A 72,089-nucleotide genomic window follows, 5' to 3' on the forward strand; every position below is an offset into this window, starting at 1 on the left:
CTGCCCACACTGCCCACACCGCCCACACTGCCCACACCACCCACACCGCCCACACCGCCCATACCGCCCACACTACCCACACCACGCACACTGCCCACACCGCCCACACCACCCACACTACCCACACTACCCACACTGCCCACACCACGCACACTGCCCACACCGCCCACACTGCCCACACTGCCCACACCGCCCACACCACGCACACTGCCCACACTGCCCACACTGCCCACACCGCCCACACCACGCACACTGCCCACACTGCCCACACTGCACACACTGCCCACACCACGCACACTGCCCACACCGCCCACACTGCCCACACCGCCCACACCGCCCACACTGCCCACACCACCCAAACCACCCACACCGCCCACACTGCCCACACTGCCCACACCACGCACACTGCCCACACCGCCCACACCGCCCACACTGCCCACACTGCCCACACCACGCACACTGCCCACACCGCCCACACTGCCCACACCGCCCACACTGCCCACACCGCCCACACCGCCCACACCGCCCACACTGCCCACACCACCCACACCGCCCACACCGCCCACACTGCCCACACTGCCCACACCATCCACACCACCCCCATGGGCTTTTACCTTCGTGACCATTCTGCCATATAGAACCTTATCAAAAGCTTTGTTAAAGTCCAGATACACTACATCGTACACACTGCCCTCATTGACCCTCCTCATTACTCCTCGAAAAACTCAATCAGGTTAGTCAAACACGATCCTTCCTTAACAAATCCGTGCTGACTGTCCCTAATTAATCCTTGCCATTCTCAATGTCCTTCAGGATTTTTTCCAATAATTTTCCCACCACTGAGATTAGGCTGAGAGGCCTGTAATTACTTGGCCTATCCCTTTCTCCCTTCTTAAACAAGGGTACTACATTATCAGTCCTCCAATCCTCCGGCACCATGCCCAGATCCAAAGAGGACTGGAAAATTAAGGTCAAGGCCTCTGCTATTTCCTCTTTTGCTTCACTCAACAGCCTGGGATGCATTTCATCTGGGCCTGGGGACTTTCAAAGCTGCTAAACCCCTTAATACTTCCTCTCTCACTATATTTATTTCATCCAGAATTTCACACTCCTCCTCGATAGCAGTATCTGCATTGCCCCTTTCCTTGTGAAAACAGATGCAAAGTATTCGTTAAGAACCTTACCAACATCTTCCACCTCCACACACAGATAACCCTCATGGTCTCGTATTGGCCCTACCCTTCCTTTAGTTACCCTCTTACTCTTAATATATTTATAGAACATCTTTGGTTTTTCCTTGATTTTACTTGCCAAGAATTTTTCATGCTCTCTCTTATCATTCCTAATATCCTTTTTAATTTCACCTCTGAACTCTCTATATTCCTCCAGCAATTCTACAGTATTTAGCCGTCGGTATATGACATTAGCTTCCCTTTTTTTCTTTATCCTCCCCTGTAAGTCCCTAGACATCCAAAGGGCTCTAGAATTGTTATTCCCACCCTTTTTCTTTAGGGCATATGTTTGACCTGAGCCCTCCGGATCTCCTCCTTGAATGCCTCCCACTGTTGCGACACTGATTTACCTTCAAGTAGCTGTTTCCAGTTCACTGTGGCCAAATCACTCCTCAACTTAGCAAAGTTAGCTTTTCCCCAATTTAGGACTTTTATTCCTGATCTATCCTTGTCCTTATCCATAACCAACTTGAATCTGACTGAATTATGGTCACTGGCGCCCAAGTGCTCTCCCACTGATACCCCTTCAACCTGCCCAGCTTCATTCCCCAAAACTAAATCCAGAACCGCCCCCTCTCGTGTTGGGCTTGTGATATACTAACTAAAACAGTTCTCTTGAATGTATTTTAGGATTCCTTACCCTCTATACCCTTCACACTATATTTATCGCAATCAATATTTTGATGGTTGAAATCCCCTACTATTACTGCCCTATGGTATTTGGACTTCACAGCAATTTGCCGACATATTTGCTCTATCTCCCTCCCACTGTTAGGCTGTCTATAATACATGCCCAGCAGTGTGATCGCCCCTTTTTTATTTTTCAATTCGATCCATATGGCCTCATTTGATGATCCCTCTAACATATCATCCCTCCTCACCACTGTAATAGTTTCTTTAATCAATACCACGACCCCCCGTGTGATATGACACGACAAGGGATATGGAACAAAGGTGGGTAAATGGGGTTGAGATACAGAGCAGCCATGATCTAATTGAATGGCAGAGCAGGCTCGAGGGGCTGAATGGCCTCCTCCTGCTCCTATGATCCTATGATACAACTGTGCAAAATTATTCTGACTCTTTTCCAAGCCCCCATTCTCCATGGGATGAAGAGTGTGATCAAGTATAGTCTTGCTTTGTTAGTCTGGATTTTAGCAGATGCTGAGCCACACTGTGTCTGGTTAAAATGTATTCTGTGTGATCATTGAATCATAGACTCAGACAGCACAGAAGGAGGCCATTTGGCCCATCGTACCTGTGCCGGCTCTTTGAAAGAGCTAACCAATTAATGCCACCTTCAAAATTTGTGTGCATATACCCCCAGGTCTCTCTGTTCCTGCATCCTCTTTAGAATTGTACCCTTTAGTTTATTTGCCTCTCTTCTAATTCCTCCGACCATAATATATCACTTCACACTACTCTGCATTAAATTTCATCTGCCACATGTCTGTCCATTTCACCAGCCTGTCTGTGTCCTCCTAAAGTTTTTCACTATCCTCCCCTTTGTTTATTACATTTCTGTGTTTTGTGACATCTGCAAACTTTGAAATTGTGCCCTGTATACCCAGGTCCAGGTCATTAATATCTATCAAAAAGAGCAGTGGTCCCAGTACCGACCCCTGGGGAACACCACTGTATACCTTCCTCCAGTCCGAGAAACAGCCGTTCACCACTACTCTCTGTTTCCTGTCCCTTAGACAATTTCAAATACATGCTGCCACTGTCCCTTGAATTCTATGGGTTTCTGTTTTGTTAATAAGTTTGTTATCTGTCACTTTATCAAATGCCTTTTGAAAGAAACCGTGATTCAGGGACAGTTTGTTCTGACTTTGACCTCTCTGCTCCGGGAACCTCTTACCGTCTGTTTGTTTTGAACGAGGCTGTGTTGAGTGGATATATAAATAACCCCCTGCCTTGGGCACAAGCATCAGTCCATTCGCAGGTCTGTGGAGCGGCTATGCAGTTCCTGTTGGGTGTGTTGTGTCTGTCCGGGGCTCTGACCCTCAGCCCCTCTCTACCCTGGTGAGTACTGGGCTAGTGGTGAATTCTGCAGGATGTCACAGTGTAGACGGTTTGAGTGTCCAGTTAGTGAACATTAAGCAGATGCCAGGAACTGACTATATGGCTCAGTGAGTGTATGCACTGCCTGGTGTGGTACTGAGCCACACATCGGCAATTATCTGCTCGTTAGAATTAAACGATTTAAATAACATAGTGAGCGATTTCAATTCAAATTAACATCATTCGCATGAAGCAACTTTGCAATATGAGGATGAGACAGTAGACACATTAGGAACAAGAGTGAAAGAAAGACTTGCCCTTATATAGCGCCTTTATAACCTCAGGACGTCCCAAAGCACCTCACAGGAATGAAAGTACTTTTTGAAGTGTAGTCACTATTGTAATTTAGGAAATACGGCAGCCAATTTGCACACAGCAAGCTCCCACAAACAGCAACGAGATAAATGAGCAGATAATATGTTTTTAGTGATGTTGGTTGAGGGATAAATATTGGCCCCAGGACATTGGGGAGAAGTCCTACAAATAGTGGCTGTGGGATCTTTTACGTCAATCTGAGAGAGCAGACAGGACCTTGGTTTAATGTCTAATCTGAAAGACGACACCTCTGACAGTGCAGCGTTCTCTCAGTACAGCCCCTCCGACAGTGCAATGCTCCTTCAGTACTGCTCCTCCGACAGTGCAGCACTTCCTCAGTATTGCCCCTCCAACAGTGCGGCGCGCCCTCAGTACTGCCCCTCCGACAGTGCGGCGTTCCCTCAGTACTGCCCCTCCGACAGTGCGGCACTCCCTCAGTACTGCCCCTCCCACAGTGCAGCTTTCCTCAGTACTGCCCCTCCGATAGTGCGGCACTCCCTCAGTACTGCCCCGCTGACAGTGCGGCGTTCCCTCAGTACTCTACTGGATGTGTCCGCCTGGATTATAGGCAGGCCTTCAGGGCGCAGATGGTTTGGGTACAAACCAAGCTCATTACCATAAGGAGGAAAGATGGGGCATTCAAAGCTCGAGCTCCCTGGATGACAAAGGAAATAGAGGTTAAAATAAAATAAAGAAAGGTTTTTGACAAATGTCAGGTACTGAATACATTGCAAAACCAGGCAGAATACAGAGAGTGCCGGGGGGATTGAATATAGATACAAGAAGGGCAAAGAGAGAGAGTATGAGAAAAAGATTAACGGGTAACATAAAAGGAATCCAAAAATCTTTTATAATGATATAAAAAGTAAAAGGGTAGTTGAAGGAATGGTGGGGCCGATTAGGGGAAAAAGGAGATATTGTGGAGGCCGAGGGTGAGACTGAGGGACTGAGTGAGGACTTTGCACCTGCCTTCACAAAAGAGGAGGATGAAGTTAATGTGGCAGTAGAGGAGGGGGGAGTCGAGATATTTGATAGATACAGATAGATAGAAAGGAGGTGCTAAATAGATTGGTATCACTCAAAGTTAACAAGTTAGCCGGTCCAGATGTGATGTATCCTAGGTTGCTAAGGGAAGCTAGCGTGCAGATCGCAGAAGCTCTGACCACAATCTTCCAATCCTCCTTGGACATGGGGTGGTGCCAGAGGACTGGAGCATTGCAAATGTTACACCCTTATTCAAAAAAGGACGAGGGCTTAAACCTGCAATCTACCACGCCAATCAGTCTAAGGTCAGTGATGGGAAATCTACTGGAGACCATCGTCAAGGACAAAATTAATCCTGTCATGTATTCAACTATCATTGTAACCCATGCATAAGCTGATCTAAGTTGTACACCTTGAGTACATTGACCACAGGGGGCGAACTTGTGGGAGACACTCCTAACCTGGAATTTCCGGTATAAAAGGGGACGCTCCACCCACCTTCAGCCTCTTGAAGCCTTGGTAATAAAGGTAACTGGTCACAGAGTGACCTTCTCTCAAGTATGGGGCTCGTGTGCATTTATACTGTAAAGTCTTGACCCTGCAGTACAGACTTACACGAGGCACATGCTGAAGTCAAGGTAACTCTGGACCCGAACCTTTATTTCACAGCTCTCGAGTGCCGCACTTGCCTGAGACCTGCCTTTATATACATGTATGGAACTGATATGCAATGTCTCCTGCAAGTGCACCCCTGGTGGTAAAGTATGCTTGTGGTTACAGGTCATATCTAGTTACAGTCATGTATAGCATGGTAAAATACAGTTATATACAGTAATGTGAGATACATGACATCACCCTCCCCCAAGGTCTTATTGTCTTTATAGATTCAGTCTGTCAGGTGGTCTATGCTCTCGTGTGGAGCGTCTTAGTTGTGGTTCAGTTGTTTGCCTTGGTGCCTGTTTTTCTTTCGGAGTGATTGCTGGTATCTCGCCTGGGCTGTCCGTTTCGTTCAGTATGATTGCTGGTATCTCGCCTGGGCTGTCTGTTGAGACTGCCCTTTCCTCAGGTTGTTCCCTCTGTCTGTCCACCAGTTGTGGTGTGAGTTCCACATTCGATAAGGTGCCACACAAAAGGTTACTGCAGAAGATAAGGGTACGCGGAGTCAGAGGAAATGTATTAGCATGGATCGGGAATTGGCTGGCTAACAGAAAGCAGAGAGTCGGGATAAATGGGTCCTTTTCGGGTTGGAAATCGGTGGTTAGTGGTGTGCCACAGGGATCGGTGCTGGGACCACAACTGTTTACAATATACATAGATGACCTGGAAGAAGGGACAGAGTGTAGTGTAACAAAATTTGCAGATGACACAAAGATTAGTGGGAAAGCGGGTTGTGTAGAGGACACAGAGAGGCTGCAAAGAGATTTAGATAGGTTAAGCAAATGGGCTAAGGTTTGGTAGAAGGAATACAATGTCGGAAAATGTGAGGTCATCCATCTTGAAAAAAAAAACAGTAAAAGGGAATATTATTTGAATGGGCAGAAATTACAACATGCTGCGGTGCAGAGGGACCTGGGGGTCCTTGTGCATGAAACTCTTTTTGGATTTTATCTGCAAAACAAAACACATTAAACCGTGCCACCCGACCTGGGTGACACACCAGACATTTACAAGGCCCTTTTTTTCCTTTTTTTTGTTTTTTTTTTTGGTTTTTTGTTCCTTCTTTTTTGGGGTTTTTTTTTGGGCACTAAAATCACAATTTTTCCCCAGTGCCCCTATAAAAGGGAAGGGGACACTAAAAACACTGGAAATTAAAACAAATTAAACTTTAAAACGTAAAATCAAATTAAAATTTGGTTGCCGGGCGTGATGATGCACTCCAGTTCCTCCAGTGCCCACCTCTCGCGGAAGGCCGCGAGCGTACCGGTGGACACCGCATGCTCCATTTCCAAGGACACCCTAGACCGGATGTAAGAGCGGAAGAGAGGCAGGCAGTCAGGTTGAATGACCCCCTCGACCGCCCGCTGCCTGGACCGGCTGATGGCACCCTTGGCCGTGCCCAGGAGCAGTCCTACGAGGAGGCCTTCGGACCTACCTAGTTTGCAGGTGCAGCAGGTAATCAGGAAGGTGAATGGAATGTTGGCCTTCATTGCAAGAGGGATGGAGTACAAACGCAGGGAGGTCCTGCTGCAACTGTACAGGGTATTGGTGAGGCCGACCTGGAGTACTGCAGGCAGATTTGGTCACCTTACTTAAGGAAGGATATACTAGCCTTGGAGGGGGTACAGAGACGATTCACTAGGCTGATTCCGGAGATGAGGGGGTTACTTTATGATGATAGATTGAGTAGACTGGGTCTTTACTCGTTGGAGTTCAGAAGGATGAGGAGTGATCTTATTGAAACATTTAAAATAATGAAAGGGATAGACAAGATAGAGGCAGAGAGGTTGTTTCCACTGGTCGGGGAGACTAGAACTAGGGGGCACAGCCTCAAAATACGGGAGAGCCAATTTAAAACAGAGTTGAGAAGGAATTTCTTCTCCCAGAGGGTTGTGAATCTGTGGAATTCTCTGCCCAAGGAAGCAGTTGAGGCTAGCTCATTGAATGTATTCAAATCACAGATAGATAGATTTTTAACCAATAAGGGAATTAAGGGTTACGGGGAGCGGGCGGGTAAGTGGAGCTGAGTCCACGGCCAGATCAGCCATGATCTTGTTGAATGGCGGAGCAGGCTCGAGGGGCTAGATGGCCTACTCCTGTTCCTAATTCTTATGTTCTTATGTTCTTATGTAGTCTGCCTCTGGTTCTGCAGTGTTGTTTGTGAATCTACTTTTTACTTGGTCTACATGCCTCCGGCAGGTTTTGCCATTGTCCATTTGTACAACCAGTAGCCTGTTTCCTTCCTTGCCTGTTACTGTCCCTGCAAGCCATTTGGGACCCCTGCCATAGTTTAGCACAAACACTTTGTCCCCTATCTCATTCCACCTCCCCCTCATGGTACTCAGTTAGTTTCCAGCGCTTTGCCTCAACAATTTTATGTATATCTGGGAGGATTAACGAGAGCCTTGTCTTTAAGGTCCATTTCATCAACAGTTGCGCGAGGGGGATCCCAGTCAACGAATGCGGACAAGATCTGTATGCCAGCAGCAGTCGCGACAGGCGGCTCTGCAGCGTGGGACCTTGGATTTTGAGCATGCCTTGTTTAACGATTTGCACTGCTCTCTCCGCCTGGCAATTGGAGGCCGGCTTGAACGGTGCCGTCTTAACGTGATTTATGCCGTGGTCAACTATAAAATCTTGGAATTCTGCGCTGGTGAAGCACGGATCATTGTCACTGACCAATATGTCAGGAATTCCATGCGTTGCAAACATGGTTCCCAGGCTCTCCACAGTGGTGGAGGTTGTGCTCGAGTTTAAAATGGTGCATTCGATCCACTTTGAAAATGCATCAACGACTACGAGGAACATTTTTCCCATGAATGGGCCCGCATATTCTACGTGCACCCGCGACCACGATTTGGTAGGCCAGGGCCAGGGGCTCAGTGGAGCCTCCCTGGGGGCATTACTGAGTTTGGCACAAATGGTGCACCGTCGGACGCAGAGCTCCAAGTCCGCATCAATACCAGACCACCAGACGTGGGATCTGGCTATGGCCTTCATGAGAATGATCCCCGGGTGCTCGCGGTGGAGCTCCCGGACAAATGCCTCTCTGCCTTGCAGAGGCATGACTACCCGGCTGCCCCACATCAGGCAGTCTGCCTGGAGTGATAGTTCATGCATGCGCCTATGGAAAGGTTTGATCATCCTCGGGGCAGGCATCGCGAGCCTCTGCCCAGTCACCAGTTAAAACACATCTTTTGACTAAGGATAACGTGGGGTCACTGGCCGTCCAGGCTCTGATTTGGCGAGCCGTCATGGGCGAACTTGTGTATTCAAAGGCATTGATTGCCATGACCATCTCACACTCCTGTTCGTCAGACCATAGAAACATAGAAACATAGAAAATAGGTGCAGGAGCAGGCCATTCAGCCCTTCTAGCCTGCACCGCCATTCAACGAGTACATGGCTGAACATGCAACTTCAGTACCCCATTCCTGCTTTCACGCCATACCCCTTGATCCCCCGAGTAGTAAGGACTTCATCTAACTCCCTTTTGAATATATTTAGTGAATTGGCCTCAACTACTTTCTGTGATAGAGAATTCCACAGGTTCACCACTCTCTGGGTGAAGAAGTTTCTCCTTATCTTGGTCCTAAATGGCTTACCCCTTATCCTTAGACTGTGACCTCTGGTTCTGGACTTCCCCAACATTGGGAACATTCTTCCTGCATCCAACCTGTCCAAACCCGTCAGAATTTTAAACATTTCTATGAGGTCCCCTCTCACTCTTCTGAACTCCAGTGAATACAAGCCCAGTTGATCCAGTCTTTCTTGATAGGTCAGTCCCACCATCCCGGGAATCAGTCTGGTGAACCTTCGCTGCACTCCCTCAATAGCAAGAATGTCCTTCCTCAAGTTAGGAGACCAAAACTGTACACAATACTCCAGGTGTGGCCTCACCAAGGCCCTGTACAACTGTAGCAACACCTCCCTGCCCCTGTACTCAAATCCCCTCGCTATGAAGGCCAACATGCCATTTGCTTTCTTAACCGCCTGCTGTACCTGCATGCCAACCTTCAATGACTGATGTACCATGACACCCAGGTCTCATTGCACCTTCCCTTTTCCTAATCTGTCACCATTCAGATAATAGTCTGTCTCTCTGTTTTTACCACCAAAGTGGATGACCTCACATTTATCCACATTATACTTCATCTGCCACGCATTTGCCCACTCACCTAACCTATCCAAGTCACTCTGCAGCCTCATAGCATCCTCCTCGCAGCTCACACTGCCACCCAACTTAGTGTCATCCGCAAATTTGGAGATACTACATTTAATCCCCTCGTCTAAATCATTAATGTACAATGTAAACAACTGGGGCCCCAGCACAGAACCCTGCGGTACCCCACTAGTCACTGCCTGCCATTCCGAAAAGTACCCATTTACTCCTACTCTTTGCTTCCTGTCTGACAACCAGTTCTCAATCCACGTCAGCACACTACCCCCAATCCCATGTGCTTTAACTTTGCACATTAATCTCCTGTGTGGGACCTTGTCGAAAGCCTTCTGAAAGTCCAAATATACCACATCAACTGGTACTCCTTTGTCCACTTTATTGGAAACATCCTCAAAAAATTCCAGAAGATTTGTCAAGCATGATCTCCCTTTCACAAATCCATGCTGACTTGGACCTATCATGTCACCATTTTCCAAATGCGCTGCTATGACATCCTTAATAATTGATTCCATCATTTTACCCACTACTGAGGTCAGGCTGACCGGTCTATAATTCCCTGCTTTCTCTCTCCCTCCTTTTTTAAAAAGTGGGGTTACATTGGCTACCCTCCACTCGATAGGAACTGATCCAGAGTCAATGGAATGTTGGAAAATGACTCTCAATGCATCCGCTATTTCCAAGGCCACCTCCTTAAGTACTCTGGGATGCAGTCCATCAGGCCCTGGGGATTTATCGGCCTTCAATCCCATCAATTTCCCCAACACAATTTCCCGACTAATAAAGATTTCCCTCAGTTCCTCCTCCTTACTAGACCCTCTGACCACTTTTATATCCGGAAGGTTGTTTGTGTCCTCCTTAGTGAATACTGAACCAAAGTACTTGTTCAATTGGTCTGCCATTTCTTTGTTCCCCGTTATGGCTTCCCCTGATTCTGACTGCAGGGGACCTACGTTTGTCTTTACTAACCTTTTTCTCTTTACATATCGATAGAAACTTTTGCAATCCGCCTTAATGTTCCCTGCAAGCTTCTTCTCGTACTCCATTTTCCCTGCCCTAATCAAACCCTTTGTCCTCCTCTGCTGAGTTCTAAATTTCTCCCAGTCCCCAGGTTCGCTGCTATTTCTGGCCAATTTGTATGCCACTTCCTTGGCTTTAATACTATCCCTGATTTCCCTAGATAGCCACGGTTGAGCCACCTTCCCTTTTTTATTTTTACGCCAGACAGGAATGTACAATTGTTGTAATTCATCCATGCGGTCTCTAAATGTCTGCCATTGCCCATCCACAGTCAACCCTTTAAGTATCATTAGCCAATCTATCTTAGCCAATTCATGCCTCATACCTTCAAAGTTACCCTTCTTTAAGTTCTGGACCATGGTCTCTGAATTAACTGTTTCATTCTCCATCCTAATGCAGAATTCCACCATATTATGGTCACTCTTCCCCAAGGGGCCTCGCACAATGAGATTGCTAATTAATCCTCTCTCATTACACAACACCCAGTCTAAGATGGCCTCCCCCCTAGTTGGTTCCTCGACATATTGGTCTAGAAAACCATCCCTTATGCACTCCAGGAAATCCTCCTGCATCGTATTGCTTCCAGTTTGGCTGGCCCAATCTATGTGCATATTAAAGTCACCCATTATAACTGCTGCACCTTTATTGCATGCACTCCTAATTTCCTGTTTGATGCCCTCCCCAACATCACTACTACTGTTTGGAGGTCTGTACACAACTCCCACTAACGATTTTTGCCCTTTAGTGTTCTGCAGCTCTACCCATATAGATTCCACATCATCCAAGCTAATGTCTTTCCTAACTATTGCATTAATCTCCTCTTTAACCAGCAATGCTACCCCACCTCCTTTTCCTTTTATTCTATCCTTCCTGAATGTTGAATACCCCTGGATGTTGAGTTCCCAGCCCTGATCATCCTGGAGCCACGTCTCCGTTATCCCAATCACATCATATTTGTTAACATCTATTTGCACAGTTAATTCATCCACCTTATTGCGGATACTCCTTGCATTAAGACACAAAGCCTTCAGGCTTGCTTTTTTAACACCCTTTGTCCTTTTAGAATTTTGCTGTACAGTGGCCCTTTTTGTTCTTTGCCTTGGGTTTCTCTGCCCTCCACTTTTCCTCATCTCCTTTCTGTCTTTTGCTTTTGCCTCATTTTTGTCTCCCTCTGTCTCCCTGCATAGGTTCCCATCCCCCTGCAATATTAGTTTAACTCCTCCCCAACAGCACTAGCAAACACTCCCCCTAGGACATTGGTTCCGGTCCTACCCAGGTGCAGACCGTCCGGTTTGTACTGGTCCCACCTCTCCCAGAACGGGTTCCAATGCCCCAGGAATTTGAATCCCTTCCTGCTGCACCATTGTTCAAGCCACGTATTCATCTGCGCTATCCTGCGATTCCTACTCTGACTAGCACGTGGCACTGGTAGCAATCCCGAGATTACTACTTTTGAGGTCCTACTTTTTAATTTAGCTCCTAGCTCCTTAAATTCTTTTCGTAGGACCTCATCCCTTTTTTTAACCTATGTCGTTGGTACCAATGTGCACCACGACAACTGGCTGTTCTCCCTCCCATTTCAGAATGTCCTGCACCCGCTCCGAGACATCCTTGACCCTTGCACCAGGGAGGCAACATACCATCCTGGAGTCTCGGTTGTGTCCGCAGAAACGCCCTATCTATTCCCCTCACCATCAAATCCCCTATCACTATCGCGCTCCCAATCTTTTTCCTGCCCTCCTTTGCAGCAGAGCCACCTACGGTGCCATGAACTTGGCTGCTGCTGCCCTCCCCTGATGAGTCATCCTCCCCAACAGTACTCAAAGCAGTGTATCTGTTTTGCAGGGGGATGACCACAGGGGACCCCTGCACTATCTTTCTTGCACTGCTCTTCCTGCTGGTCTTCCATTCGCTATCTGGCTGTGGACCCTTCTCCTGCGGTAAGACCAACTCACTACACGTGATACTCACGTCATTCTCAGCATCGTGGACCACCCTTCCGTGGTCGCCAGGGGTAGCCTGCTAAGCGCGTCGGCACAGTTGTCTGTGCCTTATTGTGTAGTCGTAAGACGCCAGCATGAGTGCCCACCGCTGAATGCGCACCGAGGCTTTGGCGTTTATTGCCTTGCACTCTGATAACAGGGACGTGAGGAGTTTGTGGTCGGTTTCTAACGCGAACTTGGCCCCGAAAAGGTGTTGGTGCACCTTTTTGACACCATACACACACGCGAGCGCCTCCTTCTCAACCATACCGTACCCGCGCTCCACTTGCGAAAGTGACCTGGAGGCATAAGCTATGGGTTGTAATTTACCCGCACTATTGACATGCTGTAAAACGCACCCGACCCCGTACGCTGACGCATCACATGTAAGAACTACGTTTTTCCTGGGTCAAAAAAGGCTAAAACACTGTTGGAACATTAAGACAGACTGTAAAAGCTTCTATAGATATGTAAAGAGAAAAAGGTTAGCAAAGACAAACGTAGGTCCCCTGCAGTCAGAATCAGGGGAAGTCATAACGGGGAACAAAGAAATGGCAGACCAATTGAACAAGTACTTTGGTTCGGCCTTCACTAAGGAGGACACAACAACCTTCCTGATATAAAAGGGGTCAGAGGGTCGAGTAAGAAGGAGGAACTGAGGAAAATCCTTATTAGTCGGGAAATTGTGTTCGGGAAATTGATGGGATTGAAGGCCGATAAATCCCCAGGGCCTGATGGTCTGCATCAAAGAGTACTTAAAGAGGTGGCTTTGGAAATAGCGGATGCATTGACAGTCATTTTCCAACATTCCATAGACTCTGGATCAGTTCCTATGGAGTGGAGGGTAGCTAATGTAACCCCACTTTTTAAAAAAGGAGGGAGAGAGAAAACAGGGAATTATAGACCGGTCAGTCTGACATCGGTAGTGGGTAAAATGATGGAATCAATTATTAACGATGTCATAGCAGCGCATTTGGAAAGAGGTGACATGATAGGTCCAAGTCAGCATGGATTTGTGAAAGGGAAATCATGCTTGACAAATCTTCTGGAATTTTTTGAGGATGTTTCCAGTAGAGTGGACAAGGGAGAACCAGTTGATGTGGTATATTTGGACTTTCAGAAGGCTTTCGACAAGGTCCTATACAAGAGATTAATGTGAAAAGTTAAAGCACATGGGATTGGGGGTAGTGTGCTGACGTGGATTGAGAACTGGTTGTCAGACAGGAAGCAAAGAGTAGGAGTAAATGGGTACTTTTCAGAATGGCAGGCAGTGACTAGTGGGTTACCGCAAGGTTCTGTGCTGGGGCCCCAGCTGTTTACATTGTACATTAATGATTTAGACGAGGGGATTAAATGTAGTATCTCCAGATTTGCGGATGACACTAAATTGGGTAGCAGTGTGAGCTGCGATGAGGATGCTATAAGGCTGCAGAATGACTTGGATAGGTTAGGTGAGTGGGCAAATGCATGGCAGATGAAGTATAATGTGGATAAATGTGAGGTTATCCACTTTGGTGGTAAAAACAGAGAGACAGACTATTATCTGAATGGTGACAGATTAGGAAAAGGGAAGGTGCAACGAGACCTGGGTGTCATGGTACATCAGTCATTGAAGGTTAGCATGCAGGTACAGCAGGCGGTTAAGAAAGCAAATGGCATGTTGGCCTTCATAGCGAGGGGATTTGAGTACAGGGGCAGGGAGGTGTTGCTACAGCTGTACAGGGCCTTGGTGAGGCCACACCTGGAGTATTGTGTACAGTTTTGGTCTCCTAACTTGAGGAAGGACATTCTTGCTATTGAGGAAGTGCAGCGAAGATTTACCAGACTGATTCCCGGGATGGCGGGACTGACATATCAAGAAAGACTGGATCAACTGAGCTTATATTCACTGGAGTTCAGAAGAATAAGAGGGGATCTCACAGAAACGTTTAAAATTCTGACGGGTTTAGACAGGTTAGATGCAGGAAGAATGTTCCCAATGTTGGGGAAGTCCAGAACCAGGGGTCACAGTCTAAGGATAAGGGGTAAGCCATTTAGGACCGAGATGAGGAGAAATTTCTTCACCCAGAGAGTGGTGAACCTGTGGAATTCTCTACCACTGAAAGTTGTTGAGGCCAATTCACTAAATATATTCAAAAAGGAGTTAGATGTAGTCCTTACTACTCGGGGGATCAAGGGGTATGGCGAGAAAGCAGGAATGGAGTACTGATGTTGCATGTTCAGCCATGAACTCATTGAATGGCGGTGCAGGCTCGAAGGGCCGAATGGCCTACTCCTGCACCTATTTTCTATGTTTCTCTGTTTCTCAGGTTGCATGCCTTATTGAAGGCGCGTTCCTGGGCGTCCCCCCAAAACCAATCGCACCCCTTTCTGAGTAGCACGTGGAGAGGCTCCAGCAGCGTGCTCAAGTTCTGCATAAAGTTCCCAAAGTAATTGAGTAGCCCGAGAAAGGCGCACAATTCCGAGACATTCCGGGGCCTGGGTGCCAGGCGAATTGCTTCGGTTTTGGACTCTGTTGCGCGGATTCCATCAGCGGCAATCCTTCTGCCCAAAAATTCAACCTCGGGCACAAGAAACAGACACTTGGATTTCCTAACTCTTAGGCCTACCTGATCCAACCGCTTTAGTACTTCCTCAAAATTGCGGAGATGGGAGTCGGTGTACCTGCCCGTGATGAGTATGTCGTCTTGAAATACAACCGTCCCCGGGATGGACTTGAGCAGACTCTCCATGTTGCGCTGGAATATAGCAGCTGCCGACCTGATGCTGAATGGGCATCGATTGTATATAAAAAGGCCTCGATGTGTGTTGATGGTGGTGAGTAGCTTAGATTCTTCGGTCAGTTCTTGCATCATATACGCAGATGTGAGATCTAGTTTCGAGAAAAGCTTTCCTCCAGCCAATATGGCAAATAAGTCCTCCGCTCTGGGCAGCGGGTACTGGTCCTGTAGGGAGACTCTGTTTATGGTAGACTTGTAATCCCCACAGATTCGTATGGATCCATCAGGCTTCATGACTGGGACGATGGGACTTGCCCAGTCTCTAAATTCCACGGGTGATATAATGCCTTCCCGCAGCAGCCTGTCTAGTTCGTGTTCAATCTTTTCCCTCATCACATAAGGCACAGCTCTAGCCTTGTGATGGACCGGTCTAGCATCCTGTGTGATGTAGATTTTAACTTTAGCCCCTTTGAAGGTGCCCACACCTGGCTGAAAGAGATGTTCAAATCGCTTTATAACTGTTGAGCAGAAGGTCCGTTCCTCTGACGATATGGCGTGAACATCATCCCATTTCTAATTTAGTTTTGCGAGCCAGCTTCTCCCCAATAGTGCTGGGAGATCTCCGGGGACAATCCACAGGGGAAGTCGGTTCACTGTCCCTTTGTGACCGAGAGCATGGCGCTGCCAAGGACTGGGACGATTTCTTTGGTATAGGTCCTTAGTTTGGTGTCGACCCTTGTGAGTTTTGGTCTGTTGCTTTTGTGCGGCTACAGCTGTTCAAATTGTTGAGCGCCCATGAGAGATTGACTCGCTCCCGTATCCAGTTCCATGTTGACGGGTATCCCGTTGAGTAGGACCCTCATCATTATTGGAGGCATCTTGTTGTAAGAACAGTGGACATTGATCGTGTTGACCCGCTGTACCTCGGCGTCCCGAGCACTGTCCCCACCGTCTTCTGGTCTGCTTTCCGACCCTCCCGATTCGTATACCAGCCGAGCTGCTGTTTTTCTGCACATGCGAGCCAGATGCCCTGTATAGTTGCAGTTTCTGCAAACAACATACTGAACTCGACACATCTTTGTTGAGTGCCTTCCCCACATCTCCAGCACAGACCGCTTCCATTGTTTCCGAAGGATGAGCTGCGTCTGGCTGATCTCGCTTGAGCTTCTCTCAGTTTGCAGTTGATTGCTCACATTGTGGGTTGATGAGGTGTGAACGGCCGTTCCTGTGGCCCTTGATGGCTTCTGGCGCCACTGCCTGCTGTTGAGGGCCTGCTCTCCTGCCTTTGTCTGTGTGTGGGGGTAGCGGCTTGTTTCACGCTGTGAACCCCTTGTTCCGATGTTTTGTTAGTTGTCGCACCCGCAGTATAGATCAGCCTTGTTTCTTCTTCTCCTGCCAAGAATGTTTGTGCAACCAGTGCTGCTGCCTCTAGGGTCAAGTTCTTGGTCTCTATAAGATTTTGGAATATGCCTGCATGACCTATTCCTTCAATAAAAAAGTCTCTCAGCATTTCTCTCCTCAGTTCATCGGAGAACTCACGTAAACTACCCAACCTCCGAAGTTCCGCCACAAAGTCGGGTATGTTCTGGCCCACACAGCGTCTGTAGTTGTCGAACCTGTGTCTGGCCATGTGTAGGCTGCTCGCTGGCTTCAGGTTGTCTCTCACCAGCGTGCTCAACTCTTCAAATGACTTGCTTGCTGGTTTCTCGGGTGCCAGCATATCCTTCATTAAGGCGTATGTTTTCGAGTCACAGCTGGTCAAGAGATGGGCTCTTCTCTTGTCTGCCTTATCGTCGCCCAACCAGTCTTTGGTTACAAAGCTTTGCTGGAGCCTTTCTATAAAGTCCTCCCAATTGTCTCCAGCATTGTACTTTTCATCTGAGCCGTTGGTGGCCATTCTGTGGATTCTGTGATCCCATAACTCGTCGCCACTGTAAAGTCCTGACCCTGCAGTACAGACTTACACGAGGCACATGCTGAATTCAAGGTCACTCTGGACCTGCACCTTTATTTGATAGCTCTCGAGTGCCGCACTTGCCTGAGACCTGCCTTTATATACCTGTGTGGAACAGGTATGCAGTGTCTCCTGCAAGTGCACCCCTAGGGGTAAAGTATGCTTGTGGTTACAGGTCATATCTAGTTACAGTCATGTATAGCATGGTAAGATACAGTTATATACAGTCGTGTGAGATACATGACATATACTGTATAATAAGGACATATCATTAGCGACGAGAAACTGGAATTTAAACCACTCGAGCATGGCCACTAGCAGCACAGAAGAGAGGTACTGTGTTGGTGATGATTGGGACGACTTTATTGAGAGACTACAGCAAAGTTTTGTCACTAAGGAATGGTTGGGACAGGATTCGGCCGACAAACGCAGGGCTCATCTCCTGACAGTTTGTGGATCCAGAACGTTTTCCCTTATGAAGGACCTTCTAGCACCAGAGAAGCCGGCGGACAAGACGTTCGAAGAGCTCAGTAAGTTGATCGGGGAACACCTTAAACCAGCGAGCAGCATGCACATGGCGAGACACCGGTTTTACACGCACCGGCGGCGAGAAGGGCAAAGTGTTCCTGACTTCGTGGCAGATCTCCGGCGACTGGCGAGCCTATGTAAGTTCCCAGATGCATGCAGAGCGGAGATGCTGTGAGACTTTTTTACTGAGGGCATCGGGCACGCTGGGGTTTTCAGGAAACTGATAGAGACCAAAGACTTGACCTTGAAAGCGGCGGCTCTGATAGCCCAGACAATTATCTCAGCGGAGGAAGAGACCAGAATGATGTATGACAAAAATCTTGGCTCAAATGCGGCAAACGACCAGGGAGTCAACATTGTTAACGCGGCACACAGCTCTCTAGGCAGACAAGGGCAATCGGACATGCCCCAGCGTGTAGTCGAACCCAAAGGGGGAATTCAACAGAGACAATGGCTAGCTGAACGGCAATTCATGCCATCGCAATGGACAATGCAGCCAGTAATGGGGCCATCAACACGGTTAATGGTGCGTTTAAGGACAGTTACAGAGACAGTCAGAGACGATCGACTGGTAATGGGCCTATTGTTTCCAACAATGGGGCCTCCAGCTCATGCTGGAGGTGTGGAAGCAAACACACAGCCAAAGCTTGCTGGTATCAGCAATATACCTGTAGAAACTACAATGTCAGCGGACAGTTGGCGTGTATGTGCAGGATGCCTCCAGCCAGGTTGATGTACGAGGAGGACGGACCCGATGTAAGCCCTATGAGGTCAAATGAATACTAGGGGAAATCGCTGGAAGCTGAAGTTCAGCGAGTTCATGTGGAGCACACATACAGTTCATATACCAGGATGCCACCGATAATGATGAAAGTGCTCCTCAATGGCATCCCTGTATTAACACAGCTAGACACTGGGGCCAGCCAGTCCCTGATGAGTATCAAACAGTTCGAAAGGTTGTGGGTGTCCAAGGCCAGGATGCCAAAATTATTGCCGATTGACGCACTACTACGGACATATACAAAGGAGATCATTCCGGTGCTAGGCAGCACCACAAAAATTCGGAGAACAGGTTGCCCCTCTGGATTGTCCCGGGGGACAGTCCCGCACTACTGGAGAGGAGTTGGCTTGCTGTCATGAACTGGAAATGGGGCGATGTCAATGCAATTTCTTCTGTGGAGCGAGTATCATGCTCACAGGTCCTGGACAAATTTGACTCATTATTTCATGGGGGCCAAGGTAGTGATTCACATAAACCCGGACACCAGGCCAGTACACCACAAGGTCAGAGCGGTGCCGTACATGATGCGGGAAAAGATAGAATGCGAATTGGACCGCCTGCTAAGGGAAGGCATCATCTTGCAGTCGAATTCAGTGACTGGGCGAGCCCGATTGTGCCGGTGCTCAAGGCGGATGGGTTGGTCAGGATATGTGGTGATTACAAGGCCACCATCAATAGGGTGTCACTCCAAGACCAGTACATGCTACCGAGAGCGGAGGACCTCTTTGCGATGCTATCCGGTGGCAAACTTTTTTCAAAATTGGACCCGACCACAGCTTACATGACCCAGGAGCTGGCGAGTGAGTTGAAGAAGCTGACCACCATCACGGCACACAAGGAGTTGTTTGAGTACAACAGATGTCCGTTTGGGATTCGTTCGGCCGCCGCGATCTTTCAGCGAAATTTGGAAAGCCTCCTCAAGACGATTCCAAGGACGGTGGTTTTTCGAGACGACATCCTCATCACGGGTCGCGATACTGAAGAACACCTCCACAACCTGGAGGAGGTGCTACGCAGACTGGACTGGGTAGGGCTGCGACTGAAAGAGGCGAAGTGCGTCTTCTTAGCTCCAGAGGTAGAATTCCTGGGGAGGAGGGTAGCAGCAGACAGGATCAGACCTACTGCGTCCAAAACGGAAGCGATCCAGAGAGCACCCAGACCCCGTAACACGATGGAGCTGCGTTCGTTCCTGGGGCTCCTGAACTATTTTGACAACTTTCTTCACAAATTGAGCACACTGTTAGAGCCACTACACGTGCTCCTATGCAAAGGTCGCGATTGGGTCTGGGGGGACAGCCAGGAAAGGGCTTTTGATAGAGCACGCAATTTGTTATGCTCTAACAAACTGTTAACGTTATATGACCTGTGTAAGAAACTAGTTTCAACGTGCAATGCGTCGTCCTATGGGTTCGGGTGTGTGTTGCAGCATGTGAATGCCAATGGTCAGTTACAGCTGGTAGCTTATGCCTCCAGAAGTCTGTCCCAGGCAGAAAGGGGCTACGGGATGATAGAAAAGGAGGCACTCGCATGTGTATATGCAGTAAAAAAAAATGCACCAGTATCTGTTTGGCAGGAAATTTGAGCTGGAGACAGATCACAAACCCCTAACATCCCTTTTGGCCGACAACAAGGCCATAACTGCGAATGCATCGTCCTGCATACAGAGGTGGGCACTCACGTTAGCTGCCTATGACTGCACAATTCGGCACAGACCGGGCACTGAAAACTGTGCCGATGCACTCAGCAGGCTCCCACTAGCCACTACTGAGGGGGCAACTGAGCATGATGCTGAGATGGTCATGGCTGTTGAAGCTTTCGAAAGCGAAGGCTCACCTGTGACAGCCCGTCAGATTAAAGTCTGGACAAATAAAGATCCGCTACTGCCTTTAGTTAAGAAATGTGTCCTGAATGGGGACTGGGCAGCCACATACGGGGCATGCCCTGAGGAGTTTAAACCGTTTCAAAGGCGCAAGGATGAACTCTCGATTCAGGCCGACTGCCTACTGTGGGGAAACCGAGTAGTCATGCCCCAGTGGGCAGAGAGGTGTTTATCAGAGAACTTCACGATGAGCACCCGGGCATTGTCAGATGAAGGCAATTGCCAGGTCACACATTTGGTGGCCAGGGATCAATGCAGAGCTGGAACTTTGTGTTCGCAGGTGCAACACATGTGCTCAGCTGGGCAACGCACCCAGGGAAGCCCCCCCTTAGCCCCTGATCCTGGCCCGCCAAGCCATGGTCACGCATCTATGTGGACTACGCAGGTCCTTTCATGGGAAAAATGTTTTTGGTTGTAGTAGACACCTACTCCAAATGGATTGAGTGTGACATTTTAAATTCAAGCAATTCTCTGCCATGGTAGAAAGTCTATGGGCAATGTTCGCCGCCCATGGTCTACCGGACGTCTTGGTTATCGACAATGGCCCGTGCTTCACAAGCACTGAATGCCAGGACTTCATGGCAGGCAATGGAATCAACCATGTCAGAATGGCACCGTTCAAACCGGCCTCAAACGGCCAGGCAGAACGAGCAGTGCAGATAATCAAACAGGGGATGCTCAGAATCCAAGGGGTTCCCTACAAAGCTGCTTATCATGCCTCCTGTTGGCCTATAGATCCCGACCACACTCGCTCACAGGGGTTCCACCCGCAGAGCTGCTAATGAAAAGGACGCTCAAAACCCGGCTATCCCTTATACACCCTACTATGAAAGAAATTGTTGAGAGCAGACGTCAGTCACAATGTGACTACCATGACAGGAATGCGAGGGCGCAGTGTATTGTCAATGACCCTGTTTTTGTCCTTAATTACGCTGCAGGGCCCAAATGGCTCGCAGGCACTGTGATTGCCAAAGAGGGGAATAAGATTTTGGTAGTTAAACTTACCAATGGACAAATCTGACGCAAACACGTGGACCAAACTAAAAGGAGGTTCAACAACTCCATAGAAGAAGCAGAGGAAGAACACGACGTAGAGTTTACTCCACCACAGGTGACCGAACACCGGAACCAAGTGGAGGAGAGACCAGTCACTGTGGGCAGTCCGGACAGGCCTGAGGCACCGCAAACAGCAGACACTCAGGCCAGCGCCCAACAACCGGAGCCCCAACTCAGGCGCTCTACAAGGGAGCGTAAACCACCAGAGAGACTTAACCTGTGATCCCAATAAGACTTTCGGGGGGAGGTGATGTCATGAATTCAACTATCATTGTAACCCATGTTTAAGCTGACCCAAGTTGTACATAAGAACATAAGAATTAGGAACAGGAGTAGGCCATCTAGCCCCTCGAGCCTGCTCCGCCATTTAAAAAGATCATGGCTGATCTGGAATGCGAAGGCGAGGTACACCTTGAGAACATTGACCACAGGGAGCGAACTTGTGGGAGACACTCCTAACCTGGACTTTCCGGTATAAAAGGGGAAGCTCCACCCTCCTTCAGCCTCTTGAGGTCTTGGTAATAAAGGTAACTCATCACAGAGTGATCTTCTCTCAAGTATGGGCTTTGTGTGCATTTATACTGTACAGTAAGGACATATCAAATCCTCACTTGGAGAAGCACAAGGGAGAGCCAGCACGGATTTGTTAAAGGCAGATCATGTCTGACTAACCTGATTGAGTTCTTTGATGAAGTAACAGAGGGGGTTGATAAAGGTTGTGCAGCAGATATAGGTCTGGATAAAGTACCACATGACAGACTTATTCGGAAAAATGAAGCACATGGTATTAAAGAAACTTGGGAACGAAACTGGTGAAGGTATAGGAGACAGAATGGTGGTTAAAGGATGATTTTCTGACTGGAGTGAAGTATGAAGTGGGTTCCCCCAGGGGTCGGAATTAGACTGTTTGCTTTTCTTGCTATATATAAATGACTTGGATGTGGGTGTAGGGAGTACACTTTTGAAGTTTGCGGATGATACAAAGCTCGGCAACGTAGTAAATAGTGGCCAGGATGGCAGCAGACTTCAGGAGGAAGGTGAAGACTGGTGAAATGGGCAGACACATGGCAGATGCAATGTGATGGCGATAAACCTTACTGAAACTCCACAAAGACCTTGATTCGATCAGCCCTCAATGTTCTAAACCCAATGAAATACAAGAGATGTTTATGCAACTTGACCCCATGGTTTGACCTTTTGTGAACACGAGTGAGGACAGGATCAGTCCTGGCTGTGATGCCCTCTGTTGCTGAACAGCCTCTCATATGAAGAACAGTGACTCCAGCTAGGTTCTGGAGGGGGGGAGCCAGCGATGGTGGGACACTACCAGAGCCTGAGCGCAGGACAAGTCGTGCCGAGAGGTTGCAGGAAATCTGGAAGAAAATGGGAGGCAAGGGGAATTGCCAGAGAAGCTCTGGGTTAAAGTGATTTGCTGCTTTATTTCAGGAAGAGACACGCAAGCCTCATGCATGGCGAGATGAGCCAGAACCACGCACACCCCAGCATCGCAGGTCAGTATCAACGCTGCTGCTCTCCTCTACACCTCTCTCTCCGCACTGTCGGCCTGTTCATTTCCCATCCACCTCCTCGTTCCTTGAAAGGAGCACTAAAGCTCTACGTTCTGACAGTGAGTTCTCGCGGCATATTGAGTACAATCCCAACCCTGAACCAGTTACTCACTCTGGAATAAACCCGTCCCATCAGTCCAACTGCATCGAATCCTAACTACCCAAACCACCCCTTTCCCTCCCATCAGTCAAACTACATAACATCCCACTGACTCAAACCACCCCTTCCCTCCCATCAGTCCAATTACATAACATCCCACTGACTCAAACCACCCCCTTCCCTCCCATCAGTCCAATTACATAACATCCCACTGACTCAAACCGCCCCCTTCCCTCCCATCAGTCCAATTACATAACATCCCACTGACTCAAACCGCCCCCTTCCCTCCCATCAGTCCAATTACATAACATCCCACTGACTCAAACCACCCCCTTCCCTCCCATCAGTCCAATTACATAACATCCCACTGACTCAAACCGCCCCCTTCCCTCCCATCAGTCCAATTACATAACATCCCACTGACTCAAACCACCACCTTCCCTCCGATCAGTCCAATTAAATAACATCCCACTGACTCAAACCACCCCCCTCCCTCCCATCAGTCAAACTACATAACATCCAACTGACCCAAACCACCCCCTTCCCTCCCATCAGTCCAATTACATAACATCCCACTGACTCAAACCGCCCCCTTCCCTCCCATCAGTCCAATTACATAACATCCCACTGACTCAAAGCACCCCCTTCCCTCCGATCAGTCCAATTACATAACATCCCACTGACTCAAACCACCCCTTTCCCTCCCATCAGTCCAACTACATAACATCCCACTGACTCAAACCACCCTCTTCCCTCCCATCAGTCCAATTACATAACATCCCACTGACTCAAACCGCCCCCTTCCCTCCCATCAGTCCAATTACATACCATCCCACTTACTCAAACCACCCCCTTCCCTCCAATCAGTCCAATTACATAACATCCCACTGACTCAAACCAGCCCTTTCCCTCCCATCAGTCAAACTACATAACATCCCACTGACTCAAACCGCCCCCTTTCCTCCCATCAGTCCAATTACATAACATCCCACTGACTCAAACCACCCCCTTCTGTCCCATCAGTCCAACTACATAACATCCCACTGACTCAAACCAGCCCCTTCCCTCCGATCAGTCCAACTACATAACATCCCATTGACTCAAACCGCCCCCTTCCCTCCCATCAGTCCAACTACATAACATCCCACTGACTCAAACCACCCCCTTCCCTCCCATCAGTCCAATTACATAACATCCCACTGACTCAAACCACCCCCTTCCCTCCCATCAGTCCAACTACATAACATCCCACTGACTCAAACCACCCCCTTCCCTCCCATCAGTCCAACTACATAACATCCCACTGACTCAAACCGCCCCCTTCCCTCCCATCAGTCCAATTACATAACATCCCACTGACTCAAACCACCCCCTTCCCTCCCATCAGTCCAATTACATAACATCCCACTGACTCAAACCACCCTCTTCCCTCCCATCAGTCCAATTACATAACATCCCACCGACTCAAACCACCCCCTTCCCTCCCATCAGTCCAATTACATAACATCCCACTGACTCAAACCACCCCCTTCCCTCCCATCAGTCCAATTACGTAACATCCCACTGACTCAAACCACCCTCTTCCCTCCCATCAGTCCAACTACATAACATCCCACTGACTCAAACCACCCCCTTCCCTCCCATCAGTCCAACTACATAACATCCCACTGACTCAAACCAACCCCTTCCCTCCGATCAGTCCAATTACATAACATCCCACTGACTCAAACCACCCCCTTCCCTCCCATCAGTCCAATTACATAACATCCCACTGACTCAAACCACCCCCTTCCCTCCCATCAGTCCAATTACATAACATCCCACTGACTCAAACCACCCCCTTCCCTCCCATCAGTCCAATTACATAACATCCCACTGACTCAAACCACCCCCTTCCCTCCCATCAGTCCAATTACATAACATCCCACTGACTCAAACCACCCCCTTCCCTCCCATCAGTCCAATTACATAACATCCCACTGACTCAAACCACCCCCTTCCCTCCCATCAGTCCAATTACATAACATCCCACTGACTCAAACCAACCCCTTCCCTCCCATCAGTCAAACTACATAACATCCCACTGACTCAAACCACCCCCTTCCCTCCCATCAGTCCAATTAAATAACATCTCACTGACTCAAACCTCTCACTGACTCAAACCACCCCCTTCCCTCCCATCAGTCCAACTACATAACATCCCACTGACTCAAACCACCCCCTTCCCTCCCATCAGTCCAATTACATAACATCACACTGACTCAAACCGCTCCCATCCATTCCCAATCTACCCAAACCTAACCTGAAGAGAATCCCAGGTAATGCCATCCCGCCCATCCAGCCCCACTGTGTGGAAGGCCCGTGAATGAAGCCCTCTTTACTTGCTTTAGGTACGCCCGCAGTGGTCTTCAAGTTTCTACATGCTGCCTTGGCCATCGCACTGGATTAGACTCCTCAGTAAGGTGCTTGTGATTTATTTTTCCAGGTTATCCCAATCGATGTGATGATCTCGGATTTGATGCAATCACTCTGGATGAGCAGGGAGTTACCCACTTTTTCCGAGGTAAGTCTATGGCTGCAGAGTCCGTGACGGGAGAGGTGAATTTCCTCACACTTTATCCTCCAGCCCAAAATAACAAACATAAGAACATAAGAAATAGGAGCAGGAGTCGGCCATTTGGCCCCTCGAGCCTGCTCCGCCATTCAGTAAGATCATGGCTGGTCTGATCATGGACTCAGCTCCTCTTCCGCCCGCTCCCCATAATCCTTCACTTCCTTATCACTCAAAAATCTGTCTATCTCCACCTTAAATATATTCAATGACCCACCTTCCACAGCTCTCTGGGGTAGAGAATTCCATAGATTTACAACCCTCTGAGAGAAGAAATTTCTCCTCATTTCCATTTTAAATGGGCGACACCTTATTCTGAAACTATGTCCGCTAGTTCTAGATTCCCCCACGAGGGGGTGGGTGGGGTTGGGGGATATGGGGAGAGGGTGGGTGGGATTGGGGGATATGGGGAGAGGGTGGGTGGGGTTGGGGGATATGGGGAGAGGGCGGGTGGGGTTGGGGGATATGGGGAGAGAGTAGGTGGGATTGAGGGATATGGGGAGTGGGTGGGTGGGATTGGGGGATATGGGGAGTGGGTGGGTGGGGTTGGGGGATATGGGGAGAGGGCGGGTGGGGTTGGGGGATATGGGGAGAGGGTGGGTGGGATTGGGGGATATGGGGAGTGGGTGGGTGGGGTTGGGGGATATGGGGAGTGGGTGGGTGGGGTTAATATATGAAAATGGTATCGGTGTTGCTGATAACTTTTATGAGCAAAAGCTGAGACAATGTTTTGATGTGGGATTTGCAAAGATGCTAATCGCTGTCTCTGGAACTTTGCATTTGACAGATGAGTTTTTGTGGAGCGGTTTTCATAGTCCCGCCGATTTGATCAATAAAACCTGGCCCCATTTGCCGGATCACCTCGACGCAGCGCTCCGAATACATCACAAAAACTCCCCGGACCACCATGACAGAATGTTCTTCTTCAAGGTAAGTTCCTCGGTGACAGTATCCATGGTTACCAGGTCTCCACCAGACCAGCACACCCACAGCTTTCATTCAGGGCCCCGTGTGGTGGGAAAAGCCTGAGAGAGGCCTCGAACCTGCTCACTGATGCTCAGAGAACATAAGAACATAAGAAATAGGAGCAGGAGTCGGCCATTCGGCCCCTCGAGCCTGCTCCACAATTCAATAAGATCATGGCTGATCTGATCATGGACTCAGCTCCATTTCCCTGCCCGCTCCCCATAACCCTTTACTCCTTTATCGCTCAAAACTCTCTATCTTCGCCTTAAATATATACAATGACCCAGCCTCCATAGCTCTCTGGGGCAGAGAATTCCACAAATTTACAACCCACTGAGAGAAGAAATTCCTCCTCATCTCAGTTTTAAGTGGGCGGCCCCTTATTCTGAAACTACACTCCCTAGTTCTAGATATGGAGAGAAAGCAGGAAAGGGGTACTGAGGTGAATGATCAGCCATGATCTTATTGAATGGTGGTGCAGGCTCGAAAGGCCAAATGGCCTACTCCTGCACCTATTTTCTATGTTTCTATGGGCCCAAGTTTCCACATGATTTGCGCCTGATTTTTAGGAGCAACTGGTGGAGAACGGACTATCTTAGAAATCGCAATTCTCCACATTTTTTTTTCTGCAGTTCTAGTCAGGTGGAACAGTTCTACTTTGGAACAGAATTTTTTCTTCAAAAGGGGGCGTGTCCGGCCACTGAAGCCTGATTTCAAAGTTTCCACAGTGAAAACGTACTCCAAACTAACTTAGAAGGGAGCAAGTGAAGATTTTTGTAGAACTGAAAAAACCTGTTCTACACATTAAAAAATCAGGCGCAGGTTACAAATTAGGCGTCCAGAACGAGGTGGGGGGGGGGGGGGGGAAGGGAACTCATTAAATTCTATAATAAATCCTTAGTTATACTTCTACAAATATTATACAAATAAATCCAATCTGAATAAACATTTATAAGCCAAGAAAAGATTAAATAAACCATCTTCCTACCTGTGTGAAAGTGCTTCAGCCATCGTTCGTTCCCGCGGGGGGGGAGCCGTTCCGTTCATTCCCGTGGGGGGGGGAGGGGGGGAGGGGAGGGGGGAGCCGTTCCTTTCGTTCCCACAGGTGGGGGGGGGGAGCCGTTCCGTTCGTTCCCGCGGGGGGGGGAGCCGTTCCTTTCGTTCCCGCGGGAGGGGGAGCCGGTCCTTTCGTTCCCGCGGGGGGGGGAGCCGGTCCTTTCGTTCCCGCGGGGGGGGGGGGAGCCGTTCCGTTCGTTCCCGCGGGAGGGGGAGCCGGTCCTTTCGTTCCCGCGGGAGGGGGAGCCGGTCCTTTCGTTCCCGCGGGGGGGGGGGAGAGCCGTTCCTTTCGTTCCCACAGGTGGGGGGGGGAGCCGTTCCGTTCATTCCCGCGGGGGGGGGAGGGGGGGAGGGGAGGGGGGAGCCGGTCCTTTCGTTCCCGCGGGGGGGGGGGGAGCCGTTCCGTTCGTTCCCACAGGTGGGGGGGGGAGCCGTTCCGTTCGTTCCCGCGGGGGGGGGAGCCGTTCCGTTCGTTCCCGCGGGAGGGGGAGCCGGTCCTTTCGTTCCCGCGGGAGGGGGAGCCGGTCCTTTCGTTCCCGCGGGAGGGGGAGCCGGTCCTTTCGTTCCCGCGGGAGGGGGAGCCGGTCCTTTCGTTCCCGCGGGAGGGGGAGCCGGTCCTTTCGTTCCCGCGGGAGGGGGAGCCGGTCCTTTCGTTCCCGCGGGGGGGGGGAGCCGGTCCTTTCGTTCCCGCGGGAGGGGGAGCCGGTCCTTTCGTTCCCGCGGGAGGGGGAGCCGGTCCTTTCGTTCCCGCGGGGGGGGGAGCCGGTCCTTTCGTTCCCGCGGGGGGGGGGGGAGCCGTTCCGTTCGTTCCCGCGGGAGGGGGAGGGGGGGAGGGGAGGGGGGAGCCGGTCCTTTCGTTCCCGCGGGAGGGGGAGCCGGTCCTTTCGTTCCCGCGGGGGGGGGGGGGGAGCCGTTCCGTTCGTTCCCGCGGGGGGGGGGGGGGAGAGCCGTTCCTTTCGTTCCCGCGGGGGGGGGGGGGAGAGCCGTTCCTTTCGTTCCCACAGGTGGGGGGGGGGGAGCCGTTCCGTTCGTTCCCGCGGGGGGGGGAGGGGGGGAGGGGAGGGGGGAGCCGTTCCTTTCGTTCCCGTGGGGGGGGGAGCCGTTCCTTTCGTTCCCGTGGGGGGGGGAGCCGTTCCGTTCGTTCCCGTGGGGGGGGGAGCCGTTCCGTTCGTTCCCGTGGGGGGGGGAGCCGTTCCTTTCGTTCCCGTGGGGGGGGGAGCCGGTCCTTTCGTTCCCGCGGGGGGGGGAGCCGTTCCGTTCGTTCCCGTGGGGGGGGGGGGCCGTTCCGTTCGTTCCCGTGGGGGGGGGAGCCGGTCCTTTCGTTCCCGCGGGGGGGGGAGCCGTTCCTTTCGTTCCCGCGGGGGGGGGAGCCGTTCCTTTCGTTCCCGTGGGGGGGGGAGCCGTTCCGTTCGTTCCCGTGGGGGGGGGAGCCGTTCCTTTCGTTCCCGCGGGGGGGGGAGGGGGGGAGGGGAGGGGGGAGCCGTTCCTTTCGTTCCCGTGGGGGGGGGAGCCGTTCCTTTCGTTCCCGTGGGGGGGGGAGCCGTTCCGTTCGTTCCCGTGGGGGGGGGAGCCGTTCCTTTCGTTCCCGTGGGGGGGGGAGCCGGTCCTTTCGTTCCCGCGGGGGGGGGAGCCGTTCCGTTCGTTCCCGTGGGGGGGGGGGGCCGTTCCGTTCGTTCCCGCGGTGGGGGGAGGGGGGGGAGCCGTTCCTTTTGTTCCCGCGGGGGGGGGAGCCGGTCCTTTCGTTCCCGTGGGGGGGGAGGGGGGGGGGAGCCGTTCCTTTTGTTCCCACAGGTGGCGGGGGGGGGGGAACACGCGCACGCATAGCGTTGCCGGCAGGAAAAAAACTTATTTAAATGGTACCCGCCCCCTCCCACTTACAAAATCGGCGCGAGTGTAGGCTCCGCCCCCCTGGGCACCGCCCCAGGCAGACAAGGAGCTGCAGGGCGCTCGAGAATAGCGTGTTTTTTTTTAGGCTTCGTTTTAGGCACGAAAAACGGGCGCCCAGCTCATGTGGAAACTTGGGCCCATTGTTTCTATTCCCCCATGACTGGAAATATATTCTCTGCATCTAAGCTGTCAAGCCCCTTCATTATCTTATATGTTTCAATAAGATCACCTCTCATTCTTCTGAACTCCAATGAGTAAAGGCCCAACTTGGTCAACCTATATTCATAAGTCAAACCTTTCATCTCCGGAATCAACCGAGTGAATCTTCTCTGACAGCCGCCAATGCCAGTATATCCCTCCTTAAATACGGAGGCCAAAACTGTACACAGTACTCCAGGTTTGGCCTCACCAATACCCTGTACAGTTGGAGCAGGATTTCTGTGCTTTTATAGTCTATCCCCCTTGCAATAAAGGCCAACATTCTATTTGCCTTCCTGATCACTTGCTGTACCTGCTGATATGCCCTTACTGTACAGTATAAACGCACACAAGGCCCATACTTGAGAGAAGGTCACTCTGTGACCAGTTACCTTTATTACCAAGACCTCAAGTGATGAAAGTGGGTGGAGCTTGCCCTTTTATACCTGAAAGTCCAGGTTAGGAGTGCCTCCCACAAGTTCGCCCCTTGTGGTCAGTGTTCTCATGGTGTACAACTTAGGTCAGCTTATACATGGGTTACAATGACAGTTGAATACATGACATCACCTCCCCCCCAAAGTCTTATTGGGATTACAGGTTAAGTCTCTCCGGTGGTTTATGCTCCTTTGTAGAGCGCCTGAGTTGTGGCTCCGGTTGTTGGGCGCTGGCCTGAGTCTCTGCTGTTTGCGGTGCCTCAGGCCTGTCCGGACTGCCCAGTGACTGGACTCTCCTCCACTTGGTTCCGGTGTTCGGTCACCTGTGGTGGAGTGAACTCTACATCATGTTCTTCCTCTGCTTCTTCTATGGGGTTGCTGAACCTCCTTTTAGTTTGATCCACGTGTTTGCAACCGATTTATCCATTGGTAAGTTTAACTACCAACACCCTATTCCCCTCTTTGGCAATGACAGTGCTTGCAAGCCATTTGGGCCCTGCAGCGTAATTAAGGACAAAAACAGGGTCATTGACATCAATACATAGCGCCCTCGCATTCCTGTCAACAATTTCCTGCTCTTAATAATTTCTTTCATAGTAGGGTGTATAAGGGATAACCTGGTTTTGAGCGTCCTTTTCATTAGCAGCTCTGCGGGTGGAACCCCTGTGAGCGAGTGTGGTCGGGATCTATTGGCCAACAGGAGGCGTGATAAGCGGCTTTATAGGGAACCCCCTTGGATTCTGAGCATTCCTTGTTTGATTAGCTGCACTGCTCGTTCCGCCTGGCTGTTTGAGGCCGGCTTGAATGGTGCCGTTCTGACATGATTGATTCCATTGCCTGCTATGAAGTCCTGGAAGCACGGGCCATTGTCGCTGACCATGGGCGGCGAACATTGCCCGTCGACTTTCTACCGTGGCAGAGGATGTGCTTGAATTGAGAATGTCACACTCAATCCATTTGGAGTAGGCGTCTACTACAACCAAAAACATTTTTCCCATGAAAGGACCTGCGTAGTCCACATGGATGCGTGACCATGGCTTGGCGGGCCAGGACCAGGGGCTAAGGGGGGCTTCCCTGGGTGCGTTCCCCAGCTTAGCACACGTGTTGCACCTGTGAACACAAAGTTCCAGGTCTGCATCTATGCCTGGCCACCAAACGTGTGACCTGGTAATTGCCTTCATCACTACAATGACCGGGTGCTCCTGGGGAGTTCTCTGATAAACACCTCTCTGCCCATCTTGGGGCATGACTACTCGGTTTCCCCATAGTAGGCAGTCGGCCTGAATCGAGAGTTCATCCTTACGCCTTTGAAACGGATTAAATTCCTCAGGGCATGCCCCGTACGTGGCTGCCCAGTCCCCATTCAGGACACATTTCTTAACTAAAGACAGTAGCGGGTATTTATTTGTCCAGACTTTAATCTGACGGGCTGTCACAGGTGAGCCTTCGCTTTCGAAAGCTTCAACAGCCATGACCATCTCAGCATCATGCTCAGTTGTCCCCTCAGTGGTGGCTAGTGGGAGCCTGCTGAGTGCATCGGCACAGTTTTCAGTGCCCGGTCTGTGCCGAATTGTATAGTCATAGGCGGCTAACGTGAGTGCCCACCTCTGTATGCGGGCCGATGCATTTGCATTTATGGCCTTGTTATCACCAAAAGGGATGTCTAGGGGTTTGTGATCTGTCTCCAGCTCAAATTTCCTGCCAAAGAGGTACTGGTGCATTTTTTTTTACTGCATATACACATGCTAGTGCTTCCTTTTCTACCATCCTGTAGCCCCTTTCTGCCTGGGACAGATTTCTGGAGGCATAAGCAACCGGCTGTAACTGACCATTGGCATTCACATGCTGCAACACACACCCGAACCCATAGGACGACGCATCGCACGTTAAAATTAGTTTTTTACACGGGTCATATAACGTTAACAGTTTGTTGGAGCATAACAAATTGCGTGCTCTATCAAAAGCCCTTTCCTGGCTGTCCCCCCAGACCCAATCGCGACCTTTGCATAGGAGCACGTGTAGCGGCTCTAACAGCTTGCTCAATTTGTGAAGAAAGTTGTCAAAATAGTTCAGGAGCCCCAGGAACGAACGCAGCTCCATCGTGTTATGGGGTCTGGGTGCTCTCTGGATCGCTTCCGTTTTGGACGCAGTGGGTCTGATCCCGCCTGCTGCTACCCTCCTACCCTGGAATTCTACCTCTGGAGCTAAGAAGACGCACTTCACCTTTTTCAGTCACAGACCTACCCGGTCCAGTCTGCGTAGCACCTCCTCCAGGTTTTGGAGGTGTTCTTCAGTATCGTGACCCGTGATGAGGATGTCGCCTCGAAAAACCACCGTCCTTGGAATCGGCTTGAGGAGGCTTTCCATATTTCGCTGAAAGATCACGGCGGCCGAACGAATCCTGAACGGACATCTGTTATACTCAAACAACCCCTTGTGTGTCATGATGGTGGTCAGCTTCTTCAACTCACTCGCCAGCTCCTGGGTCATGTAAGCTGAGGTTAGGTCCAATTTTGAAAAAAGTTTGCCACCGGATAGCGTAGCAAAGAGGTCCTCCGCTCTCGGTAGCGGGTACTGGTCTTGGAGTGACACCCGATTGATGGTGGCCTTGTAATCGCCACATATCCTGACCGACCCATCCGCCTTGAGCACCGGCACGATCGGGCTCGCCCAGTCACTGAATTCGACTGGCGAGATGATGCCTTCCATCAGCAGGCGGTCCAATTCGCATTCTATCTTTTCCCACATCATGGCCTTGTGGTGTACTGGCCTGACGTCCAGCTTTATGTGAATCACTACCTTGGTCCCCATGAAAGTGCCGATGCCGGGTTGAAATAATGAGTCCAGGACCTGTGAGCATGATACTCGCTCCACAGAAGAATTGACATCGCCCCATTTCCAGTTCATGACAGACAGCCAACTCCTCCCCCGGGACAATCCAGAGTGGCAACCTTTTCTCCGAATCTTTGTGGGCCACGACTACCGTGGCGCTGCCTGGCACCGGAATGATCTCCTTTGTATATGTCCGTAACTGTGCGTCAATTGGCAATAATTTTGGCCTCTTGGCCTTGGACACCCACAACCTTTTGAACTGTTGATATTCATCAGGGACTGGCTGGCCCCCGTGTATAGCTCCTTTAATACTGGGATGCCATTGAGGAGCACTTTCATCATTATCAGTGACATCCTGGTATATGAACTGTATATGTGCTCCACATGAACTCGCTGAACTTCAGCTTCCAGTGATTTTCCCCCAGTGTCCATTTGGCCTCGTAGGGCTTACATCGGACCCGTCCTCCTCGTACATCAACCTGGCTGCAGGCTTCCTGCACATATGCGCCAAGTGACCGCTGATGTTGCAGTTTCTGCAGGTATATTGCTGATACCCGCAAGCTCTGGCTGGGTATTTGCCTCCACACCTCCAGCATGAGCTGGAGGCCCCATTGTTGGAAACAAAAGGTCCATTACCAGTCGATCGTCTCTGACTGTCTCTGTAACTGTCCTTAAGCGCACCATTAACCGTGTTGATGGCTCCATTACTGGCCGCATTGTCCATTGCGATGGCATGAATCGCTGTTCAGCTAGCCATTGTCTCTGTTGAATTCCCCCTTTGGGTATCGACTACATGCTGGGGCATGTCCGATTGCCCTTGTCTGCCTAGAGAACTGTGTGCCGTGTTAACAATGTTGACTCCCTGGTCGTTCGTCGCTTTTGTGCCAAGATTTTTGTCATACATCATTCTGGTTTCTTCCTCCGCTGAGATAAATGTCTGGGCTATCAGAGCTACTGCTTCCAAGGTCAAGTCTTTGGTCTCAATCAGTTTCCTGAAAATCCCAGCGTGCCTGATGCCCTCAATAAAAAAGTCTCGCAGCATCTCCGCTCTGCATGCATCTGGGAACTTACATAGGCTCACCAGTCACCGGAGATCTGCCACAAAGTCAGGAACGCTTTGCCCTTCTCGCCGCCGGTGCGTGTAAAACCGGTGTCTCGCCATGTGCATGCTGCTCGCCAGTTTAAGGTGTTCCCCGATCAACTTACTGAGCTTTTCGAACATCTTGTCCGCCGGCTTCTCTGGCGCTAGAAGGTCCTTCATCAGGGAGTACGTTCTGGATCCACAAACCGTCAGGAGATGAGCCCTGCGTTTGTCGGCCGAATCCTGTCCCAACCATTCCTTAGTGACAAAACTTTGCTGTAGTCTCTCAATAAAGTCGTCCCAATCATCACCAACACAGTACCTCTCGTCTGTGCTGCTAGTGGCCATGCTCGCGTGGTTTAAATCCCAGTTTCTCGTCGCCAATGATATGTCCTTACTATACAGTATAAATGCACACGAGGCCCATACTTGAGAGAAGGTCACTCTGTGACCAGTTACCTTTATTACCAAGACCTTAAGTGATGAAGATGGGTGGAGCTTCCCCTTTTATACCTGAACGTCCACATTGGGAGTGTCTCCCAGAAGTACGCACCTTGTGGTCAGTGTTCTCAAGGTGTACAACTTAGGTCAGCTTATACATGGGTTACAATGATAGTTGAATACATGACACCTGCATACTAACTGTTTGTGTTTCATGCACAAGGACTCCCAGGTCCCTCTGTATTGCAATTTTTCTCCATTTAAATAATAATTTGCTTTTCTATTTTTTCTGCCAAAGTAGATAACCTCACATCTTCCCACATTATACTCCAGCTGCCAGACCTTTGCCCACTCACTATATTGTCTCAGCTCACAGCGACCTTTCAAGCAGCGCGTTCCAGATCACAACGCTTTGTGTAAAAAGTTCCCCCATCTCCCCCACTGGTTCTATCGCCGATTAGCGTCAATCTGTGTCCCTCTGGTTACCGACCCTCCTGCCCCTGGGAACAGTTGCTCCTTAGTTACTCTATCAAAAGCCTTCATGATTTTGAACCCCTCTATTGAATCTTCTCTTAAACTTCTCTCCGTCTCCTGTGAAACGCCTTGGGACAATACCTTGTTGTTGTTCTCTGATCGAAGGAGAACAAGCCCAGCTTCTCCAGTCTCTCCCCGTAACTGAAGTCCCTCATCCCTGGAACCATTCTGGTCAATCTCCTCCGCACCCTCTGTAGGGCCGTGACATCCTGCCCAGAATTGGCTCCAGCTGCGGCCTAACTAGTGTTTCATAAAGGTTTAGTATAGCTTCCTTGTTTTTGTACGTTTTGCCTCTATTAATCCAGGATCCCAACTTGCTTTTCAACAAATTCTCAATGTGTCCTGCCACCTTCAAAGATGTGTGTTCATCCACCCCCAGGTCTGTCTGTTCCTGCACCCGATTTAAAATTGTATCATTTAGTTCACTCACAGAATTCCCATTGATTCTCAGGGGAATCAGGTCTGGCAATATCGTGGCAATATATCAGAAGGACAGTTCCTAATCCACGATAAATTCCCGGGAATTCCCGACAATCTGGGGGCAGCGGTTCAGTGCCCAAAAGGAGACTGTGCGGAGGATTCAGTAATCTTTTTCAAAGGTAAGGGCATTCTGTGAAGTGGTCCCGATTTTCCTCCCGATGGAGATGGAATTGGACAGACCACAAGGTGCTAGATTCCTTCCCTGCTGTGTCAGCTGACCTCAGTTTGTGAGTCTCAGTTGGGTTTAGTCACTCGTGGGCAGGGGCAGGAAATTGAGGCAGGTTTCGCCCTCCTGACTGAGTGTAATGCAGCCAAGTTTGCTGCTGATATAAAGATAAGTGGTAAAGCAAGTAGTGAGGAGGACACAAAGGCATATAGACAGGCTCAGTGAATGAGCAAAACATTGGCAGATGAAGTATAATGTGGGAAAATGTGAGGTTATCCACTTTGGTAGGAAAAATAAAAAAACAAATTATTATTTAAATGGAGAGAGATAATAAAATGCTGCGATACAGAGGGATCTGGGGGTCCTTGTGCATTAAACACAAAAAGTGAGTATGCAGGTACAGCAAGTAATCAGGAATGCAAATTAAATATTGGCTTTTATTACAAAGGGGGATGGAGTATAAAAGCAGAGAAGTCCTGCTACAACTGTACAGGGTATTGGTGAGGCCACACCTGGAGTACTGCGTACAGTTTTGGTCTCCTTATTTAAGGAAGGATATATTTGTATTGGAGGCAGTTCAGAGAAGGTTCAGTAGGTTAATTCCTGAGAAGAAGGGGTTGTCTTATGAAGAAAGGTTGAGTCGGTTGGGCCTATATTCCCAAATTGGGGAAAAGCTAACTGCTAAGTTAAGGAGTGATTTGGCCACAGTGAACTGGAAACAGCTACTTGAATGTAAACCAGTGCCAGAACAGTGGGAGGCATTCAAGGAGGAGATCCGGAGGGCTCAGGCCAAACATGTGTCCTTAAAGAAAATGGTTGGGAATAACAATTCTACAGTCCCCTGGATGTCTACAGACTTACAGGGGAGGGTAAAGAAAAAAAGGGAAGCTTATATCATATACCAATGGCTAAATACTATAAAATCTCTGGAGGAATATAGAAAGTCCAGGGTGAAATTAAAAGGGATATTAGGAAAGCAAAGAGACAGCATGAAAAATTCTTGGCAAGTAAAATCAAGGAAACCCCAAAGATGTTCTATAAATATATTAAGAGCAAGAGAATAACTAAAGAAAGGGTAAGGCCTATTAGAGACGATGAGGGTAATCTCGGTGTGTGGAGGCGGAAGATGTGGCTCTGGTTCTTCATGAATACTTTATGTCTGTTTTCACAAAGGAAAGGGGCAATGTAGTTATTGCTATCGAGAAGGAGTGTGAAATTCTGGACAAAATAGACATAGTGAGAGAGGAGGGATTGGGGGGTTTGCTGGCTTTGAAAGTGGATAAGTCCCCAGGCCCAGATGAAATGCATCCCAGGCTGTTGAGCGAAGCAAGAGAGGAAATAGCAGAGGCTCTGACCATCATTTTTCCAGCTTTGTTTGGATTCAGGCATGGTGCCAGAGGACTGGAGGACTGCTAATGTGGTGCCCTTGTTTAAGGAGGAAGAAAGGGATAGACCGAGTAATTACAGCCAAACCTCAGTGGTGGGAAAATTATTGTAAAAAATCCAGTAAGACAGGATAAATCTACATTTAGATAAGCAAAGATTAATCAGGGACAGTCAGCATGGATTTGTTAAAGGAAGATCATGTTTAACTAACTTGATTGAATTTTTCAAAGAGGTCACCAAGAGGGTCGATGAGGGCAATATAGAAACATAGAAACATAGAAAATAGGTGCAGGAGTAGGCCATTCGGCCCATCGAGCCTGCACCGCCATTCAATGTGATCATGGCTGATCATTCACCTCAGTACCCCTTTCCTGCTTTCTCTCTATACCCCTTGATCCCTTTAGCCGTAAGGGCCATATTTAACTCCCTCTTGAATATATCCAATGAACTGGCATCAACAACTCTCTGTGGTAGGGAATTCCACAGGTTAACAACTCTCTGAGTGAAGAAGTTTCTCCTCATCTCAGTCCTAAAGGGCCTACCCCTTATCCTAAGACTGTGTCCCCTGGTTCTCAACATCGGGAACATTCTTCCTGCATCTAACTTGTCCAGTCCCATCAGAATTTTATATGTTTCTATGAGATCCCCTCTCATCCTTCTAAACTCCAGTGAATACAGGCCCAGTTGATCCAGTCTCTCCTCATATGTCAGTCCTGCCATCCGGGAATCACTCCCTCAATAGCAAGAATGTCCTTCCTCAGATTAGGAGACCAAACTAAACACAATATTCCACGTGAGGCCTCACCAAGGCCCTGTACAACTGCAGTAAGACCTCCCTGCTCCTATACTTAAATCCCCAAGCTATGAAGGCCAACTTACCATTTGCCTTTTTCACACCCTGCTGTACCTGCATGCCAGCTTTCAATGACTGATGTACCATGTCACCCAGGCCTCGTTGCACCTCCCCTTTTCTTAATCTGCCGCCATTCAAATAATATTCTGCCTTCGTGTTTTTGCCACCGAAGTGGATAACCTCACATTTATCCACATTATACTGCATCTGCCACGCATTTGCCCACTCACTTAACCTGTCCAACATCCTCCTCACAGCTCACACCGCCACCCAGCTTAGTGTCATCTGCAAACTGGGAGATAATACACTCAATTCCTTCACCTAAATCATTAATGTATCTTGTAAATAGCTGGGGTCTCAGCACTGAGCCCTGCGGCACCCCACCAGTCACTGCCTGCCATTCTGAAAAGGATCCGTTTATCTGCCAACCAAGCAGACAGCAGTTAATGGATATGATGTAATTGGCATCACGGAGACATGGCTCCAGGGTGACCAAGGCTGGGAACTCAACATCCAGGGGTATTCAATATTTAAGAAGGATAGGCAGAGTGGAAAATGAGGCAGGGTGGCGTTGCTGGTTAAAGAGGAAATTAGTGCAATAGTAAGGAGGGACATGAGTCTGGATGATGTGGAATCGGTATGGGTGGAGCTGCGGAATACCAAAGGGCAGAAAACGCTAGTGGGAGTTGTGTACAGACCACCAAACAGTAGTAGTGAGGTTGGGGACAGTATCAAACAAGAAATAAGGGATGTGTGCAATAAAGGTACAGCAGCTATTATGGGCAACTTTAATTTACATATTGATTGGGCTAACCAAACTGGTAGCAATGCGGTGGAGGAGGATTTCCTGGAGTGCATTAGGGATGGTTTTCTAGACCAATATGTCAAGAAACCAACTGGAGAGCTGGCCATCCTAGACTGGGTAATGAGAAGGGACTAATTAGCAATCTTGGGGAAGAGTGACCATAATATGGTAGAATTCTTTATTAAGATGGAGAGCGACACAGTTAATTCGAAAACTAGGGTCCTGAACTTAAGGAAAGGTAACTTCGATGGTATGAGGCGTGAATTGGCGAGAATAGACTGGCAAAGGATACTTAAAGGGTTGACGGTGGATAAGCAATGGCAAACATTTAAAGATTACAATGATGAACTTCAGCAATTATACATACCTGTCTGGAGTAAAAAGAAAACAGGGAAGGTGGCTCAACCGTGGCTAACTAGGGAAAGTAGGATAGTGTAAAAACCAAGGAAGAGGCATATAAATTGGCTAAAAAAAGCAACAAACCTGAGGACTGGGAGAAATTTAGAATTCAACAGAGGAGGACTAAGGGTTTAATTAAGACGGGGAAAAGAGAGTACGAGAGGAAGCTTACAGGGAACATAAAAACTGACTGCAAAAGATTCTATAAATATGTGAAGAGAAAAAGATTAGTGAAGACAAATGTAGGTCCCTTGCAGTCAGATTCAGGTGAATTTATAATGGGGAACAAAGAAATGGCAGACCAATTGAACAAGTACTTCAGTTCTGTCTTCACGAAGGAAAACACAAATAACCTTCCGAATGTACTAGGGGACAGTGGGTCTAGTGAGAAGGAGGAACTGAAGGATATCCTTATTAGGCGGAAATTGTGTTAGGGAAATTGATGGGATTGAAGGCCGATAAATCCCCGGGGCCTGATAGTCTGCATCCCAGAGTACTTAAAGAAGTGGCCCTAGAAATAGTGGATGCATTGGTGATCATTTTCCAACAGTCTATCGACTCTGGATCAGTTCCCATGGACTGGAGGGTTGCTAATGTAACACCACTTTTTAAAAAAGGAGGGAGAGAGAAAACGGGTAATTATAGACCGGTTAGCCTGACATCAGTAGTGGGGAAAATGTTGGAATCAATCATTAAGGATGAAATAGCAGCGCATTTGGAAAGCAGTGACAGGATCAAGTCACATGGATTTATGAAAGGGAAATCATGCTTGACGAATCTTCTGGAATTTTTTGAGGATGTGACTAGCAGAGTGGACAAGGGAGAACCAGTGGATGTGGTGTATTTGGATTTTCAAAAGGCGTTTGACAAGGTCTCGCTCAAGAGATTGGTGTGTAAAATCAAAGCACATGGTATTGGGGGTAATGTACTGACATGGATAGAGAACTGGTTGGCAGACAGGAAGCAGAGAATCGGGATAAACGGGTCCTTTTCAGAATGGCAGGCAGTGACTAGTGGAGTGCCGCAGGACTCAGTGCTGGGACCCCAGCTATTTACAATATACATTAATGATTTGGATGAAGGAATTGAGTATAATATCTCCAAGTTTTCAGCTGACACTAAACTGGGTGGTGGTGTGAACTGTGAGGGGGATGCTAGGAGGCTGCAGGGTGACTTGGACAGGTTAGGTGAGTGGGCAAATGCGTGGCAGATGCAGTATAATGTGGATAAATGTGAGGTAATCCATTTTGGGGGCAAAACACGAAGGCAGAATATTATCTGAATGACGGCAGATTAGGAAAAGGGGAGGTGCAACGGGGCTTGGGTGTCATGGTTCATCAGTCATTGAAAGTTGGCATGCAGGTACAGCAGGCAGTAAAGTAGGCAAATGGTATGTTGGCCTTTATAGCTAGGGGATTTGAGTATAGGAGCAGGAAGGTCTTACTGCAGTTGTACAGGGCCTTGGTGAAGCCTCACCTGGAATATTGTGTTCAGTTTTGGTCTCCTAATCTGAGGAAGGACGTTTTTGCTATTGAGGGAGTGCAGTGAAGGTTCACCAGACTGATTCCAGGGATGGCTGGGCTGTCATATTCACTGGAGTTTAGAAGGATGAGAGGGGATCTCATAGAAACATATAAGATTCTGACGGGACTGGACAGGTTCGATGCGAGATAAATGTTCCCGATGTTGGGGAAGTCCAGAGCCAGGGGACATAGTCTTAGGATAAGGAGTAGGCCATTTAGGATGGAAATGAGAAGAAACTTCTTCACTCAGAGAGTTGTTAGCCTGTGGAATTCCCTGCCGCAGAGAGTTGTTGATGCCAGTTCACTGGATATATTCAAGAGGGAGTTAGATATGGCCCTTACGGCTGAAGGGATCAAGGGATATGGAGAGGAAGCAGGAAAGGGGTACTGAGGGAATGATCAGCCATGATCTTATTGAATGGCGGTGCAGGCTCGAAGGGCCGAATGGCCTACTCCTGCGCCTATTTTCTATGTTTCTATATGAGACCGTATCTCGGTGTGTGGGACCGTATCTCGGTGTGTGGGACCGTATCTCGATGTGTGGGACTGTATCTCGGTGTGTGGGACCGTATCTCGGTGTGTGGGACAGTATCTCGGTGTGTGGGACCGTATCTCGGTGTGTGGGACCGTATCTCGGTGTGTGGGACCATATCTCGGTGTGTGGGACAATATCTCAGTGTGTGAGACAGTATCTCGGTGTGTGGGACAGTATCTCGGTGTGTGGAACCGTATCTCGGTGTGTGGGACCGTATCTCGGTGTGTGGGACCGTATCTCGGTGTGTGTGACCGTATCTCGGTGTGTGGGACCGTATCTCGGTGTGTGGGACAGTATCTCGGTGTGTGGGACAGTATCTCGGTGTGTGGGATCGTATCTCAGTGTGATGTTGGTTGTGATAAATATTGGCCAGGACACCGGGGAGACCTCCACTGCTCTTCTTCGAAATCTTGCTGTGGGATCTTTTATGTTAACCCAAGAGGGCAGACGGGGCTTTGGTTTAATGTATCATCCAAAAGACGGCACCTCTGAAAGTGTAGTGCTCCCTCAGTACTGCACTGGAGTGTCAGCCTGCTTGTTTGTGCTCAAAGTGGATAAACTCACATTTTCCCACATTATACTCCATCTGCCCAATATTTGCCCACTCTCTGAGTCTGTCTATATCCCTTTGCAGATTTTGTGTGTCCTCCTCACAATTTGCTTTCACACCCATCTTTGTATCATCGGCAAACTTGACTACATTACACTCTGTCCCTTCATCTAAGTCATTAATATTGTTTGTAAATAGTTGGGGTCACAGCACCGATTTCTGCGGCACCCCACTAATCACTGTTTGCCAACCGGAAAATGACCCATTTATCCCGACTCTTTGATTTGTGTTAGTTAGCCAATCTTCTATCCATGCTAATATATTACCACCAACCCCGTGAGCTCTTATCTTGTGCAGTAACCTTTTATGTGGCAACTTATCGAATGCCTTCTGGAAATCCAAATACACCACATCCACTGTTCCCCCTTATCCACCCTATTCATTACATTCTCAAAGAAATCCAGCAAATTTGTCAAACATGATTTCCCATTCATAAAACTATGCTGACTCTGCTTGATTAAAGACCGTCTATTTCCATATCCATAACAGCGCCCATCTCCACCCCTGCCTCAGCTCATCACCTGCTGAAACCCTCATCCATGCCTTTGTTATTTTTGACTTGACTGTTCCAACGCACTCCTGGCTGGCCTCCCATGTTGTACCCTATGTAAACTGGAGGTGATCCAAAACTAGACTGCCCTAACTCACACCAAGTCCTGCTCACCCATCACCCCTGTGCTCGCTGACCTACATTGGCTCCCGGTTAAACAACATCTCAAATTCAAAATTCTCATCCTTGTTTACAAATCCCTCCATGGCCTTGCCCCTCCCTATCTCTGTAATCTACTCCAGCCCCCAAAACCCCCGGAGATGCCTGTGCTCCTCTAATACTGCCATCCTGACCATCCCTGATTATAATCGCTCCACCATAGAAACATAGAAACATAGAAAATAGGTGCAGGAGTAGGTCATTCGGCCCTTCTAGCCTGCACCGCCATTCAATGAGTTCATGGCTGAACATGAAACTTCAGTACCCCATTCCTGCTTTCTCGCCATACCTCTTGATTCCCCTAGTAGTAAGGACTTCATCTAACTCCTTCTTGAATATATTTAGAGAATTGGCCTCAACAACTTTCTGTGGTAGAGAATTATACAGGTTCACCACTCTCTGGGTGAAGAAGTTTCTCCTCATCTCGGTCCTAAATGGCTTACCCCTTATCCTTAGACTGTGAGCCCTGGTTCTGGACTTCCCCAACATTGGGAACATTCTTCCTGCATCTAACCCTGTCTGAACCCATCAGAATTTTAAACATTTCTATGAGGTCCCCTCTCATTCTTCTGAACTCCAGTGAATACAAGCCCAGTTGATCCAGTCTTTCTTGATAGGTCAGTCCCGCCATCCCGGGAATCAGTCTGGTGAACCTTCGCTGCACTCCCTCAATAGCAAGAATGTCCTTCCTCAAGTTAGGAGACCAAAACTGTACACAATACTCCAGGTGTGGCCTCACCAAGGCCCTGTACAACTGTAGCAACACCTCCCTGCTCCTGTACTCAAATCCCCTCGCTATGAAGGCCAACATGCCATTTGCTTTCTTAACCGCCTGCTGTACCTGCATGCCAACCTTCAATGACTGATGTACCATGACACCCAGGTCTCGTTGCACCTCCCCTTTTCCTAATCTGTCACCATTCAGATAATAGTCTGTCTCTCTGTTTTTACCACCAAAGTGGATAACCTCACATTTATCCACATTATACTTCATCTGCCATGCATTTGCCCACTCACCTAACCTATCCAAGTCACTCTGCAGCTTAGTAGCATCCTCCTCGCAGCTCACACTCCCACCCAACTTAGTGTCATCTGCAAATTTGGAGATACTACATTTAATCCCCTCGACTAAATCACTAATGTTCAGTGTAAACAGCTGGGGCCCAGCACAGAACCTTGCGGTACCCCACTAGTCACTGCCTGCCATTCTGAAAAGTACCCATTTACTCCTACTCTTTGCTTCCTGTCTGACAACAAGTTCTCAATCCATGTCAGCACACTACCCCCAATCCCATGTGCTTTAACTTTGCACATTAATCTCTTGTGTGGGACCTTGTCGAAAGCCTTCTGAAAGTCCAAATAGACCACATCAACTGGTTCTCCCTTGTCCACTCTACTGGAAACATCCTCAAAAAATTCCAGAAGATTTGTCAAGCATGATTTCCCTTTCACAAATCCATGCTGACTTGGACCTATCATATTACCTCTTTCCAAATGCACTGCTATGACATCCTTAATAATTGATTCCATCATTTTACCCACTACCGATGTCAGGCTGACCGGTCTGTAATTCCCTGTTTTCTCTCTCCCTCCTTTTTTAAAAAGTGGGGTTACATTGGCTACCCTCCACTCCATAGGAACTGATCCAGAGTCAATGGAATGTTGGAAAATGACTCTCAATGCATCCGCTATTTCCAAGGCCACCTCCTTAAGTACTCTGGGATGCAGTCCATCAGGCCCTGGGGATTTATCGGCCTTCAATCCCATCAATTTCCCCAACACAATTTCCCGACTAATAAGGATTTCCCTCAGTTCCTCTTCCTTACTAGACCCTCTGACTCCTTTTATATCCGGAAGGTTGTTTGTGTCCTCTTTAGTGAATACCGAACCAAAGTACTTGTTCACTACCTCTCCACCTCTCTTTCCTCCTCCAAGACGCTCCTTAAAACTTACCTCTTTGACCAAGCTGTTGGTCACCTGCCCTAATTTCTCCTTATGCTGCTCGGTGTCACATTTTTTGGCTCATAATACCCCTGCGAAGCACCTTGGGATGTTTCACTACATTAAAGGCGCTATATAAATACAGGTTGTTGTTGTCTGAGCGCTCAGGCAAGAGTGGGCGAAATGGAGCAAAGGAATAAAGGTTGTGGTCCTGTGTGCAGGAGATACGGTGTACCAGCTGGATCTGAGCACCAATGCAGTGAAGGAGAAGAAATGGCCAGAGTTGCATCACTGCACGGCAAGCAATAGGTGGCTGGAAAAATACTACTGTTTCCAAGGGACAAACTTCACTCGCTTCAATCCCATCACTGGCCATGTTCCTGACGGATATCCCAAGGATGCACGGAACTACTTCATGCGCTGCGAAGGTCGAGGTGAGCAATTTGGTAATGTTCCTGTTTCAGAGACACTGAAATATCGAGATACACAGAATGTCCATCACAGGAACACGCCATTCAGCCCATCGGGTCCGTGCCGGTGTTTATGCTCCACATGAACCTCCTCCCACCCAACACCGTCCCACCCTATCAACATATCCTTCCATTTCCTTCTCCCTCATGTCCTTACCGATGCTGGGAGCTGTTCCCCATCTCCCCGTGGGGTAAATACTCCCCCCGGAGCCGTTCCCCATCTCCCCGTGGGGTAAATACTCCCCCGGAGCCGTTCCCCCATCTCCCCGTGGGGTAAATACTCCCCCGGAGCTGTTCCCCATCTTCCCATGGGGTAAATACTCCCCCCGGAGCCGTTCCCCATCTCCCCGTGGGGTAAATACTCCCCCGGAGCTGTTCCCCATCTTCCCGTGGGGTAAATACTCCCCCCGGAGCTGTTCCCCATCTCCCCGTGGGGTAAATACTCCCCCTGAGCCGTTCCCCATCTCCCCGTGGGGTAAATACTGCCCCAGAGCGGCCGTTCCCCATCTCCCCGTGGGGTAAATACTCGCCCCGGAGCGGCCCCCCCTCTCCCCGTGGGGTAAATACTCCCCCGGAGCGGCCCCCCCTCTCCCCGTGGGGTAAATACTCCCCCCGGAGCGGCACTGTGCCACAGGGCTCAGCTTTCATTCCCAGTTTCTACTGAGTCAGCTGATCGCCACTTGGTCCATGGGGAGAGGGGCAGGGGGAGGATGGGATGGGGAGAATGGAATTCGGGAGAGAAGGAAAGCGGGCGACATATGGCCTCAGTGCCCCTGAGGATGCTGTGTCCCCCCAGGGTGCTGTCCCTCCCCAGGGTGCTGCCTCCCCAGGGTGCTGTTCCCACATGGTGCTGAGTCTCCCCAGGGTGCTGTGTCTCCCCAGGGTATGTCTCCCCAGGGTGATGTTCCTCGCAGGGTGCTGTTCCCCCATGTCTCCCCAGGGTGCTGTGTCTCCCCAGGGTGCTGTTCCTGTACGGTGCTGCATCTCCCCAGGTTGCTGTGTCTCCCCAGGTTGCTGTGTCTCCCCAGGGTGCTTTCTCCCCAGGTTGCTGCGTCTCCCCAGGGTGCTGTGTCTACCCAGGATGTTGTGTCTCCCCAGGGTGCTGTTCCCACAGGTTGCTGCGTCTCCCCAGGATGCTGTGTCTCCCCAGGATGCTGTGTCTCCCCAGGGTGCTTTCTCCCCAGGGTGCTGTGTCTCCCCAGGGTGCTGTATCTCCCCAGGGTGCTGTGTCTCCCCAGGTTGCTGCGTCTCCCTAGGGTGCTGCGTCTCCCCAGGGTGCTGTCTCCCCAGGGTGCTGTGTCTGTGTGAATGTTACTAATGCGACTGATTGATGTTGTTGGAACTTTCAATGGAACAGAACATGCACACAAGAACAAATCAGTCGATGTGTCCATCTACAACCGCTGCAGTAACCGATCCTTCGATGAGTTCAATGAGGATGAGCTGGGAAGGATGTACGCATTCCGGGGTAAGCCCACACTCGGGTGATCAGGGCTTCGTGTCTGTGGGGGTTCGAGCAGGGCGAACAGGCAGTCATGGCCAAGCACCTTGTGTCTGTAACGGCACTTTCTCAGCAAAGAACCTGTACCGCTGCCTCAGTGGGTAAATACCCAGGCCGACAGGTCAGGGTGGTCCCAGGGTGCACTGACACACCAGCTCAGTCACATCAATGTTAAGATGTCTAATAATGTTCAAAAGACAAATTTAAAAGCATTGTATCTGAATGCACGAAGCATCTGTAATAAGGTAGACGAATTAACAACACAAATAGATGTAAACGGATATGATATAGTTACAATTACGGAGACATGGTTGCAGGGTGACCAGGGTTGGGAACTGAATATCCAACGATATTCGATATTTAGGAAGGACAGGCAAAAGGGAAGAGGGGATGGTGTGGTGGTGTTAGTAATAGATCAAATCAGAGCAATAGTGAGAAAGGATATTGGCTCAGAAAATCAAGATGTAGAATCAGTCTGGGTGGAGCTAAGGAGCACTAAGGGGCAGAAAACATTGGTGGGAGTTGTCTATGGGCCTCCAAACAGTAATGGTAGTGTAGGGAATGGCATGAAACAGGAAATTAGAGATGCATGTAGCAAGGGTACTACAGTAATCGTAGGTGACTTTACTCTACACATAGACTGGCCAAACCAAATTAGTAATAATACTGTGGCAGATGAATTCCTGGAGCGTGTACGAGATGGTGTTTTAGTCCAGTATGTTGAGGAGCCTACTCGGGAACAGGCTATCCTAGATTGGGTATAGGGTAATGAGAAGGGGTTAATTAACAGTCTTGTTGTGCGGGGTCCTTTAGGGAAGAGTGGCCAGAACATGATTGAGTTCTTTATTAAGATGGAAAGTGAAGTAGTCCAAACTGAAACTAGGGTCCTAAATCTAAACAAAGGAAACTACGAAGGTATGAGGAATGAATTGGCTATGATAGATTGGGAAGATTCATTAAAAGGCATGACAGTGGATAGGCAATGGCTAATATTTAAGGAACAAATGCATGAATTGCAACAGTTATACATTCCTTTCTGGCGTAAAAACACAAAAGGAAAAGTGGCCCAACCATGGCTAACAAAAGAAATTAAGGATAGTATTAGATCCAAAGAGAAGTTATACAAAGTTGCCAGAAAAAGTAGCAAGCCTGAGGATTGGGAGCAGTTCAGAATTCAGCAAAAAAGGACCAAGAGATTGATTAAGAGGGGAAAAATAGAGTATGAGAGTAAACTTGCAGGGAACATAAAAACCGACCACAAAAGTTTCTACAAGTACGTAAAAAGAAAAAGATTAGTGAAGACAAATGTAGGGAGATCCTTATCAGGCGGGAAATTGTGTGAGGGAAATTGATAGCATTGAAGGCTGATAAATCCCCGGGGCCTGATAGTCTACATCCCAGAGTGCTTTAGGAAGCGGCCCTAGAAATAGTGGATGCATTGGTGATCATTTTCCAGCAGTCTATTGACTCTAGATCAGTTCCTATGGACTGGAGGGTAGCTAATGTAACACCACTTTTTAAAAAAGGACGGAGAGAGAAAATGCGTAATTATAGACCGGTTAGCCTGACATCAGTAGTGGGAAAAATGTTGGAATCAATCATTAAGGATGAAATAGCAGCGCGTTTGGAAAGAAGTGACAGAATTGGATCAAGTCAGCATGGATTTATGAAAGGGAAATCATGCTTGACGCATCTTCTAGAATTTTTTGAGGATGTAACTAGTAGAGCGGACAAGGGAGAACCAGTAGATGTGGTGCATTTGGACTTTCAAAAGGCTTTTGACAAAGTCCTGTACAAGAGATTGGTGTGCAAAATCAAAGCACATGGTATTGGGGATAATGTACTGACGTGGATAGAGAACTGGTTGGCAGACAGGAAGCAGAGAGTCGGGATAAATGGGTCCTTTTCAGAATGGCAGGCAGTGACTAGTGGGGGACCCCAGCTATTTACAATATACATTGACAATCTAGATGAAGGAATTGAATGTAATATCTCCAAGTTTACGGATGACACTAAACTGGGTGGCAGTGTGAGCTGTGAGGAGGACGCTAAGAGGCTGCAGGGTGACTTGGACAGGTTAGGTGAGTGGGCAAATGCATGGCAGATGCAGTATAATGTGGATAAATGTGAGGTTATCCATTTTGTGGGAAAAAACACGAAGGCAGAATATTATCTGAATGGCGGCAGATTAGGAAAAGGGGAGTTGCAATGAGACCAGGGTGTCATGGTTCATCAGTCACTGAAAGTGGGCATGCAGGTACAGCAGGCGGTGAAGAAGGCAAATGGTATGTTGGCCTTCATAGCTAGGGGATTTGAGTATAGGAGCAGGGAGGTCTTACTGCAGTTGTACAGGGCCTTAGTGAGGCCTCACCTGGAATATTGTGTTCAGTTTTGGTCTCCTAACTGAGGAAAAACGTTCTTGCTATTGAGGGAGTGCAGCAAAGGTTCACCAGACTGATTCCAGGGATAGCTGGACTGTCATATGAGGAGAGACTGGATCAACTGGGCCTTTATTCACTGGCGTTTAGAAGGATGAGAGGGGATCTCGTAGAAATGTATAAGATTCTGACGGGACTGGACAGGTTAGATGCGGGAAGAATGTTCCCGATGTTGGGGAAGTCCAGAACCAGGGGACATAGTCTTAGGATAAGGGGTAGGCCATTTAGGACTGAGATGAGGAGAAACTTCTTCACTCAGAGAGTTGTTAGCCTGTGGAATTCCCTGCCACAGAGAGTTGTTGATGCCAGTTCATTGGCTATATTCAAGATGGAGTTAGATATGGCCCTTACGGCTCAGGGGGTCAAGGTGTATGGAGAGAAAGCAGGAAAGGGGTACTAAGGGAATGATCAGCCATGATCTTATTGAATGGCGGTGCAGGCTTGAAGGGCCGAATGGTCTACTCCTGCATCTAGTTTCTATGTTTCTATGTTTCTAATTTATAATGTGGAACAAGGAAATGGCAGAACAATTAAATAAATACTTCGGTTCTGTCTTCACGGAAGAGGACACAAATAACGTTCCAGAAATACTGGGGAACTAAGGGTCTAGTGAACAAGAGGAATTAAAGGAAATGATTATTAGTAAGAAAATAGTGCTGGAGAAACTAATGGGACTGAAGGCAGATAGATCCCCAGGGCCTGATGATCTGCATCCCAGAATACTAAAAGAGGTAGCCATGGAAATAGGAGATGCATTGGTTGTCATCTTCCAAAATTCTGTAGATTATGGAACAGTTCCTGCAGATTGGAGGGTGGCAAATGTAACCCCACTATTTAAAAAAGGAGGGAGAGAGAAAACGGGGAACTACAGACCGGTTAGCCTAACATCAGTAGTAGGGAAAATGCTAGAGTCTATTATAAAGGATGTGATACCGGCACACTTAGATAATATTAACGGGATTAAACAAAGTCAACATGGATTTATGAAAGGAAAGTCATGTTTGACAAACTAACTGGAGTTTTTTGAGGATGTAACTGATAGAATAGATAATGGAGAACCAGTGGATGTAGTGTATTTGGATTTTCAGAAGGCCTTTGGTAAAGTCCCACATAAGAGGTTAGTGTGTACAATTAAAGCACATAGGATTGTAGGTAATGTATTGGCATAGATTGAAAATTGGTTAAGCTGACAGGAAACAGAGAGTAGGTATAAATGGGTCTTTTTCGGGTTGGCGGGCAGTGACTAGTGGGGTAGCACAGGGATCAGTGCTGGGGCCCCAGCTATTCACAATATATATAAATGATTTGGGTGAGAGAACTAAATGTAATATTTCCAAGTTTGCTGACGACACAAAACTAGGTGGGGTTGTGAATTGTGAGGAGGATGCAATGACGCTGCAAGGCGATTTAGATAGGTTGAGTGAGTGGGCAAACACATGGCAGATGCAGTATAATGTGGATAAATGTGAAGTTATCCACTTTGGTCGGATAAACATAAGGACAAAGTGTTATTTAAATGGTGATGGCTTGGGAAATGTCGCTGTACAGAGGGACCTGGGTGTCCTTGTACACCAGTCATTGAAAGCAAACATGTAGGTGCAGCAAGCAGTTAGGGGCAAATGGTATGTTGGCCTTCATTGCAAGAGGATTTAAGTACAGGAACAAGGATGTCTTACTCCAGTTATACAGGGCCTTGGTGAGACCACACCTGGAGTATTGTGTGCAGTTTTGGTCTCCTTACCTAAGGAAGGATATACTTGCCACAGAGGGAGTGCAGCGAAGGTTCACCAGACTGATTCCTGGGGTGGCAGGACTGTCGTATGAGGAGAGATTGGGTCGACGAGGCCTGTATTCACTAGAGTTTAGAAGAATGAGACGGGATCTCATTGAAACGTATAAAATTCTGACTGGGTTGGACAGACTGGATGCGGGGAGGATGTTTCCCCGGGCTGGGGAGGATGTTTCCCCGGGCTGGGAAGTCTAGAACAAGGGATCACAGTCTCAGGATACGGGGTAGGAAATTTAGGAGCGAGATGAGGAGAAATGTTTTCACTCAGAGGGTGGTGAACCTGTGGAATTCTCTACCACAGAAGGCTGTGGAGGCCAAGTCACTGAATATATTTAAGAGGGAGATAGATAGATTTCTAGAAACAAAAGGCATCAAGGGGTATGGGGAAAAAGCGGGAATATCGGCCATGATCATATTGAATGGCGGTGCAGGCTCGAAGGGCCGAATGGCCTACTACTGCTCCTATTGTCTATTTTTCTATGTTTCTATCACACTTCAGCCACTGCCGTCCTGAGGAAAGATTGGAGAGGCCGGAGTTGTCTTCTTTGGAATAGAGGAGGTTGAGGGGAGACCTGATTGAGGTGCATAAAATTATGAGGAGCCTGGATAGAGTGGATAGGAAGGACCTATTGCCCCTGGCAGAGTGGTCAACAACCAGGGGACAAAGATTGAAAGTAATTGGGGGAGGTTTAGAGAGGATTTGAGGGGAAATTTCTTCACCCAGAGGGTGGTGGGGGTCTGGAACTCACTGCCTGAAAGGGTGGTAGAGACAGAAACCCTCACCATATTTGGATGTGCACTTGAAGTGCTGTAACCTACAGGGCTACAGACCAAGAGCTGGAAAGTGGGATTAGGCTGGGATGGCTCTTTGTCGGCCGGCGCGGACATGATGGGCCGAATGGCCTCCTTCCGTGCTGTAAATTTCTGTGATTCTGTGACTTCCCTCAAAATCCAACAGGGTTCCTGCTCCTGGTCAGTGCGCAGAGCCTCCTGCAGGAAAGTGCACATCAATGTTCCCTCTGAGCTGCCGCCTGTGTTGCTGAGCAGGACTCTGCAGGGTCCTACACGGACCCCTCACAAGCTTTTCCATTTGAAATACAGAGCGTGCGCAGAGATTTATAGGTGGCCGCACATTGAAATACACAGACCTCACACAACAGAGAATTTAGAGGGAGCATTGGTGAACAACTGTGCCTGTGAGCTGAACAAAGGACAAGGTTCAACTGTGATGCCCCTCACAGTCGGATATCCTTGCAACAGCCACCTCTCCAGGTTCACACCTCAACAATGGCCACTTGGGAGAGACAACAGCATCATCATCATAGGCAGTGCCTCGGAATCGAGGAAGACTTGCTTCCTCTCGAAAAGTGAGTTCTCACTACAGTCCAATACGGGAATTACAGTCTCTATCAAGAGTGGGACAGACAGTGGTAGAAGGAAAGGGAGGGTGGGACAGGTTTGCCGCACGCTCCTTCCGCTGCCTGTGCTTGGTTTCTGCATGCTCTCGGCGATGAGACTCGAGCTGCTCAGCGCTCTCCCGGATGCTCTCCCTCCACTTAGGGCAGTCTTTGGCCAGGGACTCCCAGGTGTCGATGGGGATGTTGCATTTTATCAGGGAGGCTTTGAAGGTACCCTTGAAACGTTTCCTTTGCCCACCTGGGGCTCGCTGGCCGTGTAGGAGTTCCGAGTAGAGCGCTTGTTTTGGGAGTCTCGTGTCAGGCCTGCGGACACTGTGGCCTGCCCAACGGAGCTGGTCGAGTGTGGTCAGTGCTTCAATGCTGGGGATATTGGCCTGAGCGAGAACACTGACGTTGGTGCGTCTGTCCTCCCAGGGGATTTGCAGGATCTTGCAGAGCCAGCGCTGGTCTTATTTCCCCAGCACTTTGAGGTAACTGCTGTATATGGTCCATGTCTCTGTCTCTGAGAGACAGTAGGGGACCCGTTTCCCCAGCAAGGAGTCAGCATCTTCAGGAACAATGGTGAGAAGTCAGGGTGAAGCGAGTGAGACACTGAGGCCCAGGGGTCTGCTCCCCAGCGAGCAGAGAGGCTTCAAGCAGGGGCCGGACTCGGTGTGAGCACTAGACCTTTCGTGCCGAGTGTCTTATCAACATTCCCTATTGGCCGCTTCTGCACCAAACGTGTGATTCTGCTCCCTTCAGACGGCTGGTATTTCCGAATTGACTCGAATCGCGACGGCTGGCACCCCTGGCGAACCAACTCCAGCTGGCCCTCCCTGCACGGAAAGATAGACGCAGTCTTCAGCTGGAACAGTAAGATGTACTTCATCCAGGCAAGTTGCAAGTGCTAGACCGGACCCACTTTCAGAGCTCTTCCACATCGAATCCCTGATGTCAGCAAGCGCGTCCTGCACTGTGTCTTTATTACAGACGCTCCATCAGTCTCTATTACACAGGGTCCCTCAGTCCCTATTACACAGGGTCCCTCAGTCCCTATTACACAGGGTCCCTCAGTCCCTATTACACAGGGTCCCTCAGTCCCTATCACACACGCTCCCTCAGTCCCTATTACACACGCTCCCTCAGTCCCTATTACACAGGGTCCCTCAGTCCCTATTACACAGGGTCCCTCAGTCCCTATTACACATGGTCGCTCAGTCCCTATTACACAGGGTCCCTCAGTCTCTATTACACAGGGTCCCTCAGTCTCTATTACACACGGTCGCTCAGTCCCTATTACACAGGGTCCCTCAGTCTCTATTACACAGGGTCCCTCAGTATCTATTACACAGGGTCCCTCAGTCCCTATTACACACGGTCGCTCAGTCCCTATTACACAGGGTCCCTCAGTCCCTATTACACAGGGTCCCTCAGTCTATATTACACAGGGTCCCTCAGTCCCTATTACACACAGTTTCTGTTATTCTGTTTCACACGGAGGGAGGGAGTAGTGAGAGAGGAGTGCTGATTTCCTGGGAATGCTGCATGAGGCAGTCCTGGGAAAAATACAATGAAGATAGTGTGCACCTAGCCCAAGATGTGGTCTATTCTCACCATTCCTTTGGTTTGCAGGGACCAAAGTTGTTCATATATAAAACTGAGGCACGTTACTCGCTGATCCAGGGATACCCCAAGCCTGTCGCCGAGGAGCTGGGAATTCCCGGTACATCTGTCAAAGCAACATTCATCTGTCCACAATCGTCGCTTCTCTACGTGATCATGGGTAAGACAAAAGTACACGGAGCACAATCTCCGGGGTATTCGCAGCCTGTTGCGTTAGTTTGCAGCGCTGGGACACTGTCAATATTCAGCTGGAGGGGCCAGAGGCAATTCAGGAGAGGAGATCGTTCTGCAGCTGGTTAAGGAGGTAACCAAGCAGGTGGAGGGTGCAGAGTAGGTAAACAGCTGACTTTAATTTACATTACTTTACATGGGGGGGGTCTGTGGGGAGTGCGGGGTCTGTGGGGAGTGGGAGGTCTGTGGGGAGTGGGGCGTCTGTGGGGAATGGGGGGTCTGTGGGGAGTCTGTGGGGAGTGGGAGTTCTGTGGGGAGTGGGGGTCTGTGGGGAGTGGGGGGGTCTGTGGGGAGTGGGAGGTCTGTGGGGAGTGGGGGTCTGTGGGGAGTGGGGGATCTGTGGGGAGTGGGAGTTCTGTGGGGAGTGGGAGTTCTGTGGGGAGTGGGGGTCTGTGGGGAGTGTACAAAACGTGTTACAGAATCCTGAGGAATTTCCCCACCTTAATTTAAATAGAAGGAAAATGAGAATAGTTGTGTTACTGGCAGAGATTCTGACAGAATTTCCCCTTTCTGCTGAGTGCCCAACACTAACTGGCCTTGAGAACACAAGAACGCAGAGCAGGAGTCGGCCATTCGGCCCCTCAAGCCCACTCCACCATTCCACAAGATCATGGCTGATCTTCAACCTCAACTCCACATTCCCACCCGATCTGCATATTCCTTAACTCCCTTAGTTCCCAAAATCGACCTCCGTCGTCAATATCCTCAACAACTGAGCTTCCACAGCCCTCTGGGGCAGAGAATTCCAAAGATTCACCACCCTCTGAGTGAAGAAATTCCTCCTTATCTCCGTCCTCAATGGCTGACCCCTTATCCTGAGACTGTGACCCCTGTTCTTAGTTCCCCAGCCCAGGGGAAGCATTTTCTCAGCATTAACCCTGTCACGCCCCTTAATAATTTTATATGTTTCAATTAGATCACCTCTCATTCTTCTAAACTCTGGGGAATACAGGCCTAGTCTACACATTCTCTCCTCATAGGGCCATCCCCCCATCCCAGGAACCAGTCTAGTGAACCTTATTGCACGCGCACTTAGGCAAGTACGTCTTTCCTTGGGTCATTATCATCATAGGCAGTCCCTCGGAATCGAGGAAGACTTGCTTCCACTCTTAAAATGAGTCCTGAGGTGGCCGAACAGTCCAATACGAGAGCCACAGTCTCTGTCACAGGTGGGACAGATAGTCATTGAGAGAAGGGGTGGGTGGGACAGGTTTGCCGCATGCTCCTTCCGCTGCCTGCGCTTGGTTTCTGCATGCTCTCGGCGATGAGACTCGAGGTGCCCAGCGCCCTCCCGGATGCACTTCCTCCACTTAGGGCGATGTACTTCCTCCACCTAGGGCGATCTTTGGCCAGGGACTCCCAGGTGTCGGTGGGGATGTTGCATTTTATCAGGGAGGCTTTGAGGGTGTCCTTGGGTAAGGGGACCAGAACTGTACACAGTACTCCAGGTGTGGCTTCACCAATGCCCTGTTTAGTTGTAGTAAGACCTCTTTACTCTTACATTCAATCCCTTTGTAACAAAGCTTGAGAAGATGGTGGTGAGCCGCCTTCTTGAAGCGCTGCAGTCCGTGTGGTGAAGGTGCTCCCACAGTGCTGTTAGGGAGGGAGTTCCAGGATTGTGACCCAGCGACGATGAAGGAACGGCCGATATATTTCCCAGTCGGGATGGTGTGTGACTGGGAGGGGAACGTGGAGGTGGTGGTGTTCCCATGCAGCTGTTGCCCTTGTTCTTCTAGGCGGTAGAGGTCGCGGGTTTGGGAGGTGCTGCTGAAGAAGCCTTGGCGAGTTGCTGCAGTGCATCTTGTAGATGGTTCACACTGCAGCCACGGTGCGCCGGTGGTGGAGGGAGTGAGTGTTGAAGGTGGTGGATGAGGTGACCATCAAGCGGCTGCTTTGTCCTGCGAGACATCCCACAAACACTTGACGTCCTGCCTGCATTGACAGGGTCTTTGCTGTCTGTGGGATCTTGCTCTACACAAATTGGCTGCTACATTCCTGACATTACAACAGTGACAACACTTGAAACAGGAATTCATCGGCTGTGAAGCTGTTTGGGGCATCCTGAGGTTGTGACAGGCACTGTCGAATTGCATGTTATTACTGGCTAACTTTGCTTGTGCTGTGATGTTGCAGGTAACCATTTACAGAGCGTGAACCTGGAACAGACACCCAAGGTTCTAGGAAACGGATTCCGGATCGCCCATTTTCATGTGGATGGGGCCATGTGCACCACTAAGGGAGTCTACCTGTTTGTGGGCACAAAGTTCTACAAATACGATTCACCTGATCAGCTGGCTGCGTGGGAAAGTAGCCCCGAGCCACAGAGCATCAGCAAGCACTTCATGTCCTGCCCACATTGAGAGGACACGTCCGGCAGATCCCCGCAGCTCGCCAGAGACTTTCAGTGGCACCAGGCAGCCCGGCTTCACCTGAGCATCAAGTGGGAATATCCTCACCTGGTCAAAGCACACCTGTCCTGTCCCACACCTGTCCTGTCCCGCACCTGTCCTGTCCTGTCCCGCACCTGTCCTGTCCTGTCCCGCACCTGTCCTGTGCAGCACCTGTCCTGTCCCGCACCTGTCCTGTCCCGCACCTGTCCTGTCCCACTCCTGTCCTGTCCCGCACCTGTCCTGTCCCGCACCTGTCCTGTCCTGTCCCGCACCTGTCCTGTCCCGCACCTGTCCTGTCCTGTCCCGCACCTGTCCTGGTCCCACACCTGTCCTGTCTTGTCCCGCACCTGTCCTGTCCCGCACCTGTCCTGTCTTGTCCCGCACCTGTCCTGTCCCGCACCTGTCCTGTCCTGTCCCGCACCTGTCCTATCCCACACCTGTCCTGTCCCGCACCTGTCCTGTCATAGAAACATAGAAACATAGAAAATAGGTGCAGGAGCAGGCCATTCAGCCCTTCTAGCCTGCACCGCCATTCAATGAGTTCATGGCTGAACATGAAACTTCAGTACCCCCTTCCTGCTTTCTCGCCATAACCCTTGATCCCCCGAGTAGTAAGGACTTCATCTAACTCCCTTTTGAATATATTTAGTGAATTGGCCTCAACTACTTTCTGTGGTAGAGAATTCCACAGGTTCACCACTCTCTGGGTGAAGAAGTTTCTCCTCATCTCGGTCCTAAATGGCTTACCCCTTATCCTCAGACTGTGACCCCTGGTTCTGGACTTCCCCAACATTGGGAACATTCTTTCTGCATCTAACCTGTCTAAACCCGTCAGAATTTTAAACGTTTCTATGAGGTCCCCTCTCATTCTTCTGAACTCCAGTGAATACAAGCCCAATTGATCCAATCTTTCTTGATAGGTCAGTCCCGCCATCCCGGGAATCAGTCTGGTGAACCTTCGCTGCACTCCCTCAATAGCAAGAATGTCCTTCCTCAAGTTAGGAGACCAAAACTGTACACAATACTCCAGGTGTGGCCTCACCAAGGCCCTGTACAACTGTAGCAACACCTCCCTGCCCCTGTATTCAAATCCCCTCGCTATGAAGGCCAACATGCCATTTGCTTTCTTAACCGCCTGCTGTACCTGCATGCCAACCTTCAATGACTGATGTACCATGACACCCAGGTCTCGTTGCACCTTCCCTTTTCCTAATCTGTCACCATTCAGATAATAGTCTGTCTCTCTGTTTTTACCACCAAAGTGGATAACCTCACATTTATCCACATTATACTTCATCTGCCATGCATTTGCCCACTCACCTAACCTATCCAAGTCACTCTGCAGCCTAATAGCATCCTCCTCGCAGCTCACACTGCCACCCAACTTAGTATCATCCGCAAATTTGGAGATACTGCATTTAATCCCCTCGTCTAAATCATTAATGTACAATGTAAACAGCTGAGGCCCCAGCACAGAACCTTGCGGCACTCCACTAGTCACTGCCTGCCATTCTGAAAAGTACCCGTTTACTCCTACTCTTTGCTTCCTGTCTGACAACCAGTTCTCAATCCACGTCAGCACACTACCCCCAATCCCATGTGCTTTAACTTTGCACATTAATCTCTTGTGTGGGACCTTGTCGAAAGCCTTCTGAAAGTCCAAATATACCACATCAACTGGTTCTCCTTTGTCCACTTTACTGGAAACATCCTCAAAAAATTCCAGAAGATTTGTCAAGCATGATTTCCCTTTCACAAATCCATGCTGACTTGGACCTATCATGTCACCATTTTCCAGATGCACTGCTATGACATCCTTAATAATTGATTCCATCATTTTACCCACTACTGAGGTCAGGCTGACCGGTCTATAATTCCCTGTTTTCTCTCTCCCTCCTTTTTTAAAAAGTGGGGTTACATTGGCTACCCTCCACTCCATAGGAACTGATCCAGAGTCAATGGAATGTTGGAAAATGACTGTCAATGCATCCGCTATTTCCAAGGCCACCTCCTTAAGTACTCTAGGATGCAGGCCATCAGGCCCTGGGGATTTATCTGCCTTCAATCCCATCAATTTCCCCAACACAATTTCCCGACTAATAAAGATTTCCCTCAGTTCCTCTTCCTTACTAGACCCTCTGACCCCTTTTATATCCCGCACCTGTTACAAACCACACCTGTCCTGTCCCGCACCTGTCCTGTCCCGCACCTGTACCGGACCACACCTGTCCTGTCCCGCACCTGTCCTGATCTGTCCCGCACCTGTCCTGTCCCACACCTGTCCTGTCCCGCACCTGTCCTGTCCCGCACCTGTTACAAACCACACCTGTCCTGTCCCGCACCTATGCTGTCCCGCACCTGTCCTGTCCCGCACCTGTCCTGTCCCGCACCTGTCCTGTCCCACACCTGCCCTATATCACACCTGCACTGTCCCACACCTGCACTGTCCCACACCTGCCCTGTCCCACACCTGCCCTGTCCCACACCTGTCCTGGTCCCACACCTGTCCTAGTCCCACACCTGCCCTGTCCCACACCTGCCCTGTCCCACACCTGCCCTGTATCACACCTGCCCTGGTCCCACACCTGCCCTGTCCCACACCTGCCCTGTCCCACACCTGTCCTGGTCCCACACCTGTCCTGTCCCACACCTGCCCTGTCCCACACCTGCCCTGTCCCACACCTGTACCGGACCACTCCTGTCCCGAACTGCTCCTGTCCTGTCGAATCACAGCTATTCCCAGTGAAGTTTGTAATAAAACACAAACTCTGTTCTGCTCACCTCACTACATAAACTAAGCACAAGCAGCTCTCCAGATTCCCAGTGCTTTGGAACCTGTCAACCCTTTAATAAACCGGCTGCTGTTCCAAAGCTCGTTGTCTGTGTGATTTTCAACAATTCTCTGCACCCTCCATGGTTCATGGGCTGAATGGGCACAGGAAAAAAAGCTCATTATTATTGAAATCGGGAGAGTTACAAAATGCTGCCTGTACAGAGGGACCTGGGGGGCCTTGTACATGAAACACAAAAAGTTAGTATGTAGGTACAGCAAATAATTAGGAAAGCAAATGGAATGTTGCCTTTATTGCAAGGGGGATAGAGTATAAAAGTAAGGAGATCCTGCTCCGATTGTAGGGAGTGCTGGTGAGACCACACCTGGAATAGAAACAGAAACATAGACATTTACAGCACAGAAGGAGGCCATTTCGGCCCATCGTGTCCGTGCCGGCCGACAAAGAGCCGCACGGCCCTCGGTCAGCAGCCCTGAAGGTTACATATAAACCTATGAACAATGGTGGAAAGGCAAAGAGCACCCAGCCCAACCAGTCCGCCTCGCACAACTGTGACACCTCTTATACTGAAACATTCTACACTCCACCCCAACCAGAGCCATGTGATCTCCTGGGAGAGGCAAAAACCAGATAAAAACACAGGCCAATTGGGGGAAAAAATCTGGGAAAATTCCTCTCCGACCCATCCATGTGATCGAAACTAGTCCAGGACATCACTCTGGCCGTATTCTATTCCCTGCTGTACTTACCATTGTATCTGCACCAGCCAACAAGACCCACTCGCGGAACTACTATTCCCTGAAACCCCCACTCGCGGATTCCCCCACTCCCCGACTCCCCACTCCCCACCCCCCACTCCCCTACCCCCCACTCCCCGAACCCCGACTCCCCGAAATCCTACTCCCAGACTCCCCCACTCCCTGACCCCCCCACTCCCCGAACACCCCGACTCCCCGACCCCCCACTCCCCGAAACCCCCACTCCCCGACACCCCACACCCCGAACCCCTATTCCCAGAATCCCCCACTCCCCGACTCCCCCACTCCCCGAACCCCTACTCCCCGACCCCCCACTCCCCGAACCCCCACTCCCCGAAACTCTACTCCCAGGCTCTCCCACTCCCCGACCCCCCACTCCCCGAACCCGTACTCCCCGACCTCACACTCCCCGACCCCCACTCCCGTAGCACCCAGTCCCCGAAACCCCACTCCCCGAACACCCCCACTCCCCGAACCCCTACTCCCCGAAACCCCCACTCCCCGACCCCCCACTCCCGAACCCCTACTCCCAGAATCCTCCACTCCCCGACCCCCCCACTGCCAGATCCCCCTCTCCCCGTACCCCCCACTCCCCGAAACCCCACTCCCCGAACACCCCCACTTCCCGAACCCCTACTCCCAGACTCCCCCACTCCCCGAAACCCCCACTCCCCGAACCCCTACTCCACGAACCCCTATACCCAGGCTCCCCCACTCCCCGAAACCCCCACTTCCCGACCCCCCACTCCACGAACCCCTACTCAACGAAACACCCACTCCCCGAACCCCCACTCCGCAAACCCCTACTCCCCGAAACCCCCACTCCCCGAACCCCTACTCCCAGAATCCCCCATTCCCCGAACTACTTTCCCTGAAGCCCCACTCCCCGACAACCCCACTCCCCAACACCCCCACTCCCCGAAACCCCCACTCCCCGACTCCCCACTCCCCGAACACCCCACTCCCCGAACACCCCACTCCCCGAAACCTCCACTCCCCGAAACCCTACTCCCCAAACCCACCACTCCCCGAACAACTACTCCCAGACTCCCCCACTCACGACCCCCCAATCCCCGAACACCCCGACTCCCCGACACCCCACTCCCCGAACCCCTACTCCCAGAATCCCCCACTCCCTGACTCCCCCACTCCCCGAAAACCCCACTCCCCGACCCCACAATCCCCGAAACCCTACTCCCTGACTCCCCCACTCCTCGACATCCCACTCCCCGAACCCCTACTCCCCGACCCCTCACTCCCCGACCCCCCCACTCCCCTACCACCCACTCCTCGACCCCCACACTCCAAGAATCCCCAACTCCCTGAGCCCCCAATACCTGGAACCCCTACTCCCAGACTCCCCCACTCCCCGACTGTCCACTCCATGAAACCCCCACTCCCGAAACCCCCACTCCCTGAACCCCCAACTCCCCGAACTCCCACACACCGAAACCCGACTCCCAGACTCCCCCACTCCCCGACCCCCCACTCCCCGAACCCCTACTCCCCGAACCCCTACTCCCCAACCTCCCCAGTCCCCGACACCCCACTCCCTGACCACCCCACTCCCCGACCCCCCACTCCCCGAAACTCTACTCCCAGGCTCCACCACTCCCCGAACCCCCACTCTCCGACCCCCCACTCCCTGACCCCCCACTCCCCGACCCCCACTCCCGTACCCCCCACTCCCCGAAACCCCACTCCCCGAACCCCTACTCCACGAAACCCCCACTCCACGAAACCCCCACTCCCCGACCCCCCATTCCCCGAACCCCTACTCCCAGAATCCTCCACTCCCCGACCCCCCCCACTGCAAGACACCCCTCTCCCCGACCCCCCCACAGCCCGAATCCCCACTCTGCGAACCCCTACTCCCAGACTCCCCCACTCCCCGAAACCCCCACTCCCCGAAACCCCCCACTTCCCGACCCCCCACTCCACGAACCCCTACTCCCCGAAACACCCACTCCCCGAACCCCCTCTCCGCAAACCCCTACTCCCAGACTCCCCCACTCCCCGATCCACCCACTCCCCAAACACCCCAACTCCCCGAAACCCCACTCCCCGAACCCCTACTCCACTAAAACCCCCACTCCCCGACCCGCCACTCCCCGAACCCCTACTCCCAGAATCCCCCACTCCCCGAACTACTATTCCCTGAAGCCCCACTCGCAGATTCCCCCACTCCCCAACACCCCCACTCACGGAAACGCCCACTCCCCAACTCCCCGAACACCCCACTCCCCGAAACCTCCACTCCCCGAACACCCCGACTCCCCGACCCCCCACTCCCCGAATCCCTACTCCCCGAAACCCCCACTCCCCGACTCCCCCACTCCCCGAAACCCCCACTCCCCGACCCTCGAACCCCTACTCCCCGAAACCCTACTCCCCAAACCCCCAGTCCCCGACCCCCCACTCCCTGACCCCCCCACTCCCCGAACCCCTACTCCCCGACCCCCCACTCCCCGACCCCTACACTCCCCGACCCCCACTCCCCTACCCCCCACTCCCCGAAACCCCACTCCCCGACCCACCACCACTCCCTGACCTCGCACCCCCCGATTCATCGAATCCCCAACTGCCCGAACCCACACTCCCCGAACCCCACTCCCCGAACCCCTACTCCCAGACTCCACCACTCCCCAAAACCCCTACTCCCCGACCGCCCACTCCCCAAAACCCCCACTCCCCGAAAACTCCACTCCCCGAACCCCTACTCCCTGACTCCCCCACTCCCCGACCCCCCCTCACTCTCCAAAACCCCCACTCTCCAAAACCTCCACTCTCCGACACCCCCACTCCCCGACCCCCCACTCCCCGAATCACCACTCCCCGAAACCCCAACTCCCTGACCCCCACACTCCCCGAAACCCCCACTCCCCGAAACCCCGACTTCCCAACCACCCGAAACCCCGACCCCCCACTACCCGATCCCCCACTCCCCGACAGCCCCTCTCCCCGATCACCCACTCCCCGAATCCCAACTACCCAACCCCCCACTCCCCGAACCCCCACTTCCCGACCCCCCAACTCCCAGAATCCCCCACTCCCTGACCCCCCCCACTCCCCGAAACCCCACTCCCCGAACCCCTACTCCACGAAACCCCCACTCCACGAAACCCCCACTCCCCGACCCCCCATTCCCCGAACCCCTACTCCCAGAATCCTCCACTCCCCGACCCCCCCCACTGCAAGACACCCCTCTCCCCGACCCCCCCACAGCCCGAATCCCCACTCTGCGAACCCCTACTCCCAGACTCCCCCACTCCCCGAAACCCCCACTCCCCGAAACCCCCCACTTCCCGACCCCCCACTCCACGAACCCCTACTCCCCGAAACACCCACTCCCCGAACCCCCTCTCCGCAAACCCCTACTCCCAGACTCCCCCACTCCCCGATCCACCCACTCCCCAAACACCCCAACTCCCCGAAACCCCACTCCCCGAACCCCTACTCCACTAAAACCCCCACTCCCCGACCCGCCACTCCCCGAACCCCTACTCCCAGAATCCCCCACTCCCCGAACTACTATTCCCTGAAGCCCCACTCGCAGATTCCCCCACTCCCCAACACCCCCACTCACGGAAACGCCCACTCCCCAACTCCCCGAACACCCCACTCCCCGAAACCTCCACTCCCCGAACACCCCGACTCCCCGACCCCCCACTCCCCGAATCCCTACTCCCCGAAACCCCCACTCCCCGACTCCCCCACTCCCCGAAACCCCCACTCCCCGACCCTCGAACCCCTACTCCCCGAAACCCTACTCCCCAAACCCCCAGTCCCCGACCCCCCACTCCCTGACCCCCCCACTCCCCGAACCCCTACTCCCCGACCCCCCACTCCCCGACCCCTACACTCCCCGACCCCCACTCCCCTACCCCCCACTCCCCGAAACCCCACTCCCCGACCCACCACCACTCCCTGACCTCGCACCCCCCGATTCATCGAATCCCCAACTGCCCGAACCCACACTCCCCGAACCCCACTCCCCGAACCCCTACTCCCAGACTCCACCACTCCCCAAAACCCCTACTCCCCGACCGCCCACTCCCCAAAACCCCCACTCCCCGAAAACTCCACTCCCCGAACCCCTACTCCCTGACTCCCCCACTCCCCGACCCCCCCTCACTCTCCAAAACCCCCACTCTCCAAAACCTCCACTCTCCGACACCCCCACTCCCCGACCCCCCACTCCCCGAATCACCACTCCCCGAAACCCCAACTCCCTGACCCCCACACTCCCCGAAACCCCCACTCCCCGAAACCCCGACTTCCCAACCACCCGAAACCCCGACCCCCCACTACCCGATCCCCCACTCCCCGACAGCCCCTCTCCCCGATCACCCACTCCCCGAATCCCAACTACCCAACCCCCCACTCCCCGAACCCCCACTTCCCGACCCCCCAACTCCCAGAATCCCCCACTCCCTGACCCCCCCCACTCCCCGAAACCCCACTCCCCGAACCCCTACTCCACGAAACCCCCACTCCACGAAACCCCCACTCCCCGACCCCCCATTCCCCGAACCCCTACTCCCAGAATCCTCCACTCCCCGACCCCCCCCACTGCAAGACACCCCTCTCCCCGACCCCCCCACAGCCCGAATCCCCACTCTGCGAACCCCTACTCCCAGACTCCCCCACTCCCCGAAACCCCCACTCCCCGAAACCCCCCACTTCCCGACCCCCCACTCCACGAACCCCTACTCCCCGAAACACCCACTCCCCGAACCCCCTCTCCGCAAACCCCTACTCCCAGACTCCCCCACTCCCCGATCCACCCACTCCCCAAACACCCCAACTCCCCGAAACCCCACTCCCCGAACCCCTACTCCACTAAAACCCCCACTCCCCGACCCGCCACTCCCCGAACCCCTACTCCCAGAATCCCCCACTCCCCGAACTACTATTCCCTGAAGCCCCACTCGCAGATTCCCCCACTCCCCAACACCCCCACTCACGGAAACGCCCACTCCCCAACTCCCCGAACACCCCACTCCCCGAAACCTCCACTCCCCGAACACCCCGACTCCCCGACCCCCCACTCCCCGAATCCCTACTCCCCGAAACCCCCACTCCCCGACTCCCCCACTCCCCGAAACCCCCACTCCCCGACCCTCGAACCCCTACTCCCCGAAACCCTACTCCCCAAACCCCCAGTCCCCGACCCCCCACTCCCTGACCCCCCCACTCCCCGAACCCCTACTCCCCGACCCCCCACTCCCCGACCCCTACACTCCCCGACCCCCACTCCCCTACCCCCCACTCCCCGAAACCCCACTCCCCGACCCACCACCACTCCCTGACCTCGCACCCCCCGATTCATCGAATCCCCAACTGCCCGAACCCACACTCCCCGAACCCCACTCCCCGAACCCCTACTCCCAGACTCCACCACTCCCCAAAACCCCTACTCCCCGACCGCCCACTCCCCAAAACCCCCACTCCCCGAAAACTCCACTCCCCGAACCCCTACTCCCTGACTCCCCCACTCCCCGACCCCCCCTCACTCTCCAAAACCCCCACTCTCCAAAACCTCCACTCTCCGACACCCCCACTCCCCGACCCCCCACTCCCCGAATCACCACTCCCCGAAACCCCAACTCCCTGACCCCCACACTCCCCGAAACCCCCACTCCCCGAAACCCCGACTTCCCAACCACCCGAAACCCCGACCCCCCACTACCCGATCCCCCACTCCCCGACAGCCCCTCTCCCCGATCACCCACTCCCCGAATCCCAACTACCCAACCCCCCACTCCCCGAACCCCCACTTCCCGACCCCCCAACTCCCAGAATCCCCCACTCCCTGACCCCCCCACTCCCCGAAACTCCCACTCCCCAAACCCCCACTCCCCGAAAAAAAACCACTCCCCGAAACCCCCACTCCCTGAAACCCCCACTCCCAGAACATCCCCACTCCCCGAACCCCAACTCCCCGAAACCCAACTCCCCGAAACACCCTCTCCCCGACCCCCCACTCCCCGAAATCCTACTCCCAGAATCCTCCACTCCCCGACCCCCCACTCCCCAAAACCCCCACTCCCCGAACCCCCACTCCCCGAACCCCTACTCCCAGAATCATCCACTCCCCGACCCCCCCACTGCCCGACCCCCCTCTCCCCGACACCCCCCACAGCACAAACCCTCACTCCGCGAACCCCTACTCCCAGACTCCCCCACTCCCCGAAACCCCCACACCCCGACCCCCCACTCCCCGAACCCCTACTCCGCGAAGCTCTACTCCCAGACGTCCCCACTCCCCGAAACCCCAACTTCCCGAACCCCCACTCCCCTAACCCCTACTCCCCGAAACACCCACTCCCCGACCCCCCACTCCGCAAACCCCTACTCCCAGACTCCCCCACTCCCAGATCCACCCACTCCCCAAACAGCCCCACTCCCCGAACCCCTACTCCCTGAACCCCTACTCCCCGAAATCCCACCTCCCCGACCCCCCACTCCCCGAACCCCAACTCCCTGAATTCCCCCACTCCCCGAACTACTATTCCCTGAAGCCCCCACTCGCAGATTTCCCCACTCCCCGACACCCCCACTCCCCGAAACCCCCACTCCCCGAACACCCCATTCCCCGAACCCCTACTCCCCAACCCCACCACTCCCCGAACAACTACTCCCAGACTCCCCCACTCAACGACCCCCCACTCCCCGAACACCCCACTCCCCGACACACCACTCCCCGAACCCCTACTCCCAGAATCCCCCACTCCCCGAAAGCCCGACACCCCCACTCCCCGAACCCCCACTCCCCGAAACCCCCACTCTCCGACACCCCACTCCCCGAACCCCTACTCCCAGAATACCCCACTCCTCGACTCCCCCACTCCCCGAAAACCCCACTCCCCGACCCCCCACTCCCCGAAACCCTACTCCCAGACTCCCCCACTGATTGACACCCCACTCCCCGAACCCCTACTCCGCGATCCCCCACTCCCCGACCCCCCACTCCCCGACCCCCACTCCCCTACCACCCACTCCCCGACATCCCCACTCCAAGAATCCCCCACTCCCTGACCCCCCCACTACCTGAAACCCCTACTCCCAGACTCCCCCACTCCCCGACCGTCCACTCCCTGAAACCCCCACTCCCCGAAATTCCCACTCCCTGACTCCCCCACTCCCCGACTCCCCACTCCCCTAACACGCCACTCCCCGAAGCCCCACTCCCCGACCCCCTACTCCCCGAAATCCTACTCCCCGAAGTCCTACTCCCAGACTCCCCCACTCCCCGACCCCCCACTCCCCGAACACCCCGACTCCCCGACTCCCCACTCCCCGAACTCCTACTCCCCGATCCCCCACTCCCCGAACCCCCACTCCCCAACCCCCACTGCCCTACCCCCCACTCCCCAACACCCCCACTCCAAGAATCCCCCACTCCCTGACACCCCCCAGTCCCTGAAACCCCGACTCCCAGATTCCCCCACTCCCCGAACGTCCACTTCCCTAAACCCCAACTCACCAAACCCCCCAACCCCGAACCCCTACTCCCCGAAACCCTACTCCCCAACTCCCCCAGTCCCCGACCCCCCACTCCCTGACCACCCCACTCCCCGAACCCCCACTCCCCGAAACTCTACTCCCAGGCACCCCCACTCCCCCACCCCCCACTCCCCGAAACCCCCACTCCCCGACACCCCACTCCCCGAACCCCTACTCCCAGAGTCCCCCACTCCCCGACTCCCCCACTCCCCGAAAACCCCACTCCCCGACCCCCCACTCCCCGAAACCCTACTCCCAGACTCCCCCACTCATCGACACCCCACTCCCCGAACCCCTACTCCGCGACCCCCCACTCCCCGACCCACCACTCCCCGACCCCCACATCCTACACACCCTGACCCCCCCCCACTACCTGAAACCCCTACTCCCAGACTCCCCCACTCCCCGACCGTGCACTCCCCGAAACCCCCACTCCCCGAAACCCCCACTCCCTGACTCCCCCACTCCCCGACTCCCGACTCCCCTAACACGCCACTCCCCGAAACCCCCACTCCCCGAACCCCTACTCACCAAAATCCTACTCCCAGACTCCCCCACTCCCCGACCCCCCGCTCCCCGAACACCCCGACTCCCCGACCCCCCACTCCCCGAAACCCCCACTCCCCGACACCCCACACCCCGAACCCCTATTCCCAGAATCCCCCACTCCCCGACTCCCCCACTCCCCGAACACCTACTCCCCGACCCCCCACTCCCTGACCCCCCACTCCCCTACCCCCCACTCCCCGACACCCCCACTCCAAGAATCGCCCACTCCCTGACACCCCCCAGTCCCTGAAACCCCTACTCCCAGATTCCCCCACTCCCCGACCGTCCACTTCCCGAAACCCCCACTCACCAACCCCCCAACCCCAAACCCCTACTCCCCGAACCCCTACTCTCCAACCCCCCCACTCCCCGACCCCCCCACTCCCCAACCCCCACTCCCCTACCCCCCACTCCCCGCCATCCCTACTCCAAGAATCCCCCACTCCCTGACACCCCCCAGTCCCTGAAACCCCTACTCCCAGATTCCCCCACTCCCCAACCGTCCACTTCCCGAAACCCCCACTCACCAAACCCCAACCCCGAAACTCTACTCCCAGGCTCCCCCACTCCCGTACCCCCCACTCCCCGAACCCCTACTCCCAGAATCCTCCACTCCCCGACCCCCCCACTGCCCGATCCCCCTCTCGCCGACCCCCCCACAGCCGGAATACCCACTCTGCGAATTCTTACTTCCAGACTCCCCCACTCCCCGAAACCCCCACTCCCCGACCCCCCACTCCACGAACCCCTACTCCCCAAAAAACCCACTCCCCGAACCCCCACTCCGCAAACCCCTACTCCCAGACTCCCCCACTCCCCGATCCACCCAGGCCCCAAACAACCCAACTCCCCGAGCCCCCAATCCCCGAACACCCCGACTCCACGAACCCCCAATCCCCGAACCCCGACTCCCCGAAACCCACACTCCCCGACCCCCACTCCCCAAACCCCTACTCCCAGAATCCCCCACTCCCCGAACTACTATTCCCTGATGCCCCACTCCCCGACACCCCCACTCCCCGACTCCCCACTCCCCGAACACCACACTCCCCGAAACCCTACTCCCCAACCCCACCACTCCCCGAACAACAACTCCCAGACTCCCCCACTCCCCGAGCCCCCAATCCCCGAACACCCCGACTCCACGAACCCCCACTCCCCGAACCCCGACTCCCCGAACCCCTACTCCCAGAATCCCCCACTCCCCGACTTCCCCCACTCCCCGAAAACCCCACTCCCCGACCCCCCACTCCCCGAAACCCTACTCCCAGACTCCCCCACTCCTCGACACCCCACTCCTCGAACCCCTACTCCCCGACCCCCCACTCCCCGACCCCCCCACTCCCCGACCCCCACTCCCCTACCACCAACTCCCCGACCCTCGCACTCCAAGAATCCCCCACTCACTGACACCCCCACTACCTGAAACCCCTACTCACAGACTCCCCCACTCCCCGACCGTCCACTCCACGAAACCCCCACTCCCCGAAACCCCCACTCCCCGAACCCCCAACTCCCCGAACCCACACTCCCGGAAATCAGACTCCCAGACTCCCCCACTCCCCGACGGCCCACTCCCCGAACCCCTACTCCCCGAACCCCTACTCCCCAACCTCCCCAGTCCCCGAACCCCACTCCCTGACCACCCCACTCCCCGAACACCCACTCCCCGAACACCTCCACTCCCCGAACCCCTACTGCCCGAAACCCCCACTCCCGACCCACCACTCCCCGAACCCCTACTCCCCGAAATCCTACTCCCCGAAGTCCTACTCCCAGACTCCCCCACTCCCCGACCCCCCACTCCCCGAACACCCCGACTCCCCGACTCCCCACTCCCGAAAGCCCACTCCCCGACACCCCACATGCCGAACCCCTATTCCGAGAATCCCCGACTCCCCACTCCCCGAACTCCTACTCCCCGATCCCCCACTCCCCGAACCCCCACTCCCCAACCCCCACTGCCCTACCCCCCACTCCCCAACACCCCCACTCCAAGAATCCCCCACTCCCTGACACCCCCCAGTCCCTGAAACCCCGACTCCCAGATTCCCCCACTCCCCGAACGTCCACTTCCCTAAACCCCAACTCACCAAACCCCCCAACCCCGAACCCCTACTCCCCGAAACCCTACTCCCCAACTCCCCCAGTCCCCGACCCCCCACTCCCTGACCACCCCACTCCCCGAACCCCCACTCCCCGAAACTCTACTCCCAGGCACCCCCACTCCCCCACCCCCCACTCCCCGAAACCCCCACTCCCCGACACCCCACTCCCCGAACCCCTACTCCCAGAGTCCCCCACTCCCCGACTCCCCCACTCCCCGAAAACCCCACTCCCCGACCCCCCACTCCCCGAAACCCTACTCCCAGACTCCCCCACTCATCGACACCCCACTCCCCGAACCCCTACTCCGCGACCCCCCACTCCCCGACCCACCACTCCCCGACCCCCACATCCTACACACCCTGACCCCCCCCCACTACCTGAAACCCCTACTCCCAGACTCCCCCACTCCCCAACCGTGCACTCCCCGAAACCCCCACTCCCCGAAACCCCCACTCCCTGACTCCCCCACTCCCCGACTCCCGACTCCCCTAACACGCCACTCCCCGAAACCCCCACTCCCCGAACCCCTACTCACCAAAATCCTACTCCCAGACTCCCCCACTCCCCGACCCCCCGCTCCCCGAACACCCCGACTCCCCGACCCCCCACTCCCCGAAACCCCCACTCCCCGACACCCCACACCCCGAACCCCTATTCCCAGAATCCCCCACTCCCCGACTCCCCCACTCCCCGAACACCTACTCCCCGACCCCCCACTCCCTGACCCCCCACTCCCCTACCCCCCACTCCCCGACACCCCCACTCCAAGAATCGCCCACTCCCTGACACCCCCCAGTCCCTGAAACCCCTACTCCCAGATTCCCCCACTCCCCGACCGTCCACTTCCCGAAACCCCCACTCACCAACCCCCCAACCCCGAACCCCTACTCCCCGAACCCCTACTCTCCAACCCCCCCACTCCCCGACCCCCCCCACTCCCCAACCCCCACTCCCCTACCCCCCACTACCCGCCATCCCTACTCCAAGAATCCCCCACTCCCTGACACCCCCCAATCCCTGAAACCCCTACTCCCAGATTCCCCCACTCCCCAACCGTCCACTTCCCGAAACCCCCACTCACCAAACCCCAACCCCGAAACTCTACTCCCAGGCTCCCCCACTCCCGTACCCCCCACTCCCCGAACCCCTACTCCCAGAATCCTCCACTCCCCGACCCCCCCACTGCCCGATCCCCCTCTCGCCGACCCCCCCACAGCCGGAATACCCACTCTGCGAACCCTTACTTCCAGACTCCCCCACTCCCCGAAACCCCCACTCCCCGACCCCCCACTCCACGAACCCCTACTCCCCAAAAAACCCACTCCCCGAACCCCCACTCCGCAAACCCCTACTCCCAGACTCCCCCACTCCCCGATCCACCCAGGCCCCAAACAACCCAACTCCCCGAGCCCCCAATCCCCGAACACCCCGACTCCACGAACCCCCACTCCCCGAACCCCGACTCCCCGAAACCCACACTCCCCGACCCCCACTCCCCAAACCCCTACTCCCAGAATCCCCCACTCCCCGAACTACTATTCCCTGATGCCCCACTCCCCGACACCCCCACTCCCCGACTCCCCACTCCCCGAACACCACACTCCCCGAAACCCTACTCCCCAACCCCACCACTCCCCGAACAACAACTCCCAGACTCCCCCACTCCCCGAGCCCCCAATCCCCGAACACCCCGACTCCACGAACCCCCACTCCCCGAACCCCGACTCCCCGAACCCCTACTCCCAGAATCCCCCACTCCCCGACTTCCCTCACTCCCCGAAAACCCCACTCCCCGACCCCCCACTCCCCGAAACCCTACTCCCAGACTCCCCCACTCCTCGACACCCCACTCCTCGAACCCCTACTCCCCGACCCCCCACTCCCCGACCCCCCCACTCCCCGACCCCCACTCCCCTACCACCAACTCCCCGACCCTCGCACTCCAAGAATCCCCCACTCACTGACACCCCCACTACCTGAAACCCCTACTCACAGACTCCCCCACTCCCCGACCGTCCACTCCACGAAACCCCCACTCCCCGAAACCCCCACTCCCCGAACCCCCAACT

General features: G+C 52.3%; 1 protein-coding gene across 1 annotated transcript; it reads left to right on the forward strand.

The window, feature by feature from the left end:
• The first annotated feature begins 22,826 nt into the window (after positions 1-22,826).
• Positions 22,827-56,491, forward strand: LOC139274939 (hemopexin-like). The gene is made up of 9 exons (XM_070891685.1): positions 22,827-22,860; positions 25,503-25,580; positions 26,416-26,558; positions 35,509-35,656; positions 44,686-44,910; positions 46,292-46,402; positions 52,822-52,952; positions 53,692-53,842; positions 56,047-56,491. The coding sequence occupies exons 1-9, from the start codon at positions 22,827-22,829 to the stop codon at positions 56,271-56,273; spliced, it is 1,248 nt and encodes a 415-aa protein (XP_070747786.1). The 3' UTR covers positions 56,274-56,491.
• The last annotated feature ends 15,598 nt before the right edge of the window (positions 56,492-72,089 follow it).

The sequence above is a fragment of the Pristiophorus japonicus genome, chromosome 10 (genome assembly GCF_044704955.1).
Source record: "Pristiophorus japonicus isolate sPriJap1 chromosome 10, sPriJap1.hap1, whole genome shotgun sequence".
In the NCBI taxonomy this organism is placed as follows: domain Eukaryota; kingdom Metazoa; phylum Chordata; class Chondrichthyes; family Pristiophoridae; genus Pristiophorus; species Pristiophorus japonicus.

Coding starts and splice junctions, on each gene's coding strand:
- LOC139274939 (XM_070891685.1), top strand. CDS start 22,827: ATGAGCCAGAACCACGCACACCCCAGCATCGCAG. Junction 26,559..35,508: donor ACAGAATGTTCTTCTTCAAG/GTAAGTTCCTCG, acceptor ATTGATTCTCAG/GGGAATCAGGTCTGGCAATA. Junction 44,911..46,291: donor AGGTCGAGGTGAGCAATTTG/GTAATGTTCCTG, acceptor TCAATGGAACAG/AACATGCACACAAGAACAAA.